General features: G+C 36.2%; 1 protein-coding gene across 1 annotated transcript; it reads left to right on the forward strand.

The window, feature by feature from the left end:
- The first annotated feature begins 51,408 nt into the window (after window positions 1-51,408).
- On the forward strand, window positions 51,409-58,474 carry LOC134529283 (uncharacterized). Its single transcript, XM_063363188.1, has 5 exons — window positions 51,409-52,244; window positions 52,753-52,896; window positions 54,263-54,517; window positions 54,596-54,867; window positions 57,667-58,474. Exons 2-5 carry the CDS (start codon window positions 52,884-52,886, stop codon window positions 57,778-57,780), a joined length of 654 nt encoding a protein of 217 aa, XP_063219258.1. The 5' UTR covers window positions 51,409-52,244; window positions 52,753-52,883; the 3' UTR covers window positions 57,781-58,474.
- The last annotated feature ends 13,615 nt before the right edge of the window (window positions 58,475-72,089 follow it).

Consider the following 72,089-nt stretch of genomic DNA (forward strand, 5'->3'; position numbering starts at 1 on the left):
AAGAATATCGCCGAAAATAGCCGCTGCTCTGAAATTTCAGTCAGATAAATGCAGTATTGGAATTTTCGCCTATTTTTGCTACAATTGCCATGTCTCTTGGTCTCTTTGTCTTATCCTCTCACGAAAATATGCTGCCACAACAGTATGTCCCGAGTTGTCCAATTGTAAACATTTCAAATACCAACACAAGAATGCAGTAGTTTTGAGCGACATTTTAATATTTTCTTCTTCATTTTTCTGATGTGTTGTGGCCATTTGCAAAAGTTGGAGGCCACAAATACCTTTAAAAAAAATTATAATACTAGTAAATATCTTTAAGAGGCCACAAAATCACTTTAAAAATATTGATGATGTGAATATTGCCAAGCTTATTCTGTTTGAAAGGTAGGTCGGTAAACTGACATTTCAATGGCAAAGTAATTACGTGACCTATTTCCAATTTCGGTACATAATGGTCAAATCACAAAATTCACTTTGTTTTTTATTGTTTGTATACTACTATTTTTCCCGCGCGGTTTGTGATCCTCTGTAGACATTTTACGTTCTTTTTATTTTAAATAATTTATGTTTGTTTACATTTTTTGCATGTTTTCAAACTTATTTTTCTTGCATAGGAAAACTCAATAAGGGACAAAATTATAAAATATCGCCAACTGATTGATCACGAAGGGACAAGGGACGAAGGGACAAGAAATATGACGTCACAGGGTTTTGTGGACCAATAGGTGAGTTGTGTCCAACGGACATGGCATTGGACAAGTCAATTGTAGCAGGGCCTTTACGGTACCCAGATACATTAACCCGCACTGTGACATCGAGTCATTCTGAAAACCACGAGTCTGTTTAAATAAATATATTTTGTTTTTAAAACACGAACCACTAGGACAAACCACGAGGACGAACTTCAGGTGACGATTCCTCTTTAAAAAGTAGGTAAACATAAAATTCACAACTATTAGCCCACGTAAATGCCAAATATATTTAAACAAATCTTGAAAATGGAATTGAAGCACAAGTTTATTGCTAGTAACGTCGACAAAGTTTCCGCATAATGCATCATGGAACGAGGAAATGCAAAACACGATAACTTCGGGGGCGTTATAAACCAACTTTAATAAAACCGAGGGGATGAGTAATCAACCGCTTACGGTTAACCAGAAACTCGCCTTTTTTTTATACATGGCACCATCTGCAATTACCTAATACAATATGTGAGTAAAGCGAACAATTTCTCGAAAACTGTGGCGTGTGAGTCAATATCCAGATAAGTGTCCTATTTGGCTATTTTAATTTGGCACCGAGTCACGAAACTCTAAATTAGTGACCTTTACAAATCGGATAGCTTTCCATTCCTGGCGTCTGCATTTTATTGTACTGATGTAAATATCCGTATAGGGAACTTATTCCGGTTAGGCATATTTCAGAATTTTTAAAGGCGTTAGTTTCCCCATTACTGAAATCCGGATAGGTAGCTATCTCGAATGACTAACTTGTGTTGTCCAATGGGAAAAATCCGTATACTTGTCCAAAGTAAGTGTTTGGCTCCAAAGTATGGTTATTAGAAACATTTTCACTAATACGTATTTGTTTATTCAGCGTTTCGGTTGCTGCATATATAATATCGCAGGAACCATTACACAAATTTTAACCTACTTAATTTATTGGGACCTATACGCCATACTCGCATCAAATTTAGTTTTCAAATAAATATAATACAAAAAAGATAACTTGAGAAACAAGAAGATAATGCACTCTTTTTTTTTTTTTTTTTTTCAAAATTGAACTATTTTAAATGATGTGGCTAATATCAAATCTCCTGAAATGTTTGGCACATTTTAACAGCCAGTCCACTGTGCTAGAACGAAATTGTTATTTACGTAAATTTATTAATTCACTAGCTTCTAAGATACTTAAACATATAATATAAAACTTTTACTTCATAACATGAGAACTCCACAGCCTACTTGTGACAAATTTGGTAGTCAAGTAATGCAACAAAATACAACACTTTAAGTTTTCAGAATATGAGGCAATTATATTAAACTTTTCCGCCAACTATAATATTTCGTTTATTTATCTACGTTAAATCACCTTTAATTGTGATACCAATGTATTATTTTCGTCTTATTTTGTAATCATTCGTCTCAAAAATTAAGACTATGCCATAATCTATAAATATAAGCGAAATACCACTGACTCATCACCAGATCTCCGAAACTATACGTCCGGCATGCATATTCCTTTCGGGATCAGGATCGTAACTTCCGTTTATGTAGGCATATGTGCTCTGCTACCCGTGCGAAGACGGGGCGGGTTTCTAGTTTTTAACATTACGTAATCGATTCGCGTCAAATCAGTCATGCAATTAGTTATTAGGTATTCGACATTTATGTTTTGATTTAAGAAAGACACTTTTATTTTCAAAATAACAAACCTTCAAGCATATTTCTACCAAACTGATGGGTACTCAGCCATCGTATATTTAAGTATTATTATTTTCTTTTTACTATAGCTCTGTGGTGTCCATGGTTTTCTAGCAGGGTTCACTGTTCAACTCCTAGTGCCAGTACAAGGGGACCATGGAATAAATAATAATAATAATTACTGTTTGATTGTAAAACTATAGTATGGTAGTTAATAATTAAATAACATAAAATGTTTTATAAGGTTTCGAAAAATGTAATCATAAAACGTAGTTGTACCGTAATCAACAACAACGCCGAATGCCTAATTGGCCACAACGCCAAATCACGAAGTGATATCAACGTCGAATCACGAAGTGACCTCAACACCGAATCACGATGTGACCTCAACACCGAATCATAAAGTGACCTCAACACCGAATAATAAAGTTACCCCAACGCCGAATCATGAATTTATTGCCCTCAACGGCCAATCCTTAACTGACCACAACGCTGAAGTCTATATTAACTACAACGCCAAATGCTTATCCCCAATCTTGAGTGGGCCACAACGTCAAATTTTAATAGAGCTACTTACCTCGCAAGCTTTTAAACTCTGTTCTGAAACCAAAGTAGGCCTATGCATTTCATTGTGAACAAGTAATTCTGAAGATGTTACAACTTCAATATTTTATACAAGATAAAATAGCTTCAGCCTAGCAAATAAACTGGTGTCTGAATTTTTAGATCACAGTTTTCTCTTATCTAATTTATTTAAGAATAATTTGTAACATGTTATAATTTGAAAGCGGCATAGGCTTGCTTTAAACAAATAAATTATAATATGAATTAAAATGTAAGCTGTATTTCAATAAACGTGTTTACACCAGAACACGGTTCGTTCCTAGAAATATTAAACATTTAACTTGTTAGTATTTAAACTAAGTAGAGCATGTAATGAAATAGTGATGCGGACAACGATGATGGTATTACTTTGGACATGTTGGAGATAATATTGAAAATACCAAAACAATTGCCTTACGTTAATATTAGTGTCTTCAATTTTTGTAAGAAAGGTGCTTTGTGGAAATACATATGTGCAACATGAAGTAGGCTACTTAAGGATTTGGTAATTCTACTTGTAAATAACTTAAGAATATTTGCTTCGTAATTTAATGTTAATTTTAAGCGTTGCCATGCAGAAATAAAAATAAGTGCTCGGTAATATCTAAAAGTGTGCATCTCCTATATGACAGTTACGCATTTTTCAAAGGTCCATATATAGTAAAAAGATAATGTTATGTATTTTGGCGAGGTCCATATAAGAGGTGATGGAGTGAAAATATCATAACTTGTTTGACACTTTTGTGACTCAGAGTTCTAATATATTTTCTTGCTAAATAAAACCAAAATGTAAAGAGATGTAACAGCGATAATATATCAACAGGAAAATAATAATCACAACATATTTTTTCACTGTTAAAGTTATAATTTGTAGTGTTTTATACAATATAAGTAAATATATTAGAACTCAGAGTCACAAATGTGTCAAGGATTAAAAAAACTAAAACCACGTAGTTTCCATTGTAACTTAACCTCAAAAGTTCAAAAGAAATTTAGAGTGAAATCTGAATGGTGTCGCAGTAACATACGGTCGCTGGCGTATGGCTCTGTTGAAAGAAGTTCAGTGGTTCTTTATCATATTTAAATAACTATATATGTATTTGTATTAACATAAGGTAAAATTTTTGTCTTTCTTTTAGTTTTACCTACTCACTAAACACATTGACTTCTCAAAATGGGAACTAGTGCCATAGTACTCGAAACACCTCCACCTTTATATTATTATATTACTAGCTGACCGACCCAGCTTCGCACGGCTATTCTAAAGAGAAAAGACCAAATCTCTCATTTACAGCAATAATAAATGTAATATAAAAGCAATTAATTTATTACAATGTTTTTTAATGTATCGGAGAGAAAATGAATAGCACAGGTTTACAGGTATTATAGCAATTAACATAATTAAAAATCTCTGTGACGTAATTATAGAAGCAATATAAACATCTCAGGTTTTTAAATCAAAATAAAGTCGACTATAATATTGCTAGGTTAAAGCAATTAATTCTTCTCATTACTATCAGAGCTTTTGTGACTTGGTAGGATCGTCAATATCATAGCAAAAGAAATACAAACTCCTCTCATTAATTTGAAAATATTCTCAATTATGAATCCGATATAAACCGAAATTAAATTCTCTTAAAAAAATCACCGTAGAATCTCTTCAGGCAGGCTGGCTTAAGCAAAGTTAACTTCAATAATTAAAAGTGGTTAACGACATCTATTCTCTTAATAAAAATTTATAGATTACCATTTCAAAACTACTTTTTTTACTACACAATGTAGCTTCACATCTCTGAAAAATGTTCTGGGACGATACGCATTCCTAGTAGGTACTCAAATTACTTAAATTTCACAATAAAATGCTTCAGGCGTCGCGCTACGCGGCCTACTTATTTCGCTCCATATTACAACCAAGGTGGCGTACTACGCTATCATTGTAACGGTGTGAAAACAGGGATTGCATGGAACAAATTATTTAATAAAAAAATACTGTAAAAGTACAACATCATCGTTACTTTAAATTGCTTAGTACCTGGAACCCAGGCATACTTAAATCACACAGAGTAACCAAATTACAGACGTAAAAAAGATTTCCCACTAAATTAAAAATAAAAAATTATGTGAAATTACGTCATAACTCATGAAAAACTACATATCATAAAATCATACGTTTCATTGCCAAATTAGGTAAACCAAATACAATACAGAGCAATACCGGAAATTCGGCAAGAGCATCGGAAACTAATTTGACCAGCGATCCTAGCGGGATGTGGATGAAGTTAGGCGTTTAGCCGTATTCGTTTACATTGAAAAGTCGAGAGAAAGATTATTAATTACCATTATTCTATCCTTACTTGAACTTTAAATTATCAAAGGTACCTGAAAAACGCGATTAAAAATCTCTAAAGTGCTATACCAACAATATAAAACATAGTGACTGGTATTGATCTGCATAGCATTTGGTTAAACGTAGGCGTATTTTCTAGCGATTTTCATAATTTTACAAATATTTTTAATATAAATATACATATAGATATCCGGCGTGACTAAAGACGATATATTAGTTTATACTACTTTTCTTAGAGTAAAGTAGGCTAATAAGGGTTATTCCGTTTCTGAAACATATATCAGGTTTTGTCAGTGGCTTAGGTGAAGTCAAGTTGCTAACGCAATAAAAATTTATTGATTATAGCAAACATACATAGCAGAAGTAAACTTTATTGTACACATTTGAGTTATTTATAAACTCGTCTTCAGATTATGTTCGTAAAAATTACTAAACCAAAATGTTATAGGCTTGTAGTATCATTAGAAGGGGAAGTTCAACGTAAAGGCGTCACAGCGATACAAAGGCAACAACATTACCACAAACAACTCCTTGTGGATATAAAATAATAATAATAATAATTCCATGAAATGTTAAGTTGCCGAACAACATGTTTTATTTAACAAGCCTCCGTTTCGTTCACTAACCCTATCGCTTTCTTTTCTTTGATTTCAAAGTATTTATTACATATTACTAGCTATAGAAATGATATATAAATAAGTCATACAGGAAATTCAATTTAATTTTTCCTCTGGAAACATTAAGCCACGAAATAAACTTCTAGGACTCCAAAAATATTACCAGTTTTAGTATAATTAAACTGCCGTAGTAATCTACCCTAAGTTATAAATAATAGCCCAGGAGTGTATAATATTCCTTCAAAAACAGTAATACTTTATACGTAAGGGCCTTCCCTAGTTAAGCGTATACGCGTGTCTCCGTAAATAAATGTTTTGGTAATACGATTTTTTTCCACGAAAGGTGAAAATTGTCATGTTTTACATTTTCCGGATAATATATTTACATCGAAAAAAAATTGTGAAAATGGCGAAAAAGCGCCTGGTTACTCATTTTACTTAATTCGCAGTCAAAATGTACAACATGAAATTAGTAGATTTATCATTTGTCTTTTATCGCGTAATAATACCCCACTGTTACAGATCTTGTTTGCGAGTAATTAGTATAGGCGTTGTGCGTTCCGCAGCATTGAATGCATTGCGTAGATGGGACAACTGCGCTCAAATATTTAAGAATGAAGCCACCTTAAAAGACGATAAATGGAAATGGTGAGCGACACACTATCTATTTGTCTCGGAAACGAACTACCCATCTTCCTTGAAAGATGCAGGCGATACTTGATGAGCGACACACTACATGTTGTCTCGAAAACGAACTACCCTTCCTCCTTGAAAGATGCAGGCAATACTGAACACCCTCCACTCTTGTGGCAGAATGTTCAACCTCCCACAATGTTTCGGTAGTAGTTCCAGAATCCACGAATAGAGTTACAAGTGGCTGGAATGTATTTACACACACTATATGGAGCAAGAATATACTAAAATACTTTTAGGCAAAATGACTCTAGGCAAAACGATTTTATGCAAAACGACTGCTCGGCAAGTTAACTGTCTGTTAAAGAAAGCGAAGTGCTGAAACTTTAGGCAAACAACTTTAGGCGAAATGACATTAGGCAAAACGACTTTAGGCAAAACGAATTTTTGGCAGTACGATTATAGGCAAAACAACTTTAGGGGAACTTAAGCATGCGATTATAATTTTAGGCAAAACGACTTTAGGCACAACGATTTTAGGCAAAATGACTTTAGGCAAAATGACTTTTAGGCAAAACGACTTTAGGCAAAATGATTTTAGGCAAAACGAATTTTAGGCAAAACGAAGGTGGGAAAACACGATTAGGCAAATCGATTTTTGGCAAAACGACGCGCCCCCTCCGTGCTTATATACTAGGCAATACAGATTAAATTAAATTAATTATATATTAAAAAGTCTATGGTCCGGGATAGAATAACTAAAAAAAACAGCAATATCTCATGAAACAGCAGGACAGAGGAGAAAGGAGTTAGCACATACCAAGGTAAGGTCCATGTGATCGTTACCCACCCAGTAAATTTATATGTAGGCCTATATATTTTTTCCATTATGTAGAATATTAACTTCCAATAAAGTTTAGTTAACATTATTCATGTACGACTAGTAAAAGTTCCTAAAATCAAAAACGTTAACACACAAAGATTTTTAAAATATTCTAGACGCTGGACGAAGCCGAGCGAGGCCCTACTATCGCTGAATGCCGTGTGCGTGGAGAGATCTGCAAGCTTGTAGAAGCATCAGGTGACCGTCCACCTGCTTGCTTGAGGCCACTTCCAGGCCGCCCCGCTGAAATGATAACCCAGTACATGTAAAGTACTTCTTGGAATGGCTTAAAAGTACGAAAAATGGAACGAGAGTAGAAAACGTGCCTATGAAACTAACATTTGTGACCCGAAAATTTTGTAGTGCATATACCAGAGTCGAACCCAGGCTATGATGTTTAGTATCAGGCTTATAGACAAGGCGTCTCCTAACCAAGAGGCTAATCATGATCAGACTATTCTTGACTACGCACATTTAACAACACGACAAACATTAAACAAAAAAAAAAGGATATGCAATGGAAGTAGGTGTGTTTAGTATGTATGAGGACACCGGCTCAAGGCTCGGGATTCAAGGTTTCGTGGCGGCCATCTTGAATTACGTCAATTCCAGGGTGCCATCTTGGATTACCTTGGCCTTTGACCGCGGCGGCCATAGTGGATTACGTCACTTCTAGCAGCCATCTTGGATTACGACATTTTGTTTTAAGAACATTCCATCACTTTTGAATTATGATATCACGCAATATTTCTTTACGATGACATCATCATTGAACACCCCACTCCTGTTCGTTGCACTTTTCGTTATGTCAACCATATTAAAAATGTATTTGTAATCAAAATAAATAATAATTAAAAAAATTATACAGGTATCGTCTGCTGGTGGCAGCCATCGTGTTTAGTAAAGTCCACCATCTTGATTTCATCTGATGGATATCTCCGTTGAGTGTCGGTATCTAAAGTATGTATGACAGTGTATGTAAGGACGTTTTCTATTTCCTACCAGTGTTGTTATGAACCCAATAGAAAAAAATCCACAAAATCCAAAGTCAATTTGTTTATGATGGTGGTTGTGACCACCATTTGTTTCTTAAAGACATAATATATAGTGTTTATATGCTTTGTCTAACAAGGGCGCCCATATGATAATTTGTAGGGGGGGGGGGGCCAGACTTAGGGGTATGAAGTATTTTTAATCTTTTGGAAGACTTAACTGCGGCTTGTTACTAGCCATAAAATAGTTCCAGTTCTGACCCTGTTAAAATTTTTTGTCCTGTTACTAAAATACTAGACCACAGTACTCATTCGCCATAAAAAAATCTTTATTGGCTACTTTATTAATTAAATATTAACTATTTTATTGAAACAAATGATTTTTTAGCAACTAAAATGCAGGAATACAGTCCTTATACTTTTACAGCGTCTCGGGTACACGGATATCAAGAATACAGTCCTTCAACTAATTGCTCTCTTAACCCCTAAATAAATGTTGCGTACAAATTAAATTAAAATAATTATAAAGTTGAAAACGTGTTGGTCAAAAGATTCAACTTTGGGAGAGAAACGATTTAAATATGTTATTACAGTCAGAAAACAGTTGTTTTTAAATGTAACACCTGAAATACGCTTATAATTATAGTCAAAAATTGTTTCACAATTAAATGAATATTACTATGTTTCGATATGAATCATAATTGCTTATCATTTAGAATTAGCACAGATGGATTCAGTAGTCGAGGACTATAAGTTTATTTAGTGATAGTAAAGCGCAGAAAAAATTAGTTTATTATTAAACTAGACAATTTAACCAAACAGTATTTAGAGGTTAAGGAATTAAGTGACACCAAAACCAATGAAAATAATCGAAAATTTCTAAATGCTGACATAACTCATAATCAGCTTTCCACAGAAGAGTTTATTTCAGCGCAATTAATCTACACAAAACAACTGGACAATATGTCGACGCGTATTTTAAGAATATAAGAAGATCCACATCGCAGTATAATTTTTTTTCGTGTCGTGTGGTGCGGGCCCTCATTTGTGGTGCGGGCCCATAGGCTACAGCCTAGATAGCCTGCGCGTAAATACGGCCCTGATAAACCCTTAAATAACATGTTCAGTTCTTAACTTCAGAATTAAGAGTACATTAGAACCTCGATTTTACGGAGCCCGGACTCAACGAAGCCGCGTTTTTACGAATACATTTTTCAGGAACCATCTAAAATTCGGAAATTTTGACACCAAAATATATTTAATAAAAATTTAAAAAAACACTATGAAAACATATAAAAATATTTATTTTTTATGCACAGCGTATTCATATTTTAAAGCTAATACAACAGCCATTTACCGTTAGTGAATATTGTATAAGTTATTGCGGCATCAAACTCAAAATCGAAAAGAAAAAATGGACTAGGTACACTTTATTTGTCGCAAAGTTTGAAATTTCTTCGATTGAAAAATTATGTCGAGGCCGTAAAAATATATATTTTACCGCAAATGAACTATACTCAACATTACTTACTCATTCCAACATTTCCAGCTCGTGAGCATAGCAACTGAGCTTGAAACCTTGTGAAGCGTGAGAGAAAGAAACGATATTGAGTAGCTACTTCCTCTCCTTTCCGCTAATATCCAACAACCCATGCCATTAGGCATTATCTTGACATGTGTCGCATTCATTACCTTCGCTGCATCGGTTTCCCAGTAAAAAACGCTCAAAATTGGTGTAAGTGACAGCAAGTAGACGTGACGAGCGGATTTTCAACTAAGTTTTTTTTTAACTTACTATACAAACAAATAATTCCCTGTGGCTATCACAAATTCAAGGGCTTCTCGCACTAAAATGTACTGTGTTTTTAATGAATGTCTGTCGTTACAGAGCAGCGTTTTTCTTCACCAAATAAGCCTATGATTAGAGACAGTAAAAATTCGCGGATTCCTTTCGAGACAGGCTGGAATCCAAACTCATTTAGCTTAATGCTGCGTCAGTGATTGGACCGCAATTTACCTGAAGGACTCTAGGCCAATGGCAAAGACTCAACTAAAGAAGTATCGAATCATAAGAATCGCAATAAACAGGTGTCCCGAGTCGGTAGCCAATGACCAGGTGATAGTTGCCCGAGTACATAGAGAATCGTGGAGTCTATCCGAGTGGTCAATGAAACCGCGAATTTTTTCAGTCCCTACCTATGATAACTTTTATGAAACAGTACAGGTGTACACTGAACTGTGTGCTTGATCTCCTCGATTATGTTACTAAAAGTGCGTTCATTAATATTTTTCAAGCCTATCTGTTAAAGATTAACTGATAAATATGATAAGGTAAAGTCCATAAAAATGCAAGGCAGGGAATTCTTCCAGCTCATCAACCCAACCCTGGAAAGTCTCGTCTGTGTTCAGTTGTCTCTGGCAAGGAGTGAACAAGTTTGCAAACTCAAATATAAATTTATTTTAGTAGCACGCGTCTTACGAAAAGGAAAGATATCCAAGAAAGGCATGTCGGACAACCTACTGTCACTACACAAAAGTTAACATGATGCAATGCGTGGTGCAACTGTGTTTAGTCGCTGTGATGTCACTTTTATATCACTCGTGCAATGAGGCAAGTTGTGGAATGTTAAAAAAAAATAAGGGGAACGCAAGGGAGGGCAGAGGGCAGATGGCAGTCTTGTTTTTACTATTTAATATTATATATATTCCGTTCAATAAATTATAACATGTATCTTCACGGGGTGGGGTGTTTAAAATTTATGAAGATAACGATTTTACGAATGCAATCCAAGCGACCGTGAGCGTACGTAAAATCGAGATTCTAGTGTAAATTGCTTACGAGTCTACTGAAGGTAGCGGAATCCTTATCCCTTTAAACACTTTTGAAGGGAAAAAGTGGTTTTCCTCAAATTCAAAATTCCAACATAAATTTTACGTTGTATACTTTTCTGGACAATAATTCTTATTTGAGTAACTTTAAATGTGTTAGCTTACCTTAAAAATTGTGAATAATCTGAACGGATGTGACGAATGAGGAAATCTAAGAAACACTACATAATAACAAAGGTTTTTATCTTTACACTTTCACTGATTTATTTACACTTAAGTTATTTATACTGACTGAATACACTAAACTAAATCTAGACCAGATGCATAAAACTGTAGACCTAAAGACTATTGAAAAATCTCTGTTTTGAGATGTTATTTGTGAACATACACATTATGACGAAAAAGTAGCAAAACATTTCGCCGTCTACAAGCACGTGTCAACTGTCGCGTCGTCTAAACTCTGACTGTTCTAAATCTTTTGTGTTGTGTTATCGCGTGAGCTTGGGTAGGATTACGAAGGGGAATGACTCGCCACGGACGTTGCGCTTGAACAGCGTTTTCTCCCTGTACACAACACCTTATATCACAGCGGCAGAAACTAATGCTTGAACTAACATAAAAAATGAAGTAGACATGTAAAAAACGATATGCAATAATTTATTCGTGTTGAACCACTTCTACATAATACCGAATTTAAATAATTTTCTTTAAAGTAAAACACCTGACTAGACTATTTTTTTTTCCTTCCCTGAAAGCTAGGGGGGGGGGGCCACGGCCCCCCCCTGCCCTCGGGTATGGGCGCCCTTGTTGTCTAATATATATGGTACCATATATAAAATTAATCTTCTCATCGTTACGGATTAAATGGCTTAAATAAGTTAAAAATACTTTTAGAAAAATAATACTTAACAATTTTCCATCCACCAAAATTAAATATGTATAAATATTTGCTCCATCCTAGACATCAAAGGACCAGTAATATTTCAGAGTCCTCAATCACAAGTAAGATTTTCATCTAAGCATGATCATGTTTGCGTATTCGTTTTCAAAATCTGCATGGAAGCAGATACTTTAAATCTTTGCGCATTAATATTTTCATTTATCTGTTCTAAACAAGTCAATGGTTGCGTAAACTTATTTAAAAAATTGCATGGAAGCCGATAATTGAATGTTTGCGTATATATTTTCTTTTCTCAGAGACCAATTATAGAATGATTAGTTTGAGGAATACAGGTTTTATGTTAAAAATAATAAACAATATGTAGGTAAAATAATATTTATTAAAATAAAGCCGGAATTTGCGTTATACAAACTAACGAAATATCTCAAGAAGAGAAAACCTTATACAAAAAAAACTATATACAAAAAACAGAAACTATATAGATTATCCTACATGATTTTATTCTCGACCAGTAATAAGGATAACTAAAGCTTTAAAAAAATGTTATATTCTGTTTCCCATTACCTTTCGTGAAGTTACTTAATCATTCACTTTACGAAAATCATCACTAGTCAAAATACCTGTCCAACTAAATAAATACATTGTCGCTATGCTTAACATAGAAGTCTAATTTTTCGATACTAAGAATACATTCCGAACAGTTATTGTAGAATGCTTTACGTAAGGGCCAAGTGTCTTCGGACCACGAGACCAGGTCATGATCGATGTCAGTTGTATGGACCAGACATCTCCGAACCATGAGACCAATCATGTCCGGAGTACAGACTTAACGATAGATCACCAACAAAAAGGAAGCACAATCGGAAGCACAATCATCGAAAGGAAGCACAATCGGAAGCACAGCCAACAATAAGGAAGAACAATCAGAAGGTCAATCATCGAAAGAAAGCACAATTGGAAGCAAAACCAACAATAAGGAAGCACAATCAGAAGGTCAATCATTGAAAGAAAGCACAATTGGAAGCAAAACCAACAAAAAAGGAAGCTCAATTGGAAGCACAATCAATGAAAAGGAAGAACAATCAATGAAAAGGTAGCACAATAAATAATAAAAACAAAAAATAAGCACATTTGGAAGAACAGTCATCGAAAGAAAGCACAATCTGAACAAAATCAACGAAAATGAAGCATAATTGGATGCACAATCAACGAAAAGGAAGCACAATATGAAGCACAATCAATGAAAGGAAGCAAATTTGGAAGCGTAATCAATAAAAAATGGGAAGCACATTTGGAAGCACTATCAACTAAAAGGAAGCACAATTGGAAGCACAATCAACGAAAAGGAAGATGTACATTTGGAAGCAAAATCAACGAAAGTAATCACAATCAACGTAAAGGAAGCACAATCATCAAAAAAGAAGAACGATTGGAAGCTCAATCATCGAATAGGAAGCACAATCGGAAGTACAATAAACGAAAAGGAAGTACAACCAACAAAAAGGAAGCACAATCAGTAGGTCAATCATCGAAAGAAAGCACAATTGGAAGAACAATCTACGAAATAAAGTAAATTTGGAAGCGTAATCAATATAAAATGGGAAGCACAATCGGAAGCACTATCGACGAGGAGAAACACAATAATCTAAAATGAAGCACATTTGGAAACACAATAATCGAAGAGGTAGCTGAATTACGAGATGTCAGTCTTAGTTCTAAATCATTTTACAAGAAATAAAACATTCATTTTTTAAATTTAAATTATTTATTTATTTTTCAATATTATACATATGGAAGTTAAACAAGTGATTATTTAATATAGCCAGCTTCCCGCAGTACTCTAATATGGACGATATTTCGTCAATATGCGAGTAGTTTCCTATACGAACAGATGCCACCAACAGTCTCAGGCGATCAACTTATATGTTAGGATCTTCCCATGACATATAATCAATCTCTTCTGGTATCACCATCTTCCTCGAATGTCGGTTCTTAATTTTTTATGATCACTTTCTTCCCAGTGTTCATCATAAGCTTGAACAGAATTTTTTATTTTATCATGATGTTTCCACCTTTTCGGTCACAGGACTTCATCACCGCTTTCGATCCTGACAGCTTTAAGTGCTTCTTCAGAGTCGTTGGTTTGTCACTAGTCTCAGAGTCAATGTCGACACCATCGTAGAAGTCAATGTCTTCACCCGGTTTACTGCAAGAATTCGAAAACGTTGATGTCGAAGTTTCCATCGTCTTAAAGCTTCCTTTTTAAGAGTCCGCCAATTGAACAAAGTATGGAGGTTCTACTTGAATTCGGCTTAAATGTATTTTCACTTTTCATGTTAAGGATTCTTCCATTATCATCATTATTCCATAAATCAGTAACGTCCTTCGATTTAAGTTCTTTGTCGTGATCGGAAGAGCAATGAACATAATCTCGTTAAATACAAGGGAAATTATTGATGTAATGCGGAACATTCTTTTTTAGATTAGTAGATGCATCGTTGTCCTCTAGTTTGTAAGCAGGCTTATCGTTAAAAGATTTATCATGTATTTTTAAGCTCTCTCTTCGCGTAAACGACTTCCTACAACGAACACATCTTAACATATTGCGGAGTGAATTTTTAACAGTCATTATTCTCGTGTTGTCTACCATTCTTTCATAAGATAAATTTCTTGCTGCAAATAATACACCTGGATCCTTTCGATACAGTGGCTGACACCGAACAATGATCCATATTAGTTACTGAGACTAATATCAGATGTTTACTAAGAGTTTTAAATTGGAACCCTTACTTAAACAGAATTTTTTTAATATTCTGTCAGCGAGAGTTAATTATCTAATGCAAAAGAACTTGTTGCAAGTATTGCCGATTCTTGCCAACAGATGTTGTCTCGTGTTGTGTTGAGGTAAAAATATTTATTTCTTTTATGTGGTATGCGGGATGCTCATTTACGACCTCAAGAGAAGGATGGCTTCGGTTGATACCAAGGAGAACGAAGTTCATCTTGCATGCTGGAGCTTCTCAATTGTCTCAAAGTATATTATTTGACTGAGCAATGGATGTTTCTTTTTAGAATTCCAACTGATAAAAAATATTTTTAGTTAGGTAATTTGGTAGCAGAAATTCACAATTAAAATGTAACTCAAAAACAAAATTGTATGCCTCAATAAGTAAAAAATATTTTATAGAGATATCAATTTCTCAGAAACAAAAGATATAATCCGGAGCATATGGTGATCACCATCAAAATATTGACAGAAAAACCTAAATCACGTTTTCCTTTATATAAAAAATTACATAAAAAATAATAAAAAATAATGAAAGTAATAAAAAATTAAAATAAAATGTGAACAAAGAAGTGGCTTTCATTCAATAATGACTTGTTTAGCCTGAATATGTAAAAAAAGTGCAAAATAAATTATATTTAGTCGGATTTCAGAAACGATAATTTTATTCATCATAAACTGATATCGAACAAAGACTGAATTCTCGTAATACAACTTCTAACTTAAAGATGTAAAAAATCGTCACCAATGACTAACAAAATGGAAAGTATGCGATCGGGACCAGTTCAACGAAAATGCAATTTAAATAATTTGGAACCAAATGTAGATGGAGCCATTGTAGCCTATCGTATCCTCTGATCGTATCAATTCTATTGTATCCTACTGATGTCTTGTGATCGTATCGTACAGAGTTGAATATTCGTCCAAATATAAGTCCTTTTTCGTTTATGTGTATCGAAATATACGTCCTTTTTTAGTGTACATACATATGAGTGTCCTTTCTTTAAATGTGCATCCAAATTTACATCCTTTTTTGAATGTGCGTACAAATGAGCGTCCATATGTCAAATGTGCGTCTATATTTACGACCTTTTTTGTAAAATGTACGTCCATTCTTATGCAAGTGCAACCTTAATTTTTGAAAGTGCTTCTCAATGTGCATCCTTTTGTATACTGTGTATCCAAATGTACGTCCTTTTCGTTGATACGTGTCCAAATGTGTGACCAACATGACGCATATGTGTCCATATGTGCGAATATTTTTGAATGTGCATGCAAATTTGCGTCTTTTTAAATTGCTTCCAAATTTGCATCCTTTTTATTGATGTGTGTCCAAATGTGTGTCCTTTCTGATGAATTATAACCAATGCGTGTCATAAATAACGATCGTGTGTTTCACTATGTGTCTTATATGAAGAGAATGTGTCCAACTGTTTATCCTAAACGACGAGAGTGTGTCACACTGTGTGACCCAGGCAAACGAAAGTGTGTCAAACTGCGTTTCCTAGATGACGAATGTGTGCCAGATGTGTGTACTATATTACGAAATTTGTGTCCAAATTTGAGTGCTTTTCTTTAGCTGTGTGTCCTAGATGGTGAATGTGTGACTTTTACGTTAAATATGCCTAGCAAGTCTTTTGTCAAGACTAAACATTTAATATTTTAAAACCTAATGGTCTTGTAGTAAGTATAAAGCATTTTTTCATGGATTCTTGGTCTAAAAGAAAGCGCAAAACATGCTTAGCTCATTGGTCTATTTGCTTGTATATAGTTTATCCATATAGTAGGTCTTACAGTTCGAAGACTCTTGAGTAGTATACAAATGTATTTCCAGGCACAGGGTTCAGGGTGAGGAGCGAGGAGCTGACCGAGCTCTGACATCACGTCCATCTCTGACGTCACGACGGCCATCTTGGATGAGAGTAACGGGACATAGCGTAACGGGACAAGTAGTACCGTGATATAGACATTGACCCCGGCGGCCATTTTGGATACACCATCTTGGATCCGCCATTTTGGATGAAGTAATTTTGTTTTCTCGAACTTTCCGGCGTTGTGTTTTCCGCCATTTTAAATTATGACGTCACCGTTGCAATTATCGTTATGGTCGCCATCTTTAAAATCTTTATTTATGATCCAACTTTAATGAAAACAAATTTTAAAAATTATAAAAAAATAAATAATAAAATATTAATAAAAAATATTTAAAAAACATACTTTCTCGACACCGAGCTTGGAGTCCTCGGTTAAAACCGGTTAGGCCAAAAAAATGGTGACCGATCCTTCCCGCACAGTGGACGCTGGCAGACTGACCCCCACCACTTATGTCAAAGTATATATATAGTCACCTAGCATGACATCATGTCCGCCATCTTGTATTCGTTTGCTGGAAGCCATCATTTTGTTATCGTCGGCTAGAGTGTGCTGACGCCATGTTAGTTTAATTCTTAACCGATAGAGTGCATAAATCATTTATAACTGTGACACCCGCCATCTTGTCATTTGGACGCCATCTTGAAAATCCCTAATTTTAATGTTAGAAATGAGAGAAAAAATTAAAAATCCATTAAATAAATTGGCAATAAATATACTGATTGATTCGATCGATTTCCATCCTTGGTTCGAAAACAGTTAGAGCAATAAATAAGAAACAACAGATTCTCCACAGAAGCCACCTACAGACTGATCTACCGTCACCAATACCAAGGTACATATATCGTCAGCTGATATGACGTCATGTCCGCCATCTTGCCTTCATCCGCTGGATACCACCATCTTGTTTTCGTCCGCTAGAGTGTGCCGATACCATGGTAGTATAATTTTCTGGGCACCATACCATTGTCCTCAACCAATGGCATTGAACTTTGACCTTGACCTTGAAATTTGACCTTGACCTTGAACTTTGACCTTGACCATGAACTTTGACCTTGACCATGAACTTTGACCTTGACCTTGGAATTTGACCTCGACCTTAAAATTTTACCATGACCTTGAACTTTGAACTTGACCTTGAAATTTTACCTTGACCTTTAAATTTGACCTTGAGCTTTTAATTTGACATTGTCCTTGTCGACCATCATGGATCCAACATTTTAAGATCAGTACATGCTACCAGGAGCTATCACCTGCTGGAGTACACCATCTTGTGTGTGTGTACTTGTCTTATAGAGTACAATTCCATCTGAATAATTTAATTCCACCCCGTTACAGTACAGTAAACATTTTTTTACGAGGTGCCCCCGCCATCTTGAAATTTGGACGCCATCTTGAAATCGTGTAATTATTTAGCTAGAAATTCGGGAAAAATACAAAATTCATCAAAAAAATCACTCATTAATTTACATATTGAATCGCTGGATTCCTGCCCTCGATTCGATACTTGAACAGTGACAAGTGTAACTAAGTATTAAATAAATTCAATATTCTGTTTTTCCATTACCTTTCGCGGAGTTTATAAATCATTCTCTCTTCAAAAAAAACACAAGTCAATGTACGACAATGTTGGACGAATTAAGTACGTTGCCGATAAGCCTAACATGAAAGTCTAGTTTTTCGATAATCTGAATAACCTCTAAACCGTTCATGTACAAAGCCATACATACATATAGACCAAGCGTCTTCGGACCCAGAGACCGGGACATAATCAATGTCAGACGTTTAGACCAGTTATTTCCGAACCTCACGACCTTCCTCATCGTCAGCTAATTATATTAAATTGAACCAACGGATCATGATTTTTACAAAAGAGGCAGCACATTTGGAAGCACCGTCAACGAAAAGGCAGCACATTTGGAAGCACCGACAACGAAAAGACAGCACATTTGGAAGCACGGACAACGAAAAGGCAGCACCATCATCGAAAAGGCAGCACATTTGTCATTGGCTCCAAATTTCATTGGTTCCATCAGTCTAGTGACTCCATCAGTCATTGGCTCCTACAGTAATAGACTCCAACTGTCTGTTGTCTCATCAACTCCAAATATATTCGGCTAGAATTGTACGAGTCTGAGAGACTATGAGGCCACAAGGCTACGAGTCTTAGAAAATCTAGCTGGTTGCGAGTTATTCATGGCTACGAGACTGCATAGCTAAAAGACCGCGTGGCTACGAAACTACATGTCTCTGAAGCTACAAGAATACAAGTCTACTCGGCTCCAAAAGCTCCATCAGCTCCAACACGCAATGTACGTGCAATACATGCAATTTACGTGCAATAAACGTAATGATCACACAGTACACACAGGAAACGTACCGTACACACAGAAATCGGAACGCACACACAGGAAACGGAATGTACACACAGTACACACAGAAATCGGAACGTACACACAGGAAACGGAACGTACACACAGTACACACAAGAAACGGAACGAACACACAGGAAACGGAATGATCACACATACAGTAGCGGAAACACACAGGCTTAGTTGGAAAATCAGAATACAAGAAATAAAACATACTTTTTTAAATATAAATAATTCATTTATTTTTCAATAGTACACACATGACAGTTAAACAAATGATTATTGTATGTAGCCAGCTTTCCGCAGTTCTTTAAGTATGGACGATACTTCCTGGTTATGTGAGTAGTTTCCTCTACGAACAGATGCCACCAACAGTCTTAGCCGGTCAACCAATATGTTTGGATCTTTCCATGATGTGTAACCAATCTCTTCTACCACCATCTTCCTTGCATGTTTATAATAAATATTATGATCTCTGGTGTCTTCCGTTTTAACACCAACCTCAGGGTAACTTCCATCATCGAGCCAGCTATCACCACAAGCTTGATCAGATATATTTATTATAACACGACGTTTCCATCGTTTCGGTCTCAGTACACCATCACAGTCTTCGATCTTGCCTGCTTTAGATGCTTCAGCACAGTGTTCGATCAAGTCACCAGTTTCAGAGTCACTGTAGCAATCACCGTAGAAGGCATCGTCTTCACCCAGATTTCCATAAGAACTCGATATCGTTGATGTCAAAGTGTCTTCATCGTCTTCATGCTTCCTTTTTAGGAGTCCATCATTTTTACAAAGTATGGAGGATCTACTGAATATAGGCTTGAATGTATTCTCACTTCTCACGGTGTTGATTCTTCCATTTGTTTCAGTCTTCCCGAAGTCATCATCATCCTTCAATTTATGTTATTCGTCACGATCGGGTGAGCTAATACCATCACGCTCAGGACAAGGAAAATTATTGTCCTAATGCAGATCACTCTTCTTTAGTCTAGTGGATCCATCGATGTCCTCTATGCCGTAAGTAGTCTTGGCTTTACATGTTCTACCATGTCTTTTAAAGCTGTCAATTCGTGTTAACAACCTGCTACAACGATTACATCTTAACATGTTGCGTAACGGGTTTTTAGCACAATCATTCTTCTCATGACAAAATCCTTGCCACTGTATCTACAGCGGCTTCCTTCCGATTCAGCTGCAGATAACAAACCATGATCCATGGTAGCTTCTTTGATTAATGTTAGATACAAACTGTCAGTTTTCTCCAATTGGAACCATTTCTTAAATTTAATTTTTTAAATATTTCATCAGCGAGAGTTAAGTTATCAAATGCAAAGAAAATTGATGCAAGTAGTTCTGGCTGTCATCAACAGATGTCGCCACGTGTTGGTTGCAGGTAAATAATATCTATTTCATTTATGCGGGATGCGGAATGCTCACTATCGATCGCAAAGGAAGGTTGGCTTCGCTAGACTCCAAGGAGAAGAATGGTCGTCCTTCCTGTTAGTGCTTCTTAAATTTCTCAGAGATTATTATTATTTGACTGAGTATTGATATATTTTTTTTAATTTCCACCTGATAAAAATATTACAAGTGTTGATTAAGTAGCAGACCTTCACTAATTAAATGCAACCTTGAATAAAATGACATGCCTCATTAAGTAAAAACATCCTTCATGCAGAGATAAATTTCTCATCTGTAACCAGAAGCACTCGGAGAAAACCATCAGATGTCTAGTCAGGAATAATCAGAAGCACTCAGAGAAAACCATCAAAATATTGTCAAGAATAATCAGGAGCACACGGAGAAAACCACCATAATATTGTCAAGAATAATCGTAAGCACTTGGAGAAACCCATCAAAATATTGACAAGAATAATCAGGAGCACACGAAGAAAACCACCACAATATTTACAAGAATGATTAGGAGCACACGGAGAAAACCACTATAATATTGACAAGAATAATCAGGAGCACACGGAGAAATCCACCATAATATTGATAAGAAAATTGGGAGCACACAGAGAAAAACCACCACAAGTTTTCTTTGATATCATAAAATTACAAAAAAAAAATTAATAAAAATTTTTAAAATAAAAACGAAAAAAATTTAAACATTCTGGCTTGTACTAGAACTCTAACTTTGCACATCAATGAGAAGTTAACAAGCTCTTAGACACGTAGAATTCTACCCGAATATATTTGGAGTTGATGAGACAACAGACAGTTGGAGTCTATGACTGTAGGAGCCAATGACTGATGGAGTCACTAGACTGATGGAATCAATAGACTGATGGAACCAATGAAATTTGGAGCCAATGACAAATGTGCTGCCTTTTCGATGACGGTGCTGCCTTTTCGTTGTCGGTGCTTCCAAATGTGCTGTCTTTTCGTTGTCGGTGCTTCCAAATGTGCTGCCTTTTCGTTGACGGTGCTTCCAAATGTGCTGCCTTTTTTGTTGGATTCTTGGTCCTCTAATAAGCGTAAAAAACATGTTCCGTTGGATCAATTTAATATAATTAGCTGACGATGAGGAAGGTCGTGAGGTTCGGAAATAACTGGTCTATACGTCTGACATTGATTATGTCCCGGTCTCTCGGTCCGAAGACGCTTGGTCTATATGTATGTATGGCTTTGTACATGAACGGTTTAGAGGTTATTCAGATTATCGAAAAACTAGACTTTCATGTTAGGCTTATCGGCAACGTATTTAATTCGTCCAACATTGTCGTACATTGACTTGTGTTTTTTTTGAAGAGAGAATGATTTATAAACTCCGCGAAAGGTAATGAAAAAACAGAATAATAAATTTATTTAATACTTAGTTACACTTGTCACTGTTCAAGTATCGAATCGAGGACAGGAATCCAGCGATTCAATATGTAAATTAATGAGTGATTTTTTTGATGAATTTTGTATTTTTCCCGAATTTCTAGCTAAATAATTACACGATTTCAAGATGGCGTCCAAATTTCAAGATGGCGGGGGCACCTCGTAAATAAATGTTTACTGTACTGTAACGGGGTGGAATTAAATTATTCAGATGGAATTGTACTCTATAAGACGAGTACACACACACAAGATGGTGTACTCCAGCAGGTGATAGCTCCTGGTAGCATGTACTGATCTTAAAATGTTGGATCCATGATGGTCGACAAGGACAAAGTAAAATTAAAAGCTCAAGGTCAAATTTAAAGGTCAAGGTAAAATTTCAAGGTAAAGTTCAAAGTTCAAGGTCAAGGTCAAATTTCAAGGTCGAGGTCAAATTTCAAGGTCAAGGTAAAATGGTATGGTGCCCAGAAAATTATACTAACATAGTATCGGCACACTCTAGCGGACGAAAACAAGATGGTGGTATCCAGCGGATGAAGACAAGATGGCGGACATGATGTCATATCAGCTGACGATATATGTACCTTGGTATTGGTGACAGTAGATCAGTCTGTAGGTAACTTCTGTGGAGAATCTATTGTTTCTTATTTTTTGCTCTAACTGTTTTCGAACCAAGGACGGGAATCGATCGAATCAATTAGTATATTTATTGCCAATTTATGTAATGGATTTTTAATATTTTCCCTTATCTCTAGCATTAAAATTAGGGATTTTTAAGATGGCGTCCAAATGACAAAATGGCGGGTGTCACAGTAATAAATGATTACTGCACTCTAGAGGTTAAGAATTAAACTAACATGGCGTCAGCACACTCTAGCCGACGATAACAAAATGATGGCTTCCAGCAAACGAAGACAAGATGGCGGACATCACGTCATACTAGGTGACGATATATATACTTTGACATAAGTGTTGGGGGTCAGTCTGCCAGCGTCCACTGTGCGGGAGGGATCGGTCGCAATTTTTTTTGCCTCACCAGTTTTGAACCGAGGACTCCAAGCTCCGTGTCGAGAAAGTATGTTTTTTAAATATTTTTTATTAATTTTTTATTATTTAATTTTTTTATAATTTTTAAAATTGTTTTCATTAAAATCGGATAATAAATAAAGATTTTAAAGATGGCGACCATAACGATAATTGCAACGGTGACGTCATAATTCAAAATGGCGGAAAACACAACGCCGGAAAGTTCGAGAAAACAAAATTACTTCATCCAAAATGGCGGATCCAAGATGGTGTATCCAAAATGGCCACCGGGGTCAATGTCAAGGTCACGGTACTACTTGTCCCGTTACGCTATGTCCCGTTACTCTCATCCAAGATGGCCGTCGTGACGTCAGAGATGGATGTGACGTCAGAGCTCGGTCAGCTCCTCGCTCCTCACCCTGAACCCTGTGCCAGGAAGTACATTTGTATACTACTCTCTTGTATTTCATGCTTAGAATAGTTCTTATTTGTTTTCAAGAAATGCCAAGTATAAAAAAACCTCGTGGTTCAGATTTGCTTGGCCTGCATGCCCGTCATAGGCATGACTTGGTTAAAAGTAAATTTAAAAAAAAAATCGAAAGAGGTCTAGTGGTTCGAAGACAATCGTTCTGTATGCCTGAAATTGGACATGACTTGGTCGCATTGCATACTTAGTATAAATAAAATATCATGGTTCGAAGATGTTTGGTCTAGTAATCAAAATGCTCTTCGAATATGCCACCATATGGTGTGTATAGTGATAACATTTATTTAGTAGGACCGTTGTCTTGTATAATGTCTTGTGCATACGTAGAAAAACCTTTAAACAAAAACGCGTGAAATTTTTACATCTACTGAATTTTAAAATTTCCTTGGTAGATATCAATCCAATGATTACCCAGGTACAGAAGTCAAGATTTATAAATTATCATCGTTTTTATGTTTAGTCACTCTTTTGCGCGGATTAATTTCACTCGCCCATGCAAAATAAAACTTTATAATGCTCATTTGTCGAAAACAAGTAACATCATTTGGTGAGTTACACATGATTGGGTAACCTTAAGCTCTTCTTTCTTTATGACTGGCTCACGGTATTAAAGGGCGTGTCAAAAAAAAAGACCATTCATCAACATGAAGCAGATTTTCATGTGCTTTAAGTATACTTTTGTACCCAGTGAATCTGTTAAATAATCATGATTCTAGTCATTACCGTTTAGAGCCAGTTGCATTCTAGACGCGAATTTCGGAGATCTCTAGATACATGTCTTCAATAAGACTTTTAGAAATGTCATACTGTGTTGTTGACATACCAAATTTCTAAATTTAAAGTTACAGACAGCTGTATTTCGCGGAATTTTTACATGACAAGGTAATTCTCAGAACACTGCAGCGTGTTTCTTTGGTTATAAAAGCAATGTGACGGGCGTCAGTAATATCATGACAGATCACGGACTTAACGTAGCACAGTGACAGCGTTATTGTTGTAGAAGTCAACCATTATCAATTAAAAATAAACGTTTAAAACCTAGGAAGCAGTCTTTTGGGGAAATAAAGAGGTCTCTTCTAGATCTGTTTACGGCTAAAGTTGCACTTTTATGATCTTCGACCTCATCTGAATGAAGTTGGCCAAAGCACAAAAATACCCGTCCTGGCAGGAATTCTGTGATTTTGTCACGTAAGGGCAGAAGTGGTAAAAACAATTCGGAACGTATGATTACATAGAATAAAAAACTTCCTAAACTTCACGACTATCAGACGTTGGCAGTTTGCGACGGCTTGTTTCAGAAAAAAATTCTTTTTTTATATCTTCTTCCACTTTCCCCTTTCCCATCCCACAGGTGGTTTTTATAGCATTTCTCCCCTTTCTCCGCACCAAAGAGGATTTTAAGTGCCGAAGCTTTTTGCCGTTTCGCTCCTCCCGCCATCATTTCCCCCTCCCCAGACCACGGTCGTTTTACAGTCGGGCACTGACCTGCCCCAACCGCGGGACAGTTGATCCAGCACTAGCGACGGCTGTAGCTCGAATGTATTGTTACAGTTGCGAATATTTCGCGGATTCGTTGGGTGGAACAATAGACTTGAAGTATGTATGCAGCTGCTTCATATACTTATATGATAAAAAAATGCATTGTTTTGGTATTTTATTTCATATTTATATTCTGGTAATATTTACAATTCTCTGGTTTGTGTCTAGATATTTCTAGGCAATTATTTATCATTGTTAATAAAATACATGGCAATTTGAAATTTCTTTTAAACACCCCCTCCCCAAAATAATCTATCTTCAGGCTTTCTCAAGTTTCTGATCACAGAAAGTAAAAGATACTTAACAAGTAAGAAATGATTATTAAAGATTAGATTTATTAATTATAAAAACAAACTATGTGTTAATGAAAACGCACTCGTGAGAATTGATGTGTAAACAAAGCTTTTACTAACATAATGCAACACCAATATTTGATTTTTGTAAACATTGTGTGCCATCCACACACCAACGAGCCAAACACAGACTGCCTAACGCCTAAAGCCTCTGCCCCTACTCCCTAGTGACAGCCAAGATGTTTACACATCAATATCTCGAAAAATATGCATCGTTTATAAAAATGGACTACATTTTTAAAAGTTTCATATTGGTGCCTCATAGAAAGATAAACGCTTCAGGTTACAACTCATTGGAATCAATTATTATCTCGACTTTCAGGCATTACTTTAAAATAGACACCCTATAATGTCAAAAATGGGAGCAATTTGGCTATTACCGGTGAAGTAATTATTACAATAATTAACGTACCAGCCGGAAATATTAACACAAATATAAGATAATCAAAAAACACATCAGCTCATTCTACTAATACCTTATATACACTGCATTTGTATATTTACATTTACATTGGTTTATTAATTTTACATTTTTGTCGTGTTTTATTTTTTGGAAAATCTAGTACAGTTGGTAGAATCTTAAAATAACGGTTCTAGAAAACCCATATTTGCTACAGACTTCGGTAAAAATACACAAATTATAATTTTCATTACAAACAAATAACGTGTTAAATAACACATTCGGATATATAGATTAAATTACACGTGCATAAAGCTTCAATTAAGCAGTGCCCGTATTTGTTTTATCAGTACACCAGCAGCAGTACCCGGCGTTGCCCGGGCTGAACACAGGGTGAAGGGGACCTTATTTGAAATCAGATGTAGTTAGTAATTGTCTTCTTAATTTGAATGTCAAGTGTGCAAAATAATTTATATCACTTTCAGATCCCGACAGACGTTGTTCTGCCAGTTTATAATTATGTACCTGTATATATATATATATATATATATATATATATATATAAATATATATATATATATATTGGATGGTCTGTATGTAATCTAGACTCTATAAAGAACTATAGAAAAAAAGCTGAAAAATAAGAGATTACTAATATTGAAAAGATTCCATTATCTAGCTAATGCTCGGCATGCATTCCAATGCCTCAATCAGTTTTGTTTTGTAATATGTTTGAAGTAGTTACACATATACAAATCATCTATCCATCTCTCTAAACATATATTCATCTCTATCTACATCTTAATATATATATGTATCTCTCTATCGCTATTTATCTCTTTATATCTACATATACCTATACATATATACCTCACACTTTCTCTATTATCTCTTCTATATATAAATCTCTATATAGCTCTATACATCTATATATCTCTTTATCTAACCCATATCATTCTCTATACTTCGCTCAATCTCACTTATCTCTGTCTCTATCTCACTCTCTATATATATATATCACTCTATCTCTGTCTATATTTTATATTTAAATAAATTGTGTCATGCGTGCGCACTTATACAACAAAAACAGACGAAGTGTTGAACAGGAATTAGCCTGTATATGAAGTGGTGATTGAAAAAATATAAAACATTCAAAATATTTTCAAGGAAAAATATACGAAATCGCACACAGCCGCTGCGTAGGGAGCCGACCGCGCGAGTGAGCAGCGCGGCACTTTATTTTGTGACATTGACTCCCCTCCCGCACCGCAGTGACGCTTAGGTCAAATGCTGCTGCCTAGCTAGCCGAGCGGGTGTGGGCGGGGCGCGGGAGCAGAGGCAGGCGGTGGTGGGAACGCGAGCGTCAAGAGAGACACGACGACGACGGACAGTTGCTAGTTACTGAATTACAAATATAGAAAAATTAAAATATGTTGCTTAAACATGTGGTTAATAAATAACGCGGTAAAAGTAGCCTAAGTTCATCAGCGATATAAAAATTAAAATATGTTGCTTAAATAATGTGGTTAATAAATAACGCGGTAAAAAGTAGCCCATGTTCATCAGGGATAATGTCGGCTTCTAATGGAAAAATAATTTATCAAATCGGTCCAGTAGTTTCGGAGCCTATTCAATACAAACAAACAAACAAATCTTTCCTCTTTATAATATTAGTATAGATTATACTAGTAGTTAAAAATTAAGTCACTTTTTATTTACTACTACCAAGAATGGCAAAAAAATTAATGTATTTGTACTGACAAAACTACTTTTAATTTACGTTATGTTACGAAAGTGGATATCTCGTTAATTAACGATTTATTAGTGGCAAGGTGGTCAAATGTTTAAGACGAAAGTCTGAAGACCAAATGGTATTGCGTTCGATACTCTGCAAAATAAACTCAGATTATTAAAAACAATTAATAAAACAATTAAAAGTAATAAAATTATATTAATACAATACAAAATAAAATACAATTGTTTTAACAGATATAAGCTACAAAAAAGTATTTTTTGGATACAGTACAAATTGACATTTTCAGTGTAAATGAAGATTTTACTCATCGATGTAGTTAAATTAACTGACATTTGGGGTAAAGATATGCATGCATATGCAAATTTATTTATCACAGAATAAAAATAAACCAACAGCTATGAAATATTTATCAAACCATATACATTGTACTTTTACACTTCTGATTGTATTTTTACTTGACCACAAATGTAAAAACACATCAGAAAATGTAGGTATGAAATTACACTAACATCGGAGGTGACTCCGCTACCACATACATGTTATGTAAAATTACACATTTTGTACAGTGTTGATAGAGTGCATCTGGTAAACGACTAACATTATTCTGTTAACTTTCCAACAATACTGGTAATGTCTTATTTTGTGTAAGTTGTAATGCAGTGAAGAAATAGTCAGCATAACAGGTAACACGCCATATAGGCACACTTAACTTAAGCATGTTGAGAAACAAACAGTTGTATAAAATTTATATGAGTAAAAAAAATGTACCTGCTGTGAATCTTGAAGAAACATCAAAGGCCAAATTTAATGACCAACTTCTACTCATATGAGAGAAATCTGCAGGGTTCTGTTTTTTTTTGGTGAAACTGAATCGATATCCGATAGAATGTCGCGGTGGTTAAACGATCCGATCACTTGCATCCTTCAAAAACCATTGGGCTTCGATTTCCGCCGGGGTCGAGCCAGAAATTTTCGCAAGTGGATAACGTTGTGGGCGTGGCCGTGAGTATGGAGTGTTTACTCGCGGTGATCCCGTTTCCCTCACCCATTAATTCCGTGACGTAGGCAAAATGTTAAACTCAATCCATTTTGTTTTCCGACCCTCCTCTCCTTGGACTACTAGTTTCTCGAAACTTGTCCCACTACGGCGAATCACGTGCCCAAAGTAATATAAGCTGCGGCGTTGGCAAACATTGAATCATATCCACCTGGGTGTGGCAAAGCGACATAGCCTGAATAAATATCTAATGCGAGCCATATGCTCCAAGCTCCTCACCCCTTGCATTCTTAACTTGTTTTCTCAACCCTTATATTCTTAACCATTGTACTCCTGTCCCTTGTATCTCTCCTTCTATTCTTAACGCCTCTAATTATAGTTCCATTACATACATATGGGACAAGAGTTTTAACAGCAGAAACTAAATTAGGACAAATACAAGCATATTCATCCATGCGTCTCTAAGCCCTGCGGTATACAGTTGGATATTTGGCATCATATGCCTTCGATTAGAGACTCTACGTCAGATTTTCTAAATGACTAGATGTAAATTAGCCAAATATATCCGATTGAGGCCTTCTGTGATCATACTTGATACGACACACACTAACTACAATTTAAAATAGTTTCTGTACTTTTACAAGAATAACATAGGCCAACAATAATGTTAGTGTAGGGTTATTGGAGCTGATTTTATATGCATTTGGTGCCCTGAATTCAAATATGGCATTATTTTTTGCCTATGAGGTCAAATTTCTAAGATATTAAAATTTGGTACTTACCTTTTACGTTATTCTAGGTTAAATCCACGAAAAAAAAATTTAACATGAAATTCTTATTATTAAACTACACAAATATTATTATATTTTAAAAATATCATGATATGATACAAATATCATACTAATATAATTATATATACAAAGATAGTACCAAGTCATCTATGGAACCAACTAGTATCTCAACACTTCGGAGGCTTCTTTTTCGTGAACTTCTTGAATACATATATTTCTTGGAGCAGTCCCTTTTTAAACTCCAGCAATAATCTGCCATTATGTGCGTATCCCATTTTCCTTGATATCAGTCCTCCATAATTTAAATATCTTGATAAAATATTTTCACCTTGCTTCTCACTGCCATCTCCTAAATTTTCAGGAAAACGGTCAAAGTGACCGTGTAAAAGTGCACCTTAATACTCATGTTGCACACAAGGGATTTTAAATTTTTAAGCATATCGTTTACCAGTTCAACATGGTTTTCAGATTTTCGTTGGCCTAGAAAATTTCCGACAACTGCAACAAATGAAGTTCAGGATTTTCATTCATCCTCATTCATGGCATTTACGAAAGCTTGGTCCTTAATGAATTTTATTATTTCTGGCCCGTTAAATATTCCTACTTTATTTTTTCCCTTACTCAAGTGAGGCATTTACCCTTTATAAATGCACAGTTTGATCCGTCCTTATCAAAAGCCTTTACAAACTGCTTCATAAGGCCCAGCATGATATGCAGTGGAGGAAATATGATTTTCTCTCGTTTAACTAAGGGTTCGTTAATAAAGTTTTTTTTTTCTGTAACGACAATGTCTTCTCTCTTAGGCCACTCTTGTCTAACCCAATGGCATGTTTTGTCTGTGTTATCCCAGGGGCACAAGGAACAAGGATATTTGATGTGGCCACTTTGCTGTCCGAAGAGAAAGTTTACCATTTTTAAGTCCACACAAATCACCCTTTGATGTTCACGATACTTTATCTTATCCAAGAACAAACTATGGTGCTATATGTTTCTTTCATTGTCGTTGAGTGAGCAATTGGTATTAAAGCATAAATGTTCTCATTGTGTAGAGGAACACATTTCAAGATTTGCTTTGTGCTATCAATAAATAGGCGCCAATCATCTGGAAAATATTCAGGAAGACTCATTTTTCCAGGATTCCTCTAACTTCGTGATAAAATACAAGATTTTCTTCTTGAGAGAAAAATTTTAGCAGACCTTTTTCTCTTTTACTGTAAGAAGTAATTTTGGTTCCTTGTTTCAGTAATTTTTTTCCTTCAACCTGGAAGACAGTTATTCAGAAGCTTCTTTTGACATGTTAAGGTATCCAACGAGGTCATTTATCTCATCCTGGTTGAAACGTTGAAATCACCTCATGATCACTGTCACCTTAATTAGAATCAAAAGGGTTATTACAGGAACAACACTCCACCTCAGAAAGCTCTGGAAGCTGGTGATTTGCTGGGATCTGAGTGAGGGACCGGGTGTCTTGCAGGGACTAAATCAGGATAAGTCCACTTTCAACGGTTGTTTCGATTGATTCCAGTAATATTTACTAGACAGCAATAACAGTAATCAATGTGGTTTTGGGGTGCTCTCCAAACCATCGGTACGCCGAATTTAAAACTTTTTCTTTTCCCGCTAGTCCACTGGCGTAAATGTAAATGTTCGATACAAGTTTTACAAACCAGATTCTGTGCCCAGGATTTATCCTGATAACCAAGCTTAACACCAAAGTATCCATGATTAGCTCTCTCTACAAGGTCAACAACAGTCTTTCTGCTATATTTTATTGTGTATTCTCCGCATATGTAGCAAAACACATAAGAATAATTTACACAACTTATTCTACTGGAACTCATTTTTTATCAACTTCGATCTATCCTGCACGGCCAAACGTCACAAACTGACCTCAAATTTAGTTAAACCGTTGAAATGAAGGATGGGATTTCCTTCCTGGGGTATCCCAGTGACGAAGTGGCTTCAGTCAAGCAGTCAAGTAGAGCTGATAAAAAAATTAATTTCATATTTAGATTCAGCGCCCACATTTAGCTAATTCAGTTAAAAAATACTAGGCAACATTTTTTTTTCTTTTTGGCCTAACGTTCCTTGGAAACTCATTTGCCAACTATATCATCGTAAAATTGCAAGACAGAACTTTTTTCTATTGGCCATTTTTTACAAAGCTTTGCCTAGCAGTTTTACAAGTAATATCTTTGGCAACTGGGTTTCCAAAGATTTTACTTGTAAAAAGTCAAAACCTTTTTACAGTTTATGAGACTTTGTCCGACCTTAAAAATAATCATTTTCCGAACCAACGAATATTCAGAATTTACATTAGCTTTAAATTTAGCTACGTAAAAGATACATACGGCTACAGAAGGCTACACATACAGGATTTTGGCCGCACACTAGGCTATTAATCAAGACACAACATACAATTCAACGTTATTCACTTAAATTGACACACAATACGAATTTGACGCACATTCACCATTCATATGCACAATCTGAAGCACATTCACCAATAACTACGCCAAGTTCAACGTACAATTATTGTTATCGACGCACATTCAACATCAGCAACACACAGGTTGATGCACATTCACCAACATCGACATAATTAGACACACATTTACCAAAATCAATCGATGCACAATTTGACGCAAATTCACTATCATAAACACAAAATTCGACGCACATTCACCATTATTGACACAAAATTTGACACAAATGTTTTATCATTGACGCAAAATTGAACATACATCCACGATCATGACCAATAATTTAACGAATAGCTGTACACAGATTTACATTGAAACACTAACATACAACACACAATAAGGTATGTAAATGTAAGTCCTGCGTCTGGATTTGGAGTGTGGAGACGGAGCCAATGTCCACCATCTTGGATAGTGATGTCATGGTGGCCATATTGAATAACCTTGAGCTTTGAACTTGACCTTGACATCGGCCGTCATCATGGATCCGCCATTTTGAATTATGACAACAAATCCACCATTTGGTTTTCCGCCACATTGTTTTCTAGAACATTTTACCATTTTAAATTATAATGTCACCATTACAATTTTAAATACGGCCACCATTTTGAAAATCCGTAATTATTATTGAGAATAATTGGAAACAACTTTCAAAATCATAAACAATTTATATAATAAAATTTTTAAAAGTTTTTAATGAAAAATACACATCATGGAGTGTGAAGCTCTCGGTTCGTACCCAGTGAGGGGAAAATAGAAATGGCAACCGATCCTTCACCCATGGTGGCTACAGGCAGAATGACCCCCACCACTTGAAATGTCCACCATTTTATTTTCGTCTGCTGGAGGCCGCCATCTTGGATCTGACAAATTGTTTTCGTCTACTAGGGGGTGCTACCGCCATGCTAGTTTATTTTTACTTGCTGGAGTGCAGTAATCATCTATTGCCAGGGCGCCTACCATCTTGAAATTTGTCGGCTATCTTGGAAATTCGTAATTATTTAATTATAAAATCGAGAAAAAATTCCAAAATTAATCTTGAAAAATATACAATTTATATTATGATTGATTCGATCGGTTTTACTCCTTGGTTCGATACTTGATCGATGCAAAAAATTTAATTTTAATTAAAAAAAATAATTTCAATAATTATGATGGACAGTCCTTAAAGAGGGTTAAATTCCTCTACTACTGGCCTCCATTAAGCCGACGATGACATATTGACCACCATCTTGGAAATTTGTAATTTTTTATCTATAAACTCGGAATAAAATTCCAAAAAATCATCAAAAAATTACTCATTAATTTAATGATTGAATCAAAGTATTCCTGTCCTTACTTCGATACTTGGTCAATGTTAAAAAAATAATTTTATTAAAAATACCATAAAAGTGACAGGTTCAAGAAATAAAACATAAGTTCTTTTACACACAAAAAAAAAAATTACATAATTTCTATACTATTACAAAAAAAGTAAATTATTAAATTATTTAGCATTTCTCGATTTCTACATCTGTTGCCCGCGAATTAAAGCGAGGTGGCAAGCTCCACCACTTAACGTAGGATCGTCCATTTCTTCGTTTGAGAATCTTCTTTTCCATGTATGCTGAATCTCTTCGGCATAGAAATCACCACGAATAGGCTTGTGGTCCAAATCTTCAAGGTAGTAGGTTCTAGACTCAGATTCGCAAACGTGGATAACATGGAAAAATTAGCGACTCCAATTTGCAGTGAAACCTTTCTCGAAGACATCTTTCTGCTTTGAGATTCGCACAATAGTAGTATGTAATGTTCCTCCGGGGCCTAGAGTCGGAGTGTGGTAGCGGTAGTGTCGACTGCCATCTTGGATTGTGATGTCACGGTGGCCATTTTGGTGTCGAATCACCTCAAAACTGACACAAAATTCTTAGAAATTTACCTATTTCAAAGGGGAAAATTTCCGTTTTGAGGGAACATTTCTCGTTTTATTACTCAAACATTCGAAATTTGGAATGCCTCAAAAGATTTTTGCCTTTGAAAGAACCCAAATTCCTCAAACTGGCCTAAGACTCGTAAAGGAAGCCACCCTAAGCCACCGAGGTCATAACCTCAACCTTGACCGTAAACTCTAAATCGTTAATTTTTCATAAAAAAATTCAGAAAAAATTCCAAAAACAATACAAAAACTGCTTTTTTTAATAGTTTATTTACGCAATCCATCCCAGTCCTCGGTCTATTCCCGACGAGAGTAAAAATATAATTTAAGTATAAAAAATTAAGAAAATTCTTAATGACAATTAAAAAAATTATAATCATTGCTTATGTCACACACACCATCTTGGATTCCAGAAGGTTGCAGTTCTCGTTAGGCCCGCCATCTAAAAAGTCCGTATTTTTGTTACTAGGAAATCGGGGAAAAGTTGATTATGACGTCATGGCCGCCACCTTAAAAATTTGTATTACCATAAAAAATTGCGAAAAATTTTAAAATTTATACCTATAAAATAAATATTTAGTATAATTTTCATAAAATTTTAATTCAAAAACCAACTTACGTCATGGAGTCTTCGGTTCGAACACAGCGAGCAAAAAAATTGCTACGGATCTTTCCTCCACGGAAGTAACTAATGCCAAGCTAGGTATATTGACTGATAGTATGACGTCACATCCGCCATATTGTTTTCGTCTGCTGGAGGCCACTATCTTTGAACCAACATATTGTTTTCGTCTGCTGGAGGGCGCTACCACAATGTTAGTTTAACTTTTACCGAAAAAGTGCAGTTATTATTTTTTATTGTAGTGCCCACCATCAATAATTTTTTCCACCATATTGAAAATTTGTAATATAGAAATACGGAAAAAAATTCTAAAATTCATTAAAAAATTCATGGTTTTTTTACTCGCTCAATCGATTGCCCTTATTCGATCCTTGACTTTTTAAAGACAAGATAATTTAATTAAAATTACCAACCAAATGACAAGTTCGGGAAATAAAACAAGAAATTTACAAATATAATGTTTATTATATAATTTCTACTCTACTGCAGGAACACTTGCTAAAGTTAGTAATATAATTAACATTTAGTTTTGCATTAACTTTAACTGACTAATTCTCAGTTCCAAACTGTTTACTAAAGACAGAGACCAGCCGGATACATTTTTTACATAGTTTTTTCTTCCGTGTTTAACATACTGCTTCATATCGTCACAAGTGTAAATTGTAGCAGCCGATGTCTTGAATGCACACTTCTTCTCATGGTCCTCGAACGGATATGGTTTACCATATACGCAGTCCAGCCACAAATTATATTTTAAAGGCCCGTATGTTGCTACTTCATATGTGAGCTGATTGATAATGTTCCCCTTGATATCGTCAAGAAAATTACAAATATCTTTCGATTCACTAAATATGTTAAGATAATAGTAGTCTTTCAACATTCCACGAAATGCAGATTGTGCCAAGTGGAATCCATTATCATTGACCTGTAATGCACCGATCACAATCTTGTGTTTAGTTTCATGTCCAGGCGTCATCATAATGGTTGCTGTCCATCTGCTTGTGGGCTTGTACGCATACCAGTCTCCAACCGAAACCGAGAAGTGGAAATGTCTGCAGGTAGTTCCTCGGTAGGCACATGGACTTCACCTTTACAGTTTTTCACGTGTCGTCTCAAACTGTGCGATTTCACATTATATTATGGCATTTCTTACTGCCAATCATTTTGCGAGGAGGATTCTTAACACATTCTCTCTTCTCGTGTCAACGAGCATTACTGATGTTTGAGAATTTCTTGTCAAAATAACGGCATCAATGCTCGTTAGTTTATGGCGAATCACCCACTTTTGAAGTCTCCTTTGCTGACTAAACGTCATTCATCGAGGTTTAATCTGCATCCAGGACTGCAGCTATTAAAGTCTCTTCTGCGGGAGGAACCACATCTGTTGAAGTCTCCTCCAATGTTGTCGGTGGCGATAATACACATACCATCAAGTTCTGCGTCACTATCAGCGTCGCTGCCATAGAGGTTTCCGATGTCGTCGGCGTCGCTGCCTTTGTGGACTCCGTCGATCAAACAACTTCCATCTAGGCTGTCGTTAAAATGGCAAAGATGCCATAAAATTCTGTAGAATAGACAGATACTGGACTTATGTATCAGGCGAGTGAAACAAGGTGACATTTACACCGTCAAAAGCCAATAACAAACTTAAAGTCCTGTCGTCTGGGATTCGCTTATATACTTACACGCGACCGCTCGAATAATATTCTAGTCAAAACACGATCAATTTATCATTAATACCCGAGTCAAAACAACATTCAAAAAAGGAAGCAGACTAAAAAAAGACACATATTTGAACAAAAATTCGACAAAAAAGAAGCAATTCGAAGGAAAAAAAATATATTCGACAAAAGTAAAGTAGACACAGTACACACACAGGACAAGTAATGTACACGCTATACACACACTGGACATGCAATGAACACACAATAAACACGCAGTGCACACACCAAACACACAATTAACACGTAATGAACACCCAATGAACATGCAATGGACAAGCATTGGACACGAATTACACACACAGGACACCCAACGAACATGCAATACACACACAGGACTCGCAATGGACACGCAATACACACACAGGACATGTAACGAACATGCAATACACACACAGTTCACGCATTTAACGATAAGGACGTACATGTGCAAGATCATTTAAATCAGCGGGAATACGATCTGGTCATAGGGATACGATCTCGTCGCAGGGATACGATCGGGTCATATGGATACGATTTAGTCCCAGTTATTGCCACCGGGGATACGATCTGGTAACAGGGAAATGATCTGGTCACATGGATACGACCTCGCCGCAGGGATATGTTCTCGCGACAGTGATATGATCGGTTGTAAGATGTGGTATGATACAGTGCCTCCAACGGTCTTTGGTTCCAATAGTTTGATCTTCCTACGATGCGAATTTGGTCTTTTCTGCTGCTACCACCTTGTACACGTTAACTGTTTCTATTATGGAAATTGCAGTAATCTTCTTCTTTATCAGCAGCCTCATAGTCACTATCATAATTATGATCGCAGCTATCAGCATCATCACCAACATAAAACTGCCATTTTTATTTGGATTGCCGAATGTTTTAGACATATATGATGTTTATTCTCCATCATCGTCTTCGAAAATCTTTGACAAGAGAAAATTATTTTTCCAAAGTTAAGAGAGTTTATTATAAATCAGCTAGAATGTATTCTCACATTTTATGGAGCGACTATCCCCATCGTTTTCTGTATTTTACGAACTCTTAACATTCCTCAATTCAAGTTTCTTATCGAGATCAGGAGAGCCACGACAATAAACATATTCCATAAAAAAAATTATTTTCAATGTACAGCATACTTTTCTACATCATAGTACCTATAGCTCATCCTTTATCTTGTGAGTACGGCTGCCATGTCTTTATAAGCTCTTTCTTTACATAAACCACATGCCTCAGATATTACAACTTAGCATTTTGTGTATTGGTATTTTAACAAAGTAGTTTTTCTCATCTTCGAGCGTTGAATTTATATTTGCTGCAGAAATTACATCGCTAACAGGTGAGTTTGAGATGTGGTTGTGATACATGTACTACTCATAGCTGTACGCATTTAATAAGCTTAACTACTTAAATTTTTTCCAACTTAATTTCCTTTTATTTGTTGTTTTTTAATAATTCATTGCAAGAGTTAATTTAACATTACAGATAATGCATTATATTAAAAGTCCTGCCAAGCCGCAGAATATGACCGAGCTATAAAGATTCAAAAATTTTCTGAATCGAACATAACAGAAATTACCGTGAAGATTATAGGATAACACTTTTTGTCAAATATTCACAATTTACTGTGTTGTACAGCAGTCATTGTTCAATGTGGGTTGCTGGAGGCTCTCTTACGATCGTAGGAGAAGGATGGCTTTGTTAGGTCTGAGGGATGAGGGAACACGACTTGTGTTGTCTCTCTTGTATATTAGTATTTCTTAGTTGCACTTAGGCGTAGGAAACGATGACTAGGCAGTGCTTTGTATCTTGGCTTGTCACCTGATTAAAATATTATTGGTGCTCAATTAGTACCAACAATCTTCAAACGGACCGACTCCCTCAGCATATACAAATAAACACATGGAAAATCTTAATGGAGAATAATTGTTAATCAGGAATAACTTGGACACACTGAGAAAACCATCTTTCTTACAGACTTATGCACTTTGACTGAACATTAAGAAGGTGATAATATATTGTATGCCAATTAGTAACGCGGATTATGATATTCTTTATTATTGTCATTTTTCACTCCTGCGTTCATTTGTGCTTTCTTTGTTGTGTCTAATAAAGTTTTGTTACGGTACCTTAAAATTTGCGTACTGTTTTCACATTTCTTTGTGACTAATAACTTATTTCCCGGTTATGGATAGTACGCATATGCGTATTGCTCACACATATTCAACAAAAAAAATCATCCAAAATGTTTTTTTCACTTAATGACCAACTCCTTCACAAAAAACTTATTAAAGAATTTCAACAATATTCACTACTGAATATAAGGTGATGTCATGCTATCGTTTAATAGATATATAAAACGCAAATTAAAGAATCGTTGCAAATTTTTGCATCGGAAAAATTTAATGTTAAGTTTGACACTTGAAGTCACAGCTTGTACCAACTTGCTCTCGACTGTAGCTAGCAAAAGCGGCGTGCCACTTTCTAGTCTTTCACGGAATAAAGTCCTGTGCCCTCAAACTAAATGAACATTGCGTGAAATTTATGGATGGCAGACACCCAAGAGGGGAAGAAACCCGTCCTACCGAAAGTTCAACAACCACTTTTACCTCTTTTACAATAAGGAGGAGAAAATCAGGCAGGAAAATAGAATTTGGTTTAACCTTGCGAACACACACAGATTTTAACATTGAGGTAAGTGGTTCGAGATATGTATTTCGACAGAACAGTTTCACTTCAACGTGACATATGTACATCACTAGAGATGATAATTTAACACGAAAATGTTTAATGCCAAGTCAATCTGGAGTCCATTGTTGCTTCTTCATTCATTCTTACCTTATGATTGACAGAAATATTTTCTACGTAGCGAAGTTATTCTAGCTCGACACACGGACGTTTTGTATTTCAGTATGCGTTTCTTTATTGGCTGCGTTAAGGCGAGAGTATCTTTAAAAATTGTGCTTTCATAATGCATTGTTTTTGTTAATTTTTATTAAAATATATAATTTAACTTTACCTGGTTAGTTGTTTATAAAAGTTTTATAAATTTAATAGTTATTTATTGATGATTTTGCGAATCTAAAAGGCAAATTTTTATGTTAACTCTAGCATGAACTAAGAGCACGTAATCGTGTTGTATACAGTTTTTAATGTTATCTTTTTTCGGTAGTTTTTTTTGTGTATTACTTAATTATTTGTATTTTATTGAAAAAAAAAAATTGATTTTCTTACAATCCTACAAACCTAAGTTATTTATGCGGTAGTCTGTACGCTTGTAAAGTATTTAGTATGTATTTTCTATCTCTTGGTTATTCCTGGCGAGCATTCTGCTGATATTCTACGAGTGTTTCTGGTTACTACTGAGAAAAAACCCTGCATGTAATTTTTTTCGTAATGAGACAAGCAATTTTATTCAGAGTTTCGCTTAGTTAGTGAATTCCTGTTACCAAACTAGCACTTTTAATATATATTTTTTATCAAGTGGACTTCAGACAAAAAAAATATTTATTATCTTGACGATTACTATGCCTTGAGACAGCTTAGAAACGCTATCATGCAAGAAAAAATTTATTCTCTTTTATTATTAGCGAAGTCTTCCTTCTCTGGCGATCGTGAGTGAGCATTCCGCATCCCACATGAAAGAGCGACTGCCTATTTAACACATCATGTGGCGTCAACTGTTGACAAGAATCGGATCTATTTACAACAAATTTTTGCTTCAGATAAATTAACTTTCGCTGCTGAATGTATTTATTGTACCCAGATGTAGCCTTGTAGATTCGTTGCCTTGTAGCCTCGTAGCCATGTATACTCGTATCCATGGAGCGTCATAGCCATGCAGCCTCATAGCCATGTGGCCTCGTAGCCATGTGGCCTTATAGCCAGTTGGAGCCTTGTAGACTCGTAGCCTTGTTGGTGTCAAATGCATTTGGAGGTTTATCCTATCGTATACTACAACCGATCATATCCTACTGACTGGATGTATCATACTGAGTTGAATCTTCGTGTAAATGTACGTAATTTTCGATGAATGTGTGTAGTTAGGTCTGTAGTATCGTATCCTACTATTAGGATGGTATCCTACCAATTTGAATATTCATGTAAATATACGTTCTTTCCGTTAAATGTGCTTTCTTTTTATGACTGTGCTTTCAAATGAGTTTTTTTCGTTAAATATGTGTATGTTAGTCTGTACTAAGAACCGAAAATTTATAGGATCAAATACTTTCGCCACTGTTGAAAGTGTAAAGAATTTTTCAAGGATTCTTGTTCCTGCAGTAAGCGTAAAACATGCTTAGTTTTTGACCTATTTTCTTGTAATAGGTCATATCCATACTAAATCTATGACTTTTCAGAGCCTGTGGTAATGTCTGCTTGAAATAGCATTCATTATTTGAAAACAATAACAGGTATCTCGAAGATGACCTCGTGGTTCGGAGATGCTTTGCCTACACGCCTGACATTGTACATGACCTGTTTGAAAGCGATTCCTAGTATCGAAAAAATTTAACATCTTGGTTCATAGACGCATGGTCTATACGCCTGACAAGTAAATTGCCTAATTGAAAGGTATTCCAAATTGTGTAAATTAGACCCTTTGTTTCGGGGACGCTTAACCTATAGGCCTGATATTGTACATAGCATTTTTAAAATGTCTGTCGGGTATCGACAAAGGTCGTTTGGCTAATAAATGTATGTGCCTGAACACCAAATGGGCATGCGTGACCAACCTACTAGTTGTGCCTGGCCAACCTGCTGGATGTATTTGTCCAATCTATCTGACGTGCCTAACCACAGACTGGAGGTGTCTAACCAACAACTTGATATGCCTGGCCATTGACTGGATGTGCCTAGCCACCAACTGATCGTATTAACCTGACCACAATCTGGAAGTGCCTAACGCCCAACTGGATGTGTAAGGCCAAAACTAGGATGTGCCTGACCATCAATTGGATGTGCCTGACCACCTACTGGATGTACCTGACCGTCGAATAAGTGCCTAGCCACCAACTGGATGCACCTTACCACATACTGGGCGTGTTAGCCTGACCAACCGACTAATCGTTTTTTCAAACCTATCTGATACACCTGGCCACAGACTGGAAGTGTCTAGCCAACAACTGGATGTGTCTGGTCGCTTACTGGACATGCCTGGCCGCTGATTGGACATGTCTGCCTACAAACTGAATGTCTCTGGCCACAGATTATGTGCCTGGTTAATCGAATGTGATGTGTAACTATTTAGAAAACACATGCCAATGTATTCAAAGGACTCACTTCGCACTCTAAGAAGACTGTACAAATCAAGAAATGATAGTGATTTCCTTGTTTTTTTTTTATGTTGTGGAATATATGTAATATAATTTTCATAAGTAATTTTGTTTCTTTTTTCCTTTAAATATGTTACTTCAATGTTTAATTAAAATAAATATTTTAACCTGATATATATTTTTTGTATTATGCAAGTATCGAACCAAGGACATAAAACGATTTAATAATCAGTAAAATAAAATGTGGTTTTTTGATGGTTTTTGGGATTTTGTTTTTCTGAATTTCTAGGTTAATAAATAAAGAATTTTAAGATGGTGTCCATTATGTCATTATTAGCTTACTGGAAGCTGGTAGATGAAGAATTTAAGCCTATTTTAGTTATTTTTCACTATGTTTATTCAAATTAACTTTTTTTATGAAAAATTAAATTTTTAGCATTGATAAAGAGCCGAACCAATGACACAAACCTATTGAATCCATCAGTATAATAATTACAGATTTTTTATATTAATTTTATAATTTTTCCCGAATATCTAGCTAAACAATCACAGAATTTCAAGATGGCGCCCAAGACAGCCAACATGATGATGAATGTCAAGGTAATAAATACTTCTTCACTCTTGCGGGTAAAAACTAAATCAATATGATGACAGCGAACTTTAGCAGATAGTATGTACGTGACAATAGCGCTCCTTGTATCGATTACTATAAACAAGATTGTGACAGGTGATGTGTGTTAACTAGCGCGCCTGTTATCTGAATATTGAAAATAATGATGGTGGCCATATCCTCTAGTCGGTGATGTTATTATTCCATTAAATTAAAAACAAAATTATAAGTTCCAAGATGTGTGATTTTTATATACCTTATTTATTTCTCACTCTAGTAAATGTCTCAATGGCTGTACGGTCAAAGGCGTACGTTTTATGATCCAGGTGTCTGAGATGTCACGGTTCCAATGTATTTACTATAAAAAATTGAATTAAATATGTCGATACGGACCACAATAACATTGGCAGTTAATAGAATATCGACCTTACATGTATAAGACAGAGCGATGCTGGCGCTTTCTAGGAACAAACAGCAGAAACAAAGATTATGGTATCCAAGATGGTGGCCTCCAGCAGAACAGAAAAAAGCAAGATGATGGTCGTGATGTCATCCAAGATGGCGGCCTCAAGCAGACGAAAGCAAGGTGGCGTACATGACGTCAGAATCGAAAAAAGTGGTTGTGATTAGTAGGTAGGTTTGGTTCTTCCTGGGATCCGCGGCGGCCATCTTGGAATACGTCACTTCCGGCCGCCATTGTGGATTGCTTCACCTCCGGTGGCAAAAACACCTCAAAAGAACTCATTATGGATAAAAAAAGTCCCTATTTAGAGGGAAAATTTACCTTTTTCGAGTGAAAATTTCCCTTTTCGAGAAAATATCCCCCTTTTTTCTGCTGTAGGATAACCGGAGATGCAAGATCATCAGGGGGGGTCACAAGATCCGCAGGGAGGGTCAATTCTAATCTTTTGCAGAGTGCTAGTTTAACCTGTAAATCCCTAAACCTGTCATTTCATACATTTATTAGGACGCAGATTTAGGGATCCGCGTCCGTCATCATAGATTCCGATAAAATCAGACGGCCATTGTGGATTACGACACTTCCGACGGCAAAAACATTTTAAAAGGCCTCATTATACACAAACATTCCCCTTTTCTGAATTATGACGTCACGTCCACCATTTTGTTTTCTATAACTTTCCACCCTTTTCAATCGTACGCCCCACTCCTGTGCTTTGCACTTTTCGTTACCATTATATCATCGAATACCCCACTCCTATGCGGTACACTTTCCGTTACCATGTCATAAATTAACACCCCTTTCATATTATTACCAAAATAAATAATTTGTAATTAATACAATTATACAGGCACCATCTGATGGAGGCAACCATCTTGTTTTCTTCTGCTGGAGACGGACATATTGTATTAGGTCACTTCTATCAGCCATCTTGGATTACACCATTTTTTTCTAGAACTATCTGCCTCTTCAATCAAACGCCCCACTTCCATACATTTCATATTCCATTACGATTACACCCATCATCGAGTATTCCACTACTAAGCATTGAACATTCCTTTACGATGAAATCATCATCGAACACCCCACTCCTATGCATAGCACATTCCATTACGATTACATCATCGAGCACCCCACTCCTATTCATTGCACATTCCATTACTATTACATCATCATCGAGTGTCCCCACTCATATATATTGCACATTTCATTACAATGACATTATCATCGAGGACTCCACTTTTGTATTACACCTTACATTACGACATCATCATCGAACGCGCCACTCCTGTGCATAGCACATTCTGTTACTTTAGCATCTCCAGCATCTGATGGAGACCGCGATCATGTTTATGTCTGCTGGAGACCGCCATCTTGTTTGTCTGCTGGAGACCACCATCATGATTTCATCAGATGGTTGTCATCATTGAGTGTTTGTTCCTAAAGTACATCAGAGTATGTTAGCATGTAAGGTCGGGTTTCAAATCCCTACCAGTGTTGTTATGAACTTTATAGACCAAAATCCTTCAAATGTTTTCAAAGTCTAAAATAATTTCCTTAAACTTTTATGTAATAATTAGTTGCCCGAACCAGCTTCGCACGGCTATACTAATGGAAAAAAATTAAGCCACATCTCCCATTTACAGTAATGGTAAATAAAAAAAAATCAGTGAAAATTTATTACAATGCTATATAATGTACCGGAGAGAAAATGAATAGCACCGATGGTTTCCCGACTCGTGCATGCAACGTACAACTGATGTACCCGTACTTCGCTACGGCAGTCTACAGGCAGATCACTCTTGCGCCGCTCATTATACATGCCCCTCCTTGTGGGTACGCCACTGCCACGCGATGCCCGTTGCCATAGAGACGCAGAAGGCATGAACAATGCAAAATCCTGTTCTCATGCAGACAAAGTACCCACTGTTGCCTGGTTTTAACCACCCATGGGATCTAATTTTCTGAAAATGTTATCCTGCGTAACATAAGGAACATTACTGTGAAGTTTCAAGTCTGTAAAATATATATACTTGAAAAAAAGGGCAATTTTTGATATTTAAAGTACCTGCAAAATTTCAACGGTGATGAGGACTGCACTAACAATGAAATAGTCGTTGCCATAGAGACAAATGAAGCATCAACAAAGCAACAGCCGTTGCCATGGTGATTTCCTACCAAAAACTGGAAATTTTGATATATTACGCTCCCGAAACTCCCCTTGGGATCGGCTTTTCGCAGAATCCGTTATTAGTGAGCGTCTACATCACAAAATGAGTAACTATGCTAAATTTCAAGTCAATCGGGTGTATAGTTTTAGAGATCTCGTGATGAGTGAGTCAGTGAGTGGTATTTCGCTTTTATATATATATATATATATATATATATAAATAAGTAAATAAATATATATATATATATACAAGTCCTTGTTAGAACTGTAACGGGAGAGGAAAATTATTGATGGTCCGAATAATAAAAATTAATTAAAAATAATAATAATTCTAGCAAAAGAAAAAAAACAAATTAAACACACAGAGAGGAAAAAAAACAATAGTTTAGGGTTGTGATTTAAAGTGATAAAACGTATTTAAATACTAATTTAACTCTTATTAGGGTACTGATTGCTTCGTTTTTAATATCACACGGGTGTTTTTTACTTATATGGGAAAATTAAGAATGATAAGGCATCTAGTGCGTGGCAACAATGTTAATAGGCAATAGGAAATATACTTCTAGCACCTGCGGCATTGTCAACACACACTTTGTGCGTGTACTGCAATTTGTATCTAACCACCTCCAACGCATTTGATTCTAAATTGGACTTTTAGTAAGGATCCCTAATATTATTCATAATATAATATAGCCTATAGCCTTCCTCGATAAATGTACTATCCAACACTGAAATAATTTTTCAAATCGGACCAGTGGTTCCTGAGATTAGCGCGTTCAAACAAACAAACAAACAAACTCTTCAGCTTTATAATATTAGTATAGATTTTACAACACAACAAAAAATCTCAAGAGAAAACTGTATACAAAAGCCAAGAATTTATTTTATAGACTTTTCATTGAGCGAATAGAGTCTGTTTGTTCTCAGTTGCAGTCGATCCACGCGCTTGAGAGTCCACCCACTACCCTTTCCCTGGTATTCTTCCTCTTCGCAACATATTTTTTTAATGACATCATTAGCAGACTCGCCTATATTGCTACATAATTAAATATCATGATTCATCGTCTTGAATGCCCTTTCGCAATTCTCATCCTGATATGGCTCAGGTTTACTATAAGAAAATTCAAGCCACAAATTATATTTCACAGAATTATCATTTTCCAATACTTCTTCAAGCTGATTTACTGTATCCTTTTTGACATCGGCTTGAAAGGTACAATCGTTTTTTGGTACGAGGGATCTGTTTAGGTAATAAAAGTTTTTACAAACCACTGAATCCTAATTTCACCAGGAAGAATCCATTCACCTTCGGCCTTAATGTACCGAGAACAGTTGTTGGCTGTGTTTCACGTTGAGACGATGTTGAAGCTTCTAGCTGCAGATCTGTATTACTGTTCGAGCCAGTGCGCGTACGAGTCTCAAGCTTAAATGGCGGACCAGAATACAGTACTTTCTGATCAATAGTAGGTGAACGAACCGCACCTTTACAGTTTTTTGTATGTATTCTCAAATTATCAATACGAGTAAACCATGTATAGCACTTATCACAGCTAAATGCCAATCGTGATGGGTTTTTCACACATTCTCTCTTCTCATGGCGTTCTACACCTTGAGAGAATGCAAACGTATTTCCAAAAAAGTTGCAAGGAAGCCTATTAGTTGCTTTCGTCGATGTATCATTATTCATTATTGCACCACCACGAAACTTCTGCGAATATATTTGTTCTCGCGTGGTAGGAAGAGCACTTTGTTTACACATTTGCAAGTGCCTTTTTAATGTATCATTTCTAGGAAACTTTTTGAAGCATTTCGTACAGCTAAACTTCTCGCGTGATGAATTCTTTACACATTCAGCCCTTTCATGACGCTTGGCATTCTTTTTTAGGGTAAACTCCTTGCTGCAGTAACTACATTGGTAGCCTTTTGATAACACTAGAGGCATAGAATCTGAACCCATATTAACCACTGCTACTTTTGACAGAAGCATACTTTTAGTTCATTTTAAAACAACTTTAAATAGCATTTTTAAATTTATTCATCAGTGGGAGTTAAGTACCCAGTAAAACTAATACATGTCTCAAGTAGTTCCGCTTCTTAAAAACAGAGTTCGCCACTTGTTCGAATTCTATAAAGTTTATTTTCATATCCCTACAATCATATCTCACCATATCATACATACACCTATAACTTTATTCCATAATATACAATATCCCTTTTTAGCCTACTCTATATCACCAAATGCACAATATTTTATTCTGTCATTCTCATCACGTAAAAAGTATATAGAAACAAATCATTCTTCCCTTATTTCATCAAGTATTTTCCATGTCTCGTAGGTGATAGATAAATTTTCAGAGTTTTGCGAAGCAAGTAGAATTCTTAACCTGTCAACCAATACGTTTGGATCTTTACACGATTTGTATAATAAATTCGTTCCACTGCTCGCATTAACCTTTTTATAAATTCTCCTGAGTATTTAAAACTAGCATTCTTCGCATAGTCATCATCATTATAACTATCATCACCATAATATCATCATTATCATCAACATCAAAACCATGAATAGTATTATTTCTATTTATTTTATCACAATGTATCCACCTTTTCGGTCTCAGATCATCACATATTTCAGTCATAACAACTTTACTAGCTTCTATATTGTTCTCAAATTCATGAATAATAGCCAATAGGTAATAAATTATAGGTATTTTTTGAGTTACAATGATAATTTTTTATGGTTTTCCTTAAAATTAATAATTTTGGTTATTTATCATGATCAGCGTTATTTTTAAAAAAATCTACGTTAAATTCGGTGTCCAAAATTCGTATTAGAAGTTTATTTGCAACATTAATTTTCTCGTTACCGAGTTTAGATGTTTACACATCACTGGCGAATACTGAACCACTCGCTGACATTTTTTTTCGGTAATGTTTCTTGTATCGTTAAAACGATTTGAAAGTCCTTATTAATGTTTATTAATTTTTTTATTTATTTACTGATGTGAACGCGTGATCCCCATTTTGAGGCCACATCGCTTTAAACCGCACGGCTAATTGGACGGTTAGAATGAAAGCCCTCTTATAAGTATATGCTATAGAAGACGTAATATTATTCGCAAACGGTTGTATGCTTTTTGCACTCGTAAAATAGTTAGCACGTTTAGATTACACTAACAATATATATTCCTGCTAAAGTAAACTGACTAAGGTAATAAAATTTTATATCAATTAAAATTTAAAAAAATCGTTTTATTAAAATTATTGAGATAATTTAGATTTAGCTATGTTAGCGAGTCATTATGCATTGAATTAATATTCATATACATTTTTAAATTATCTTCAATATTTTTCGAAATTTTAGAAACTATTTATTTAAAAAAAATAATTTTTTCCACCGATAGGTAGGCATCAACAGTTAACAACGAACTATTTGAAGTAATTGCATTTTTTATTAAATATGTATTTTTAATTATATTTAAATAATTTTAGTAAAATCTTTTGATGTGTTAGGTAAAATCGAGATCGAGGTGTAAAATTCCGCCTCATATCATCTGGGGTAAAGGCCGTGACCTAGCAGCTGAATTTTTAAGCTGCTTTCCGGATATTTCAAGCCACCTTTAGTTTCAGGAGACAAAATAAGGAATTCTCCCTCAAAATGGGAAATTTTATTTAAAGAGAAGGATTTTTAGTCAATTGGAAGGTAAGATCACAAATTGACTGCTGACTGTATCCTACTCGCTAATATAGTTAAATCTAAATTATATAAACACTTTTAGTTAAAATATTTCTTCAAAATTGTAATTGATAATAATCTTTAATACCATTGGCAGTTTAATTTAGCAGGAATACTTATTGGTAGTGTAATTTAAACTTGAAAAAATATTTTACGAGTGTCGAAAACACATTACCTTTGGCGAAAAATATTACGTCTTGAACTTATAAGAGATCTTTCACTCTAGTCGTCCAATTAGCCGTACGATTAAAGCGATTTGGCCTTGAACTGTGGATAGTGTGTTGAAATCCGCCTACAACAAAGATATTTTGAACTAATTCAAAAATTTTAGTGAAAGTTTATAAGGACTAACATAAAGCGATTTTTAAGATATAACAACCCTACACAGAAAAAAATATCGGGTATGATTGCGAATGAAGAAGATGGTGACCGAGGCCAAAGACAAGCTGCCTTTCATAGGCACCGAGTGACGGACACCCGGACATGGCCTAATCCTTACGAGGGGCATGCCGAAGAGCCAACAAGTCAACAAGCCAACAAGCCCTTAATAAATACATTGTTCCAAAATAGGCCAATTCGTATTTTTTACTATTTACTATTTATAACCATCTAAATTGAATCAAAAATATTTTGAATGGTTGAATAAATATGTGATGGTGATATTAGATGTTGTCGGGAAAGGTTTTGTTTTATTTGGTTTGAGAAAAAAGGTGCTTTGAAGTAGGAGGGGGAGCTCCGGTTGGAAACTACTCTGTATACGGAGGACTTCGAATTTCATTCGTAAAACAAATGAATTTGTAACATTTCCGGGTTATACAGATAAATATAAAACATTGTTAAAAGTTAAAAAATGACATGCTAATCAAGAAAGTATTTTCATACCTATATGAAAAAAATTGCAGATTCACCTGTTATTTGCAGCAAAATTTGATTTTTCATTATATTCCACACATAATGCTAAAATGAAGCACACTTTATTATATAATTGGTTGTGGTCGGTGAGAGGTGCTATTTATTCAGCACTTGACTGGGTCATTAAAAATGCAGTGACTGTACTAATGCGTTTTCATAGTTCGCCATTACAGTATGAAAAAGCTACAATGTTTTGCTAAATACGATCCTATAGTAAAAAAATAGTTTGGTCATTTGCTGCGGAATTATTTTCTAATTAATTCCTAATTTAAAATTTACTAGCTGCCCGACCCGGCTTCGCACGGCTATACTAATGGAAAAAAATTAAGCCACATCTCCCATTTATAGTAATGGTAAATTAAAAAAAAATCAGTTAAAATATATAACAATGCTGTATAATCTACCGGAGAGAAAATAAATAGCACCGATCGTTTCCCGACTCGTGCACGCAACGTACAACTGATGTACCCGTACTTCGCTACGGCAGTCTACAGGCAGATCACTCTTGCGCCGCTCATTATACATGCCCCTCCTTGTGGGTACGCCACTGCCGCGCGATGCCCGTTGCCATAGAGACGCAGAAGGCATGAACAATGCAAAATCCTGTTCTCATGCAGACAAAGTACCCACTGTTGCCTGGTTTTAACCACCCATGGAATCTAATTTTCGGAAAATGTTATCCTGCGTAACATAAGGAGCATTGCTGTGAAGTTTCAAGTCTGTAAAATATAGATACTTGGAAAAAAAGGGCAATTTTTGATATTTAAATTACCCGCAAAATTTCAACGGTGATGAGGACTGCACTAACAATGAAATAGTCGTGGCCATAGGGACGAATGAAGCATCAACAAAGCAACAGCCGTTGCCATGGTGATTTCCTACCAAAAACTAGAAATTTTGATATATTACGCTCCCGAAAATCCCCTTGGGATCGGATTTCAGCAGAATCCGTTCTTAGTGAGCGTCTTCATCACAAAATGTGTAACTATGCTAAATTTCAAGTCAGTCGGGTGTATAGTTTTAGAGATCTCGTGATGAGTGAGTCAGTAAGTGGTATTTCGCTTATATATGTATGTATATATATATATATATATATATATATACACACACACACACAAGTCCTCGTCAGAATTGTAACGGGAGAGGAAAATTATTGATGGTCCAAAAAATAAAAATTAATTAAAAATAATTCTAGCAAAAAAAAACAAATTAAACACACAGAGAGGGAAAAAAACAATAGTTTAGGGTTGTGATTTAAAGTGATAAAAAGTATTTAAATACTATTTGATTTCTTATGAGGGTACTGATTGCTTCGTTCTTAATATCACACGTGTGTTTTTTGTTTGCATGTGAAAATTAAGAATGATAAGGCATCTAGTGCGTGGCAACAATGTTAATAGGCAATAGGAAATAAACCTCTAGCACCTGCGGCATTGTCAACACACACTTCGTACGTGTACTGCAATTTGTATCTAACCCCCTCGAACGCACTTGATTCTAAATTGGACTTTTAGTAAGGATCCTAAATGTTATTGATAATATAATATAGCCTATAGCCTTCTTCGATAAATGTACTATCAACACTGAAATAATTTTTCAAATCGGACCAGTGGTTCCTGAGATTAGCGCGTTCAAACAAACACACTCTTTAGCTTTATAATATTAGTATAGATAGGTAGAGACTGGAAAAAATCGCGAATTTATTTCGCGATAAGCTAAAATCCAAAAGCATGTAACACTATGCTGCTTCTACTATTGGCTCACTGTTTGTATGGAGGACTCAGGGCTAATGAGAAACTCTCAACCGAAGATATAATGAGTCACAGGCTGCCCGGTTTAAACATCCCATAATTTTGCAACCAATGAACAGGTGATATTATCCCGAAGATGTAGAACTGTGGAGTCTATCCTAGAAGTAATGGGAAACGCGAATTTTTCCAGTCTGTATTTATAGTACATGACTTATTGCTAGGGACTTGCAAAATTATGGTTAATTTTTGACAACAGAAACAATGGAAACTGTTGTCCTACATAATAAAGAACTCTGTCTTTGAATCAAGTGTAATTTGACACGCTTAGTATAGTCCATCCACGGTAACCTCCTACTTTTTTAAACGAACCTTTGAAAAAACACACCAGGATGCAGCATGTTTGGTTCGTTTGCAAAAATACTTTCCATCATATGCATATTAAACATGCATTAACACTAAATTACCGTATAATGATGTTAAATAAAATTTTACAAAAAAAGTAACTATCTATGTACAATATTATTAATATTAATGATCTCGCATGTGTGTAAATGAAACAGTGAGAGAAGTGGTGTGTTGGCAATGATTAGAACGAAATAGTTCCATAGCCAAAATATATATTTTTTGACTTTCCGCGTGTATTTAAGAATTTGTGTGGGTATTTGTTAAGTTTGAACATTTTTTTAAATCTCTGGTGAAATAAAAACGTTATGTTAACGGTAAAAAAAATATTACGTGCCGAAACCGTGGTCGCGCATTAATAATGTTAATAGTCACTTGATTGTTTTCTCTTTCAGCCGTTTGCAGTCTGCACAGATTACGCCATATTGCAGTGTGTTTTAATATATTACTGACCGTGAAATAACGTACAGTTTGTGTTTCAGGATTTTGTGTTAATATTGTGTATTTTAACTTTGTTATATTATTTATTATCTACTATTGTAATGATGGAATTTGTTATCGTTTTGATATGTTGTGTGGTTCTTGTGATTGCTGTAATGGTAATTGGTTCCGGAATGGGGAAAGCTACTTCTTCGCAGCGTCAGATGGACATCATTAACGTCGCTCAGAACTTATATGTTTTAATTAAAAAAGGCGACTTGAAGAAATGTGACGTTACGCAGACGACCGCGTTTCTTCTCAACATCGCAAAGTCAACTGTTCTCAAGTAAGTAGGCTTTTTTCGTTTTCATGCACGTAAAAAAAATATCGACTGTGTCCTAAGTATTGTCGGCCTGTGTTTTAACTCACGAGGTTTTTTGTGTTTTATTTCCAATTTATATTTTTTGGTGTGAGACAACACCGCCATGTGGCGTCTCTGTTGAAAAGTTAACCTAAAATCATATTAGGCCTACTCAGGTCCTAACAATAACAATATAGGCACTTTCAAGTATTTTTATAACGATGTTTATAAACTTTATGATAGGTTTAACTATAACATAAGGGAGTGATTTTATAATTTGCATTTAATTAGTTTTTCATCTGTTTGGGAGATCACAAAATAAATAAAAAAACACTTCATTAATTTCGTGGACAAAGTCTGTCATGTTTCCATTTAGTGACCACAAAGCAAATATTTGTGACAAAATGCCATATTTGGAACACTGCCTAACCGCGTATTGTGAACGGGTCCCCGGAAAAGTGTTATGACAAATGTTTTTTTTTTTTTTGGTTAGGTACTACAAGAAAGACATTGAAGAAGTTTCAACACCAGGAAAAAAGAGGAAAAAAAAGGCCACAGGAAGGAAAGTCACTTGACACAGTCGACGATTTCACAGTAAATACAATCAGGAATGCAATTTACAGGATGTACGCTGAAGGTAAAAATTGGATACTGAAGAGTAGTTTCAATATCACTGGGGTAGGCCCTACTTAATTGTATTCATTTCATATATCCATATGCAGATTGACCGGTTCAGTTTTTTTCCCGATATCATCTGTCCTTTAAAAATACTTAACATTTTTGAGTGGTTTGTTAGGTTTCTTTATTGATATGGTATTGATATATAGAATATTGTGCAACATATGAAATAGGTACACGTCCTTTTAAGGTTAGGTTAAAGATAGAAAGAAAATTGTTACATTCTAAAACTACAAGTAATGTTTATATCGTTATACACAGTATACATATTAAATAACCTCAACTTTTATGATGTATCAGAAGGTTAAATAATGACTATTTCCAGTATCAATAATATCCAGTTGTGCGCTTTAGCAGTAATTGGTTACAAATTAGTGAGTTGTGGTCTAAGCAAGCATGGTTATTAAAAAAAAAATTGGGATACTTAATTGGCTAAATTGTACTGTGTGGCAGGGTCCAGTACAATATATATTCTATTGCAAAATAGTGTCATGCCCCGCCTAACCCTTTAGAAAATATAGGGGTATTGTTATTTTATAAACAATAGGCCTACTTCATTGTAATGAAGTATCATATGAAAACACAACTTAGCCAGACAAACTGTGTGTTAGTGTATGAAGTAACAGAAGGTTATAAAACAGTAAAAGTTTAGTATCGCGTATACGATTCGATACATTGATCCTGATTGCATGATCCTGCAAATATTGATCCTGTGATTGATGATGCTTGCTTTTCTAATTTATTACGTTTAAAAATCCTGTACAAAACCAAAACTAAAAACCTGTGATGTAGTAATGAGTTATGATTTAAAGTTGAATAATAATGAAAATATATATGTTTTATTAAACTTATGATAATTATTCTTGCTATACCACAATATTTGATTAAGTTCAGGATCTTTGATCTGAATAAATGAAAAAAAGCATGCACCACACGATCAATAGGATGTACAGGTTCATGCATAAAGATCTAGGGATCACATGGGATACACGATACAAAACATTTACCTATAACACAGTGTAGAGCTTGTAACTTATTGATTGCTAAATTGAATGCTGAAATAATAATGTTTTACACAACTTCAATACAAACGCGCAATATAATCGTCATATCATTGCAGACAAAAATACTGCAATGTAGAATTCCTCTAAGCAAACTACAAAATTTAAATTAATTTAAAAGTATTTTTGAAATGTAAGTTTATTAAAACTATTTAATAAATGTAAATTGTGCACTTAAATTATCTTCTACGGGGTTGTGGTTTCGCTTAGTTTTGTGTACCTCTGTTATTTCATGTATTGTTAATGTATGCAATAAATTTACAGGTTTGAATGTTACAGTCGACACCATTTTGAAAGAAATCAGGGAAAGACAAATAGATTATTATGGTGGAAGATCAAGTCTTCATAAATTGTTAAAGAAGATGGGATTTTCATGGACAACTGTTGATGGACGAAAAGCTTTGATAGAGAATGAAAACATAGTATTGAAGCGAATAGATTTCTTGAGAAAGTATAAAGAAGAAAAAGAAAGAGGTGCCAATTTCATATTTGTTGATGAAACATGGATTTTCCAGAGAGGCAAGGCATTAATTTATTTGAAAATTTGTTCTGTGGTCCAATACAAAGTATACCATTTCCATTTCATATATTTTTCAGGAACTGTATCAAAGTCATGGCAGGACAAGAGTCTACAATCTGCGAAGAGACGTACTGTTGGAGATGGTAAAAGGTTTATTGTTGTTAATGCTGGAGGGCGCACTGGCTTTGTGCCAGGAGCAGGATTACTTTTTGTTTCAGGTCAGAAGACTGCAGACTACCATGGCGAGATGAATGGGGAAACTTTCTTGATGTGGTTTGAAGACATGTTGGTGCATCTTGAGGAACCCAGTGTCATCATAATGGACAATGCTTCATATCACAGCACCCAGGTATGTGCAATGGTAAAGCAGTGTCTTTTTATTGCTCAAATTGTAATGTGAAAAATTTACATGTGTTTATTATTGTGTATAAGTACGAATATTCGAGACTAATACATTTTGCCAGCAATAATTGTTATCTTAATAGTATGCCTACACTACATTTTTTTAAACTATAATGTTTGAGCTGAAATTGATTACACACACACACACAGATATATATATATATATATATATATATATATATATATATATATATATATAATGTAATTGAATTACATCATAGTGCAAACTAATTTAGTAGAGGGTTTGAAATACCAAATAAAAATTTTTTATTGCAAATAGCATTTGAAAATGACATAATTACTTGTTTGGTAAAAGGACCCACTTTATGAATGCTCTGTTGCCCTACTTAATAAATTAAAATAATATTTTCAAAAAAAATTTCTAGTCACTAAACTAACATGCTTTGTTAAATTTAGAAATTCATTACGACAATATGCCAAAACACATGTTTGCTTTGCATAAGTACAGTAGAACCCTGTTATAATTTGTTTTTAAGGGGCTACAAGAAAAAAAAAACATAAGCAGGAAATTCAATTTAGTACTTTTTAGTGTGGATTTATTGCCAATGGACTCAACAAGCTGCATAAAGATATATTTGATGCTCCAATTTGCTTGTAGCAAGCCAAAAACAATTTTTCTTTAACATCATGGTGCTTCCAGCTTCTATCTGCTTTGTCTTTACTTACACATTGTCTCATTGCTGTAAAATTGTCTCATTTCTGTATAATTGTCATAATTCACGACAGTGTTTACAGTGGAAATGCTTAAGTCCAGTTCTTTTGCCACTTGAACATGTGATTTAAGTGAATACATTTGAAAACACACAGAATGGCTAAAAATTTATGAATTTATTTGTTTTCCAAGGGTGTCAACAGGCAGTTAACTGCTAACATACACATATACATAGACAGTATAGACAAAGGCTTTTAATTTTTTTCGTCTTCTAAAATTTTATGAAGTGAACATTACAAGCACGAAACGCATAATTTGTGAAACATTATATCCAGGAATTAAATACATTGTCCTTATAGGGAAAATATTGGACTTGAAAAATAATACATTATAGGCAGGAAAACTTTATAAGCAGTAAAATTGTAACAGGGTTCTACTGTCATGAATTCTTATCAGCTACTTGAGTATTTAGTTAAATGTTGGCATAACGTAGGTTGAGAAAACACCTACAACGAACTGGACCAAGGATGCACTGATCGCGTGGCTGGAGAAGAATGAGATAAAACATGAAAATAATTTGTTGAAAGTGGAGCTGCTGAGAATAGCTAAACAAAACAAGCCCCGAATACGGTATATTATTTCGTTTTTTTTACAGCATTTCTTTAAAAGTGAGATAGTTGCAAAAAATTACGTATACGCCTTGTTCTAACACACTTTTCAGATATGAGGTAGACGAGTTGGCTTGTAACTATGGCCACAAAATTCTACGACTCCCACCCTATCACTGCCACTATAATGCAATCGAACTAGTTTGGGCTCAATGTAAACACCATTACAATAGTAACGTGGGGCGGGCCAAGAGATTTGACAATGATGCAGTTGCAGCCATCTGGAAAGAGGCTCTTGATGCTTCCACACCAGAGAGGTATTTTCATGTTGCATGACCAATGGGGTATTCCTTTTGAAGTAGAAATTGTTTTATTTTCCTGTAGAACATTCCTCAAGCTTCAGCAAAACCCTTACCATACATTTTTACATAATACGTAAGTATTGTTGCCTAGCAGCCTGGTCCTACCATTCCTTTTGATAGCTTTGTGTGCTAGTGTGTGTATAGTGTGATTATCATTTTGTGTATATTCATATACCAGTAATACAGTTTTAAAACAATTGGTAAAAATAAGTGGTTTGAATTTGTGTAGTTGTCGTTTTGAAAATGTGTTGCATGTATGTGTTTGTGTTCGTGTTTGTGTTTGTAATTTTATTCCCATGTGATTCATACATATTTGTGTAGTTTCTAGATCTAACAGTGGTGACTTATTTGCAAGGTTTTTTTTTTTTGTAATTGCAGTCCATTTGCAATTGTTTCATTTCCATAAATAGTTTTGTATTTATTAGTAATTGTGATATTACTTTCTGTTATGCTTAATCTTGTGTCAATGACTTTAAAGTTATGGTGGGTTCAGTGCTGTAGGCAGATTTCAATATTCAGATAAAATTTCAACGTAGAGAATTTTGAATATTTTCATTTAGCGAACTTGAATAGGAATTTACACATGTAGTTCTTGCACATTAGTATTTTCAAAAGTTATGTTATTATAGTGAAATACATATACAGTAAATCATCAAAACTATTCAAAAAATTAAATTTTCGCTATATCTCACTGTTTTTGTCTGGGACAAATTTTAACCAAAAACAAACACAAAAGTTATGAAATAAATATTTTATCATATGCATTCTAAGCCTTTATTGATAACATAGAAAATATTTACAGCTTTATTATATCTTGAATAAACCACTCAAAATTTTTTTTTTCAGATAACATAAAACAAAACATGTTACTTCAAGTATTAAATAATAGCTTTGATAGTTGAGGAAAACACATTAAATGAGTTTTGTTGTGTTTAAAAATAGTTTCTTGTGGAGTGAGTTCAAAATTGTATGTAATAAAGAGCATGCCATGCATTGTTTACTATGCCGTTTTGACAGAAACAAACATATTTTGTTATAGAGTGGTTTTTGCTATAAACAGGTCATTTATATAGAGGTTTTACTGTATACATTAATTTTTTTAGATGGGCGAGGTGTGTGGATCACGTGGAGAAGCTAATTCAAGCAGACTGGGAGAGAGAAGTCCACATAGACAGCGGCACCATTCCTCCACTCATCATCCACCTCGGCGAGGATAGTTCAAGTGAAGACAGTGACAGCGAAGAATTTGAGGTTACGACACAGCAAGTAGATGGAGACAGTGAAGTACTGGCAGTTCCTCTTGATGATTTACCCGGGTGTTCTTATTGAGGTCTGTATGTAATAAACACCTGGGCAACTGTAAGTATTGGGGTTTGAAACATTTTTTTTTTCTTTTATGCATTCCCATTAAGTATGTTGATTACTGGAACTTTATGTATTAACTTTATATTACACATATTATAAAATTAATAATAAATTTCATTTCTGGATTCGTATAGGTGTATGTGAAACATTTTATTTTGTTGTGTGTCTTCATTTTTCAGTGAACTTACTTGGAAAACAAAAAGCCAGTCCCCATCCAGGGCCACAAATAAATAATGCATATAAGTGGTATAGAAATTACTGTCAATTCTTAACCACAATTTTACTGTTCATAAAATTATGATTTTGTCTAATAAGTATACTCAGGAAAATGTATATAACCATATTTTTATTTGTGGCCTTAACCGGCAAAATGGTAGGGGTTTATTAAATAAAAGAAGAAAATTCATATTTAAATGTTTTCATCTGAATTTGTTAATTTTATTAAACCTTCAATCCTTAGTCTTTTCCAGATTGCTTAGATGGACAGCCATATGTATAATTTACAATACTTTTTTTTTCAGATGCAGAAAACTGTGTTGAACTGTACTAAAGTATGATATTTATTGCTTACATAAATGTTGTAAATTTATATGTTCTCCTAAAAATTTACTTTAAATTATATGTTATTTCTTTAGCTAACAAACTTATTTTTTAATATTTTTACCATTGGGTATCATAAATGTTATGCACATATACATGTATACTTAGATCATATTCAAATTACTTATATATATATATATATATATATATATATATATATATACATACACACACACACACACACATTGTTTTGACAGCTGGTGATTGTAACCAAACCATTTGACATTTGTCACATGGCAATGTTTTTGTTTACATACGGCGGAAGGATACATAGTGACATTAAAGTAGATCCGGTGAAAAGCAGGGCTTCAGAAAAGTAGGAGGTTACCGTGGATGGACTATAGAACTTGAGCCCGCCCACTTGTTCAAGGGGCCTGGGTTCAATTTGTGTTGTCCCTTCACCTTCATCCCGCGACAGGCAATGGGAAACCACTGCTGACTCATTCTGCCTCGGCAAGCATAGGGACGTCACAGCTGTCGTCACCGTGGCGTTGCCTGTGCTCGCGACTCCCAGAAAAAATTTAAACACTAATCATAGCCATTATCATCAGCAGAACTTAAAGTAAATAATCATATTGCGAAGTATAAGTGGGTCGTTTGCAACCAGAAGTCACTATAAGGCAGCAGCCAATCAATAAGATGTGCTAACCTGAGTGGGTACCAGAACGTGTAATTCACCCTGGTGCCACAAAATAAAGCTATTTTGAAGGGGGCACTGCTAAATGCTTAGTTCACAAGGATTAGAGGGATTTATTCATCTATTAAATATAGATACTTGAACCACTAAACGAGTGGAACTGCTTCCTCTGATGATTGGCCTACATTCCATTAAGCCAGTGATGAAACAGCGTGACCTAGTTATGTGCAACAAAGAATATGGAATTTAAAAAAATACCCCTAAATTCGGTAGAGGGCAAAAAATAGATCTACGAATTTTTTGCGGATTGATTTTCATCCACGATGGACTCGGCTTGCCTATACATAATTGAGTCTTTTTTGAGTGGTCATTGGTGGAAAACAAAGTCACATAATTTGACGGCTTCAAATGCTTGTTAAGAGCATGAACATAGACTTGGAAATATTGATTTATTTGGCATCATGCTAAAATTACAAGCATTATAATTTGTTCTACCAAATTTTGATTTTTCCATTAGCTGATTTCCAAGTGAGATTTTTATATATTCTCTTTAATCGGCACTACATGAGAAGCTGGGCATCGAGGCTCGCGGTCTCAGAGGGACGTGACCAAATAACTGCGGTCAAATTATGAAAGCAGTGGAAAAGTATGAAGATCTGCATCCTAGCTCGCGACCAAAACGAATTTTCGAACCTATAACCATGAACGTGAAGCAGATGTATGTGTAGAAGCATGCATATTTCGCAAAAAGATTTCGAATCTGTCTGAATGTTATTGTTAAAACACTATATTATCGTCTGTGTTTCGTGGATTGAGTTTGTTTCAGGTACATATCTAATGTAACAACACCAATCACAGTTATTCAGTGAGGAAGCAAATGCGTCCTGAGTGGCTCGGGAAAATAAGGCAACGACTTCTCTTGCAGACAGCCGCCAATCACAAGGAAGAAACCGCTGGTGCGGAAATACCATGTTGCAGTTTAATAGGCGTTCAAAAATGTTCGCGAAAAATGCCTGCCACTATGGATGTGTGCTTAGAGTCTACTTTGACACCAATTGAATCAGCTAAATTACATGGATCTACCGATTGGCGTTTACAGAAGTCGTAATGAGACACAGGTGTCTTGGAGTTATACGTTGCTGGAGACATTCAAGGAATTTTGTTTTTTCGTACGTATAAATGTTGATCCCGTGAGAGCTTGAGTTTTTCGGTGATTCTGCGGGCTTTGCCAAGTCGTAATTAACGATCGGGGCGTCCTTGTTTCGTGGCGCGCCGGCGATTGGTTGGGAGGGGTGGGCGGGTGGCTGAAAAAGGGTTTAAGAGAGAGAGAGAGAGAGAGAGAGAGAGAGAGAGAGAGAGAGAGAGAGCGGCCGGCAGCGGTCGGTGGGGGAGAGGGAGAACGACAAGGTGGAAAAGACGCGGCCTCGCGCGCCCTATGGCGGAGCGGCACCGGACTGTTCCCCGCCTCCCATTGGCCGGCCGGGTGCCCCCCGCGCCACGGTGACGTCACGCCCGCCCGTTGAACCCGAGCGAGGTGCGCACTTGCGCATTGCGGCGCGCTGCACGGCTGCGCGCAACAGCGGCGCAAGTAACTCGTGCGGGTCGCGGCCAGGTACATTCGGTCCGCGGGCGGGAGTCGAGCTCACCAGGGTAAACCATCTTCGCTGTGAAGAGTAAGCATGAGATCTGATCGCTAAAACTATTGTGCCTAAAAAGTTTACAAAGTCCTGTAACAGATTCTAACAATCCAGTTTGGAAGAAATATTTTCGAAAATTTTTTGTTATATAGACTCTCTGCAATGCAAATGCTGCGTTCTCATTTGTGCAGTTCTGAAAAAAAAATCGCTTTGCATTTTGAGACAGACTAGAATTAAAATAAATTCAATTTTAGACTCTTACACTGTATGGCCTACATTTTATGGAAAGGACGCCAAGACCACAAGAAAAACCTTACCTAAAGAAGTATCGATTCATAAGTGAGAAGCTGATGAGTATGTAAAGCATCATGGTGTTTATCCTGTAGGTCACTGTAGTCGCGATTTTTTACAGTCCCGCATATTAATAGGTTCTGGAAATATTCATGGGTTCAGTGACCTCTAGGCTAGCTCACAATCCTATGCTACTCGGGTAAATACCACCTGCTCATTGGCTGCCTGTTTGTGAGATGTCTCGACTGGCTAGCCTGTGATTCGCTGCTTCTTTGGTTGATGGTCTCTCATTGGCCCAGAGTTCTCCAGATATCCAGTGATCCAATAACAGAATCAGCGCAAAGTTACAGGTTTTCTAATTTTGGCCTATCGCGAAATTATTCATCGTATTTCTGGTTTCTACCTATTAGATTACATGACCAGCTTCTATCGTCGATCATAGCTACAAGTTTAGGTGAATGTTCTTCTTAGTCTACTGCAGACGTGAAAAAATATGTTAAAGCCTAAAAAAGTTCTTTTTTTTTCGCTTAAATTACTGGTGTTTTAGCCTGCATCACACAATTATTAACAGTGGCGTAAGAATTACAAACAGCGTTCGTGAAGCAACCAATCATGAACAAGCGACGTGACTACATTTTCACACGCGGCGTGCAGTCGAGTGCAAAACTACGTTCCATTGGCTGTTGCGTCAGCCGGGAAGCACCCTCCAGCTACCATTATCAGAGACCGGGAAAATGCACAGATTCATTTCACGATTGGTTATAATTCAAATACACATACCTTTATGTTGCTTATGTAATTGGCTCGCAGCTTACCTAGAAAACTATGAGCGAGAGAGAAACCTTCAACAGAAGAAGTTTCCAAAATATATAGAACGGAAAAATTTGCGAATTAATTTAGTGATAGGCTGAAATTCATATATATGCACCATTCTGCTGATTCTGTCATTGGCTTCCAGTTTAACAGGAGCTCTCTGGCCAATGAGAGACTACCAGCCAAATAAGCATCGAATCACAAGCTACCCAGTGGAGACGCCTCACAAGTAAGCACCTATTTAACATGTGGGTTTTCTTGAGAAAAGCAGAGGAGGACAGTGGGAGCTATCCTAGAGGTCATTGAACCCGCGAATTTTTCCGGTCTCTACCAATAACAGGCCACTCAGTTCAAATGTTTCACAAGTCATCACGTAGAGACCCGTGAATTTCGCGGATTCATTTCGTGTTATGCTAAAATTCAAATAATTATACCTTAGTGCTGCTTCTGTCATTGGTTCTCTGTTAATGTGGAGGACTGAGGGCCAATTAGAGACCCTCACCATATAAATGTCGAATCACAGGCCACCCAGTCGAGACGACTCACAAGTCAACAGCCAATGAACAGTTGGCATTTGCCCGAGTGTGTAGAGGATATTGGAGACTATCCTGGAGGTAACTGAATCCGCGAAATTCACGGGTCTATAGTCATCAGTAGGGCCATGCATATTTCGCGAAAAGATTTCGAGACTACATTAAAGTTAAAACACTATAGCATCGTCTGTGTTTCGTGATTCGGTGAGTTTCTCCCAGGTACATATTTATTGTAACAACACCAATCACAGTGATTCAGTGTGGATGTAAAGGCGTCCTGAATGGCTCTGTCAAATATGTCGCCGACGGCCACCAATCACAAGGAAGAAACCACAGGTGCGGGTTTACCTTGTTGCAGTCTAATAAATGTTCAGATCTTTTCGCGAAAAATGCCTGCCCCTAGTCATCAGCCAATGAAGAGGAGACTTTTATCCCAGTGTACAATATACGATGGAGTATATCGTTAATGTCATTGAACCCACGAATGTTTTTTCCCAGTCTGCAGTGATGATATTTTTGTTGGCTTCCAGGCTAGAAGCCACAGTCCTGTAGTTATATTCTAGGAGGAGTGGTGTAATTATTGGCTTAAGTTTTTAGGTACAGTTTTTTGGATTCTAGGATATCGTGAAATGATAACCCGAATTTTTCCGGTCTCTAACAATGTCTTAATAATTTAAGGGGAAGAAACGCACAGAAGCTTGAAGGGCAACCTGTTGTTTAAATGTATAACGAAGTGGCATGTGAAAGCTCCTGCATGTAAAGGACTAGCCTCCATGAAGAACTGAACATTTTATACGCATCAGTCACCCAAATATTTTAGAAAATTTAGAATATTTTGCTTGTAACATTACAAGGGCGCTACGAATTTTCACGTATTTTCTGACCCCAGGCTAGCCTTAAAAAAATGTGGAGTGTAAACGAGTCGATGTCACATGTTCATTGGCTGCCACTACGTTTCATATTCTCTGCGGGTCAAAAATGATTCGGTCAGATGTCTTCAAAGGTGTTTTTGACTGGTTTCTATGTTCTTTCAGGGCGTGTCAAATGACCCGTGATGCAACGAAAAGGTACATTCAAGTGTACACATCTTTGCAGAAGTGACGTTTGCAGGTCACTTAACACTATAAATACTAAATGTCTTTGGCAGATGGTTTCCAAAGACTTTCCTTGTAAAACGCACTTTTTTTATTACTAGTTAATTATTTATTACAGTTATGTAACCCTACTATTCTATCATGTTTAACTTTCTGTACATGGGTATATATTATAAACTGTTTGCTATCACTGGAGCCAAGATTAATTCGCTCGTTCATTAGTAGACTTAAACACATATACATTTGATCCATGCTGATTATTAAACTACAGTGTTCTTGACATGCACTTATAAACACGGAGAGGAAGTTGTTGCTCAATCACTTGTAAGCCACCAAAGGATGTGACTTTGTTATTGACCAATAAGTAAAGAACTGAACAATTCTGGGATTCATTTCGCGTTATACTAGAATCAAAACAAACCTATGTACCTTCATATTTCTTCTGTGATTGGCTCACAGTTTATCTGAAGGACTTTGTGCCAATTAAAAACCTTCAGACAAAGAAGTATCAAATCGGAAGCATCACAATTGACAGGACTCATAAGTCATTAGCCAGTGAGCACATGGAATTTGGTCGGGTATGTAGGGTATCGTGAAGTCTATCCTAGAGGTCATTGGAACAGCGAGTTTTACCAGTCTCTACCAAAAGGTATTGTAAAAAAAGGTTTGATTATACATACGAAATTTGAGTCTTGCCTGGAATGAAATGAATCCGCAAAAAAATCGTGGCTCTAGCTATTCCATGGGAATCGGCATACACTTGAATTAAAGCTGCGCTCTCACGTACTACTTTATTTTGCTATTGAAACGGGACTATTTTTCGTCTTTTAATTTTTGTTAAGGCTATACTGTCGAACAAAGGCGTCAATTACATAGACTTGAATAACGTTATTGGGCTTAGCAGTTGGCTAATTTATTTAAAAAGATACCTCTTTAACTAGGCCCCTCCCATTACATTTATGCTCGGTCGATAGCTGATATATAAACAGTTTATCGTTAATGCATTGCATAAAGAAGAACAAATGCACAAGATTGTCGAAGTTTTAGACTTTTACTGTATTTATTTGTTACTCTTGTTATTGGAATTTTTTTAAATGGAGGTTTCTATTTGTTTATTTTTTTAGAGCGAATCACAGACGTTTTGTATTGCAGTGTGTTCCTGCACTGGCTGAGTTCAATACGGAACAAGTTACAATCGCTGATAAGAGGCAATAAGGAAGAATCATTTCAAACATGGAAAAATATATAAAACAGTCAAATTTTCACTCGATAAATAAATACTTAAACGTAGGCTATCTGACCATGGTAAATATTTTATGACGAGTGAATGATAGCCGAGTGAACTATCCTTTTTTCTTCCTTAAGAAATCTTGTAGTGCTGGCAAAAGTTTTGATTCAGTATTTAATGAATAGGGTCTGTGTGTCCTAAAAAAATTGCGATTAGTTACGGACGATTGCAGTCGGACCACGAGTGAAAAAAAAAAAATACGCCCGCGCCGGATGTGTGTTGGGTTCATCCAGTGGAGCAGAGCTGTGTGAATCGAAGTCTGCCTTCGAGCGCTCCCATGCGCCGTGTGGGGATACAGCTGGCCAGAGGCATGCCTCCAGACTGAAATACTTAACGACCCCCGCCCACCCGGAAACGCTTTACGGCACACTGTAATTTTTCTTTTTGTAAATGGTGCGGAAATATTCATTTTAAATCACAGATTTTTGTAAATCTTTATTACACGAGAACAAACACATCTCTACAAAATAGTTTTCGCAGTAATACTGGGTTCGGATTCTTACCCGGGCATTTATGCTTCGGGTTGTCCCAGTAGGACTACCTCCAATAGTGACAGTTATTTGCTAACCGTACTCTGAATAGCTTTACAGTATTAACTGCGCACATCATATGCATGTTACAACAAAATAAACTAGAATTGTCCACTATTCGATTAACTTTTTCTTGGGTTAAAAATATATTCTTTAACGAAACATCAATTAAAATATACAAATTTTTGGAAATTTTTGTAAGAAAATCGTATTTCATATCCTATGCAAACATAACATAGTCATGTGTCGTACAAAGTTACATATTCTTTCTTGTAATATAACCAACTATATCTTGTCAACTGGTTTCCAAAGGGATAGATTTTTTCCCTGTGGTGCAGAGCTTCAGAAGAAACCACGCGATTGGAAAAACCGCTCAACATATCCGAGTGGTGTTTGTTTACGAGAAGCATCTAAGAACACGCTGAGGGTCGATAGTAGTTCTGTTTACATATTTTGTTTTAAACTTTATTTGTAAATAGTGCAAATGTCTAAAATGTGTGTTTTCAGAATAGTTTTAGGGATTAAACATCCGGTTCAGGTGTTTGAATGCACTCAAGGGACTTGCATTACACCTACATCTTCATTTCTCCTTCATATATCGTTTTATTACGGCTGAAATTTCATAGTTGCCTTACGCACGACGAGAAGACTACGCGCCATCACGATAACTTGCGCTAGAAGCACCAGCGAGCGTCGTACTAATAAAAATAAATTCCTAGCTAGGAAGGCCCCTTAAAGAGACGATGCCTTAGAGACGATGAGTACAGTCACGACTTTTCTGCGGATTAATTTCACTCCAGGCTAGACTCACAGACACAATCAAACTATTTTTAGACTACTATATAGTCGTTACCAAGGTCACATCCTTTGGTGGGTTACATGAAGAGATCGAAATAATCCGTGGAATTGTTTTGCGATAAGCTAGAATTTAGTTGCATGTACCCTCGTCCAGAGAAGTTTCAAATCAGAGACCAACCGGAAAGGAAGTCACACAATACACCAGCCAATGAACAGGTGTGATTTTGTCTAGTGTGTGCAGAGGACTGTAAAGTCTATCCTGGTGTTCACCGAAACCGCGAATGTTTCCAGTCCCAAGTTACATGTGACTGGTTGTTACCACTTCATCTCCTTGTTAATAAATAGAGATAGGGAAATTTCGCGCATTCATTTAGTAGCAAGTGAGAATGAAAACCACTATAATCTCGCACTGTGTTCATGATCGGATCGCAGTTATTTGGACACACCCCTCTAAGACCGTGAGCTAACAATGTCCAGCTACAGTGTTAGAAAATACAGTAAATGTACGGAATTTTTTACGAAGAAATAACATGAAACAAACGAAGAGATCGTAACTGCAGACAACTGAATCTTCTTAAAAACTACGTCGTATTCTAACTTCCTAGTTCCGTGCTCCGCTGTAAAGAGAGTAAACAGGCAAGTGCAAGGAAGATGGGTGTGCTTGCTGTTGCCTTAACAAGTTTTTGAATGTTTTTTTTTTTTTTGCTATATCATGATTGTTGTTGTGGGTTCATGCTTAATGCAAGTGAAATCATTGGCCGTTAGTTTACGAAGATAACCGTAAATTAACGAAGATCCCTGGGTTATTTTTAACCAGCGTTCTTCATAAAATTAAGGCGAAAATTTTAACAGTGTTGGATAAAAATAAGCGACTCAGGTACTGCCAATTAACAACGATAAAAATGCTCTCGCTAAGAAATCAAGCAATGGGAAAGCAAACTTGGGTTGATCATACCTATGACTTTGAATTCTACCATGAGGCCAGACGAATCCGCGATATTTCCGGGTTTTTATTAATGATTAGGTCAGAGTAATCAAGGAAGAGTCAATAGCACTGTAGTCCAATCATTAACGTGTATTAGATGTATATGAGCTCAAGTCTACTTTGATACCCAATGAATCCGCGAAAAAATAGTGGCTGTCTTAATGAGGATGGGTAGACACCGGAAAAATTCGTGGATTTATTAAGATATAGGCTAAAACTCAAAATCACATACCTTTGAGCTGCTTTGCTACTGGCTCACTTTTCATCCAGAAGCTTCTGAACTAACTATGAATTCTCAACCAAAGAAATATCGAATCACCGACAAACCACTCAAGACGACTCACAAGTCAGCAGCCAATGAACTAGTGTGCAGAGGTCTGTGTTGTCTATCCTGAAGGCCATCGCACCGGTGAAATTTTCCTGTCCCTAAGAATGGGTCGTTGAAGGAAAAGGCGTTTTGGTTGCGGCGGGTTGAAAAGGGAGGGGGGAGGAATATCCTCGAGAATACCCCACAGGCTCAAGGCAACGTCCGCTACGTTTCTTACTCGTGAAAATATTCCGTGTTAGATTTTGCCAAGACTGGAACTAGGATCGCCTTGGTGAGGAATCAGTCGATCTGACCACTTGAAGCTCATAATTCAAGAGGCGCAGTCCACTAGAAGACATAGGAGAGGAATTATTTCGTGGAGAGGTGTTTTTATTCACGTGGAGTGGGGTGGCGCAGTGGTTAACATGCTCGACTCGCACAGCTGGCGGAGCCGTGTTCGAACACTGGTCCGACCATACTATTATCGGTTTCTCATTTCCCAAAATATCACTAGAAATAATTTTTGTTTCTGTACTTTTACAAAAGATTCCTTTGGAAAATAGTTGCCAAGAAATAGTTCGTAATACTACAAGAAAGTTATTGTAACTTTGTACAACTCGTTGCTATGATTAGTTTTGCATTTATTTATGAAATACGTTGTTCGAGATAATACCGAGAATTGGAGAAAAATAGTATATTTTATTTATGCTTCAGTCAAGCATAGTACGATAATTGAAAATTCAACAATTTGACTTTTTTGTTTTATTATGCTCAATTATGTTTGTAGTTGTTACTGGAAAGCTATCATGTAACGGTTTACAAATAGCGTAAACTACTGGAAGTAATAGGACCACACAAAGCATAATTTCCCGGGTAATAATCTGAATCCAGTATTACTGCAAACACTATTTGGTAGTCATATGTTTGTTTTAATGTAAGTATAAAAATTTACAAATATCTGTAATTTTACATGACTAATTATTTCTGTTCTCTTAAAAAAAATTGGCAGTGTATACTGGGAAGGTTTCTATGCTGCAGGACTGTGAGTGTTAACGTGTGTTTTTTTTTTTTGTTTTTTTTTTTTTTTCATGAACCGATGGGACTCCGGCAACCGGGTGGATATACCGTTTTCGGAGAGACGACCTCATCCAGGTTTTGACGGAGGAAGCCGTACCGTTCGAGGAGGACGGAAATGTGGTGACCCTTCGTGGATTGCTTGTCAGGCACGTGCGCGGCGCCTGGGAGTCGTCAGACGAGGCACCGTCTCGGCAAGTCCCCACCCCCGCTAATCCTGTTGGGAATAATTACAGATTTAATGAAAAGATTTTTTTATTTTTCGAATTTGAAACTTCTCCCATGTCTTGATATTTGTGAACCGCGTGCGGTTCTAGATTTTCTGAGTGCCGCGCAAGTTTGGCTGGTTTAAAGTTAGTCAGTGAGGCGGAGTTTTTGAAAGCTCTCTTGAGCCTGTGTGGAGCGGCTTTTTTGCCACTTCTCACTGACGTCGTAAATCAGAATCTGACATTCGCACAGTCCAAGACGTCTGTGCTACAGTTTGCCTGTACTCCACGTGTGCTGGAAACGTGTAAACGTGAACTTGTATTCAGGTTTCAGAAGCCTGATGAGCCCCTGTTGCAATTCATTTATTCAGTTGCGGCCTATACTGAGGAACTGGAGTTGAACCTCCCTGAGGCGGAATTAACGCAAACTATTGTCGGCAACGTGTCTCCGCTGGTGTTACAGTATAGCGCCATGCTTAGCCCTCCTATCAGTCTGAGTGCTCTCCAAAAGTGGAGCTCAGAAGTGGAGAATAGATTGCTAGCTGTCAAAAAATATCACGAGGATTTTCACTCCAAGCCCACTCCAGGCAGTTTTGTTTCTGTTTCCAATTCTAATTCTAATTCTAAATTTAATTCTCCTAATGTTCAGCTAGTGTGAGTGATCCCTCTGTCGGGGCAAGTTTTGCCGCCGGCAGACGTCATGAGTCGGCTAATGCGCCCGGCCCGTCCTCTAACCGTCCCAGGTGTGCCAACTGCTGTACTTACGGCCACGCGGTGTCTGAGTGCACGCAGCCCGCTGTGAGCCGCGAGCAGCGAAAATTTTTTCGTTGTAAGCGCACTGGGCATTACAGAAATCAATGTCCGGGAAACGGGCCTTGACCGGGCGTGCGAGTGGTCGCCACGGTCGTCGCTTGAGGAAAGCCGCTCATTACTTGTACAATAATTTTGTACACGTTCGTCTGTTTTGAAATAATATTCTGGCTTTAATTGATTCCGGTGCTACTCGTTCCTTGATTAGTTCCGAATTGTTCGATGCATGTTGCATCAAACATCAACATTTGTTAAGCCGTGTATATACCGGCTCTGACGTGAAAATTTGTGTCGCCAACGGCGTCATTGTTACGTCAGACATAGAAGTTGAAATGCACGTAAATATCGTGGGTTTCTCTTGGAACTGGCACTTTAATGTTGTTCCCGGGTTATGTCACCCGCTTATTCTAGGTTTAGATGTTTGTTAGACGTCGCTAACCACGAACTGGTTTTTGGTTTTCATCCTGCACGTAAAATTAAACTTATTCATCAGGACTCCGCTCCTATCGACATGTCGTGTGCCGACAAGTCTGACGTCATAAGTAGGGACGCGGTCATTGATGACGTCATGAACAGGTATTATGACGTAATTTCCAACTGGATAGGCAGGTGTGACGTCATGCCCTATAAATTTTATTTAGAGGACACGACTCCTGTTAGGGCTAAAGGACATAAAATTTCTCCTCCCAAATTGCAAAATTTGAAAAACATTATCGATCGACTCCTAGAAGCAGGAGTTATTGCTCCGTCTGTTTCCGATTTCAGTTCGCCTTCCTTTTTAGTCCCTAAAAAGGAAGCGGGGGAATTTCGGCTGGTACACAATTACCAGGAACTGAATGATAAAATTAAGGAGGACAGCTACGAGTTGCCAACCGTAGAGAGCGCCCTCCAACATCTAGGGAATGCCGCCATATTTTCCGTCATTGATTTAAATGTTAGTTTCCACCAATGTTTGTTGCATCCGGATTGTCGTAAATATACGGCATTTTCTACCCCGTGGGGGCAATTTCAGTTTAATCGCGTGCCTATGGGTGTGTCTTTTGGTAGCCAGGCGATGAGCCGAGTGCTAGATCATATTCTAAGCGACTTAAAATTTAAATCAGTCTTCAATTACATTGACGATATTATCGTCTACAGTGATAACCTGGAACAGCACAAGCAACATTTGTGTCAGGTGTTTGATCGTCTCAGAGCAGCTAACTTGACAGTTAATCCCGACAAAATTCATCTGGGAAAAGAGTACGTAAAAATTTTAGGTTACATTATTTCGCAAGGCAAACTCATAATGGATCCCGATAAAGTTTCCCCCATTGTAAACTTTCCTCCTCCTAGGAATGACAGAGGAGTTCAGAGATTTATTGCCATGACGGGATATTATGCTCGTTTCATCCCCGATCACGCCGCAGTATGTGGTCCGCTTAATAGGTTGCGTAAAAAGAATGTTGTTTTTGAGTGGGGCGACGCTCAACGGAAGGCCTTTGACGGTCTAAAGGCCTTGATCTCTTCTCCCCCTGTCTTGGTTCTACCTGATTTTCTACGCAGGTTCGCCCTCCAGGTAGATGCGTCAAGCATCGCGGTAGGTGATTATTGAGGCATATTGAAAACGATAGGTTGCGCCCTATTGCTTATGCCAGTAGAACACTTACTGACGGGGAACGACGTCTGCGGGCTGATTACGAACACCATCGACGACTAGCGTTATTCTTCACGCGGTAACGAAACACGTATCGCATTTGGTGATTACGACCCACATTGCGATATGCGTTTCGTTATTTTCCACGGTAACGCTAACCTGCGATACGAATCCATGACGTCAGAGGACAAGCAACAATTGAACAATTAATATGTTAGTCGACAGACTATTTTGTAAGTGAATCATGAATACTTAGTGTTACTGGGAACAAAATAATCTTTTTTAATGCACTAATTTCTTAAATAAAGTCTTTAAAGCTTTTTTGCTGCCTTTTTCGTAGAAGTTTGAATTAAAAATGGAGTTAAAGATTTCGAGTCGTCATTGTGGCTAACTGCGTCTTGCCATGTAAACATAAACATCGAACGAGAAGCATGTTTAAACTTCAATAGAATGAAAATGAAGCCACTCTACAGGTTACAAAATTAAAGGAACAACTAATTACCACGAACCCGTGTCTGTTTTTATTTTACCTATTATTGATATGATATGAAGAATGGAATTTAAAAAATATTCAGTCAAGTTTGGTGTGCTTGTGTAAAAACATAACCTTATACTTTTAAGTTATACATATATGTGGTTAATGATATATTTAAGTGGTTATTAGCATACCTAATAAAAACAACACTTTTTAACATATTTCCAGCGGCGAGCTTTCTAGTTTATGTTATCTAATCAGTTAAAATTTTATAAATATATTTTAATTCTCATGTGCTTTCGTGGATTTTATATACAAGTGTTTTGAAACAATGTTTCCAAGATATTAGTACCATTCGTAAATAAAAATAATTTTGCTAATATTTATATCATAGGTCACTCAAACATTTTTTACTCCCTTCGTACACTTGGTAAAGTTTAACTACAGTAA

Source organism: Bacillus rossius, chromosome 2 (assembly GCF_032445375.1).
Source record: "Bacillus rossius redtenbacheri isolate Brsri chromosome 2, Brsri_v3, whole genome shotgun sequence".
Taxonomy (NCBI): domain Eukaryota; kingdom Metazoa; phylum Arthropoda; class Insecta; order Phasmatodea; family Bacillidae; genus Bacillus; species Bacillus rossius.

Coding starts and splice junctions, on each gene's coding strand:
- LOC134529283 (XM_063363188.1), top strand. Junction 54,518..54,595: donor AACATGGATTTTCCAGAGAG/GCAAGGCATTAA, acceptor TATATTTTTCAG/GAACTGTATCAAAGTCATGG. Junction 54,868..57,666: donor CTTCATATCACAGCACCCAG/GTATGTGCAATG, acceptor TAATTTTTTTAG/ATGGGCGAGGTGTGTGGATC.